Source organism: Glycine soja, chromosome 1 (assembly GCF_004193775.1).
Source record: "Glycine soja cultivar W05 chromosome 1, ASM419377v2, whole genome shotgun sequence".
Classification (NCBI taxonomy): Eukaryota; Viridiplantae; Streptophyta; class Magnoliopsida; order Fabales; family Fabaceae; genus Glycine; species Glycine soja.
In genome coordinates this window covers 14,853,210-14,925,298 of record NC_041002.1, presented here as the reverse complement: position 1 = coordinate 14,925,298, position 72,089 = coordinate 14,853,210, and the positions used below count along the sequence as shown (strand labels likewise).

The following is a 72,089-nucleotide window of genomic DNA, read 5'->3' as shown; positions in this document are numbered from 1 at the left end:
CAAGAGCTTAAATCCTTGTGCTTTGTTGGTGCCCAAAATAGGTATTATTAGGCACCAATTCCCTAAAATAGGTGGTATGATGAATGTTTTAAGTGGTGCAACCCTCTTTTGTAAAATCACTTGTACACCTAACATCTTCATGGTGTGTGTACATAGGGACTCATTAGGTAGGTTTGTTCTTATTTTTGGTTTTAATACAAACTTAGGTGCTCATATGGGACACCTTAGGTTTGTCGTATTTTTTTGTAGGAATAATCAACATAAAAATACAGAAAAAGGTACACTTTATTGCATTACTTTCCTTAATTTTTTAAATAGTGATCAAGGGGTTCCCACGGACCCTAAGAGAATAAAGGTCATTCTTGATTGGCCCACTCCACCAAGTATAAGGGAAATCTGGGGCTGCCATGACTTAACAAACTTTTACAAAAGGTTTGTCCCATATTTTTCTATACTTGTAGCACCACTCATTGAGTTGGTGAGGAACCATGTTCCCTCATGGGAAGATGTCCGTGAAAGGGGTTTTCACACCTTACCCTACTCTAACATACCCAGAGTATGAAGAACCTCGGGATTTGAGGTCAAATCCTTTCCAAGGTGGAGGGGATGATGCAATCCTACCCCCCAAGGGTATTGGATAGAAGACTCCAAGAGGCTTGGGCTAGAGCTACTAAAGAAGGCCCTAAGGTTCTCATGAACCTTAGGGTAGATTTTTGAGCCCATGGGTCAAGGTTGGATCCACTCTTTGTAAATATTAGAATAGGTTTTTCCTTCTTTTCGGCCTTGTATTTTGGTCATTCTAGTAGTATAGGGTTTTAGTCTTGTATTTCAGGGCATTTTGAGTAGTCTTTGTAGTAGGGACTTTTTTTTGTATTTTCATGTATTTTTGGAATGGGGGTGAGCTTAGATATTATAGGGGGTGTGTAGCTATCGCAACCTACCCTTTTGCGGGCGAGCGAGGCGAGGCTCACGTGTGCGTCTTCCAAAGGAGGAAAATGCGCGGAGTCGCCACCAACGTTTATTTGTGGAAAACGTCGGAAAAACCGAAGGAAACCGGTCATAAAGAATATTCCAGATTCGGGAGTTGTATTTACGTTTGAGGAAGGTATTAGCACCTCTCACGTTTGTCCCAAAGGACAACAACCTTAAATTAGAATTGTGTGAAATTGTGTATCTAAACTTTTATTTCCCTTTTTTATTTTTGAGGTCGACAAAAGCGGGGCTCTTGCTCCTACGTACCCTCCATCGAAGAGGAAACCAGACCTACGTAGTTCTTTCTTAAGGGTGAATCAAGCGATTCTTTTTACTTGGAAGGTGGTCCTTTTAAGGCGTTGGACCTTAAAATTATCCATTTTTACTTGGTGAGAAAAACTAAGGTATCGAACCTTAAAATCCTTTTTAGTGATTTTTTGCGGACGAGCTTGACTTTGCGAGTTGATTTTAGCCTTAGTTTCACTTTAGTTATTAGTCAATTCAATTAAGAAAGAGAAATTCCAAAGAGAAACGTCCGATTGATTTTTTTGCTTTATTTTACTAAAAGATATTTTTTTTATTATTATATTATTATTTTACCTCTTTTTTATTTCCAACGTGGTTACGGCATGACTGAACGGTCGGATTTCATTTTAACAGAAATTAACGGATATTACAAATCAAATGATCGGTGGAAATTTATTTTATTTTTTGATTAGGCGAGAAAATGACTTAAGTAAATGACTGAAGCACGTCAAAAGGGGTTACGGAAAGTAAATGAAATGAAAATAAAAGCACGTGAAACAAGTGGGGACCACCAAGGGTACATAGAATGAATTGAAAAGTTCAATTTCGGGAACTTACTGGTTGAAGACCGAAGAACGACAAAGAACGAACGACGAACGATGAAGAACAGTTGAAAATCTTCACGAAATCACCCATGGAAACGTTACGGAAGCGCCTCGGCTTGGATTTTCTTCACGGAAACAATTTTCCTCACTAATTTTAAGTGATTACGAAATGCCAAGAAGGCTGAACCCTTTTTTTCTTCACTCCTCCCTCTATTTATAGGAAAATAGGGGAGGAGCTTGCCACCCAGCTCGCCCAGGCGAGCGAGGTTGCTTCCTCCAGAAGCAACCGCCTTCTGGAGGAACAATCTAGAAGGCCCAAGTGGGCCTAGTTGTTATTTGCACCCCCATTTTTACTATATATACCCCTTTGCTTTTTTGGTGATTCTTTTTCCTTAACGTTACGAAACTTTACAAATTTCATAACGATACTTGTTTTCTTTCCGTAAGGTTACGGAACCTTATGGGTCATGTAATTACTCCTTTTTTAGCTTTTGGAATGTTACGGAAACTCACGGATTGCGTAACAATACTTCCTTTTGATTTCCAGCATGTTATGGAATTTCACGGATTGCGTAACAATGCTTCCTTTTGATTTCCGGCATGTCTCGGAACTTCACGTATTGTGCAACAAAGGGTGCCAAGTACCTTGAAGCGGTCAACCAAAGGTTGCATGCCATCAAACAATAGTCCCCGGACGAAATTAGGGTATGACAGTTGCCCCTCTTTACTTACCTTTTATCGGAGATAAGAGAAAAGCAAAGAGAAAACACTGATTTCGTCTGTCTTCGCCCTTTTCCGTGATTAGTCTATGACGACTTCCGTCTCTCCTTCTTCTTTTTCTGCACAACACAAAACAAACACAAACAAAAAAAAAACACCAATAACATAATATACACATATACACATGTTTGGCGAAGGAACCAATCGAGAAAATAACAAAAAATCATATTTTCCAGTCACCGGAGGCTCCGTGCTTGATAACGGAGGACGCATGAACAGCGCTAGGCAATCAATTCATGGGGCTCCGAATAGGATGGTGGAGGATACACGAACAGTGCTAGGCAATCAATTCGTGTGACTCCGAACTCAATGGTGGAGGATGCATGAATGACAAGCAATTCATGGGGCTCCGGATAAGATTTGAGGGTGGAGGATAGACGAACAGCGCTAGGCAATCAATTCGTGGGGCTCCAGACTCGATGGTGGAGGATGCATGAATGATAAGCAATTCATGGGGCTCCGAATAAGATTTGAGGGTGGAGGATAGACGAACAGCGCTAGGCAATCAATTCATGGGGCTCCAGACTCGATGGTGGAGGATGCATGAATGATAAGCAATTCATGGGGCTCCGAATAAGATTTGAGGGTGGAGGATAGACGAACAGCGCTAGGCAATCAATTCGTGAGGCTCCAGACTCGATGGTGGAGGATGCATGAATGATAAGCAATTCATGGGGCTCCGGATAAAATTTGAGGGTGAAGGATAGACGAACAACACTAGGCAATCAATTCGTGGGGCTCCAAACTCGATGGTGGAGAATGCATGAATGATAAGCAGTTCATGGGGCTCCGTATAAGATTTGAGGGTGGGACTGAATGGTCCACCGGGTTCTTTCACCTAAAAGGCGAACATGCTTTAGCAAGGAAAAATAAATCATTCACGATAGCACCACATTTTAGAGAAACAATATACTCATGCCAAAAGTAATTTTCCTTGTAACCGAAAATGAAGGGCAGGATGTCAGCATTTAGCTTTTAAATGAACATTCAGGGGAAATGTCGGGTCAGACTGAAACTGGGAATAAAATCACTCATAGTGTATAAAAACTCACACAGGTAAGTGTTTTACCCTAATTCCAAACCATAGCTGCACCATGACTTTATTTTGCACATGATTTCCTATCGAACCAAAAGATCACACGCACGATGACGGATCAATAGGATTTTCTCGAGGGTAGTGTTTTTGGAGAGGAAGCTAGATGTTTCGTTCTTTTCCTCTTTGTTTATATGGGGTGGGATATCGCCAGTCGAGAGCGACTTTGAATGGCAATCCCAAAGGAAGAACTACTTCAAAAAATGGGTTTTCCTTTGTCGGCAGTCACTTACCCTGCCGAAAAATTTATCTGGTCAGAAGATCTTTTGTTCTCTTTCCTGGTTTCCTGTATTGATTGGGAATTATTCTGTTTTTCCTTCGATCTTTTTCCTTTTACTTTCTTCCGATCTTCGATCGGGAATCCTTCTTTTCCTTTTCTTTTATTTCTTTTCATTTCTTCCTTTCCGATCTTTGATTGGGAATTCAGATTTTAAGCATTCGTTATTCGCTCTCCCTTGAGGAGATTCTGCTTTCCTTTGCTTTGGGGGAAAGGATGAGGATTCTTTTCATGGGTCAAGGTTCAAAGCAGCTTAAGGTTGTGTCTCAACATGGTCTTTTCATCGTGCAAACCCGATTTTGATATCTGGGGCAAAACAAATTCATGTGTCAGGGTGTCGATTTCGGGTTAAACTTCCATATTATTTCCACGAGGCACGCGTAACATTGATGATTTGGGAACAACATGAAAAATTAGTCATGGCTACAGCTAGGTGGGTACTCAAGCATCCAGTTTATGGCATTGTGAGACTAAGGCTTGGGATTTACACAAGTAGACCCAATGTTTCCAAATTATGTTCTTTCATCGGTTCAACGAATCCATCCATTCTCATCTCGGTTATTCTGGAAAATAAACTCTTAGCGTCAGTCCCTTTGTTTCCAAAAGATATGTTTGTTCTCTACGAATGATTTATGCTTCCTATGACCATAACATGCCGACCTTCGAGGTCTTTCTTTCTTTTTTCTTTTTGTTTCATTTTTTTATGTTCGCAAAAACTATACATCCATCGCCATCTATGAGAAAGCTTTTCTTTGTACACCTACATTCCTATACATGAAGAACTTTTTCTGTATACACACGCATTAAAACTCTTTCTCTTTATATCAACACGGTCTATATACAAACCCTACTCATGTTCAAAGATTTCTTTTTCGTTTTTTCAACATACACTCGTGGTTTATACAAAAATTTCTTTATATACACTCATTGCTCACACACAAGAATTTCTTTTCCCACATTATTTACATGCACACAAAATCTTTTCATACACTTTTTATATATAAAAAACTCTTTTTTTCTTTTCTTTATATATAGACACGACATTTTTTCACAACGCCTCTTTCTTTTTTTCTATTCTTGGTGTTATCATGATTTTTGTTTGTTTTATTTTTAGGATGACGTTCCTAAAGGAAAACTCTACAAGGTTCTAGAATTTCAACAAACATTATCGACAATAACGAAGTAAGCACTAACGCAACAGTCCAAACAAAATGTATGCACAAAACAAAAGATAATCGAAAAAACAAAACAAACGTTAGTCCCTCAAGTTATAAAAATAAAATGATATGTAACAGATAAAAGAGGAAACATAAAAGAGAATATGAATCTGGGGATCCCCTGGTCATGTGGCTCCTCTCCCTCCCAAGAAATCGAGTAAATCTGTCATCTCCTCATCCATGCGGGCCCCCTCCATGTCGTCGGGAGCCTCTGCGGGTGCCTCCCCTGCCTGGGCCTCAGACCAATCTCCGGGCCATTCGACCTCTGCCCTGAAATGATATGGAGTAGGGCACGAAAAAGGAGCGAAACCCTGGCTCTACAGACTGAGGCTGAGCTGGTAGAGACACTCATGGGTCTGCACCTGCCCCCTGTGGTTGGCCGCCTGCTGGCGAACCAAGTGTTGTAAATACCGCTCAATGCCAAATGACCCAGCTGGATCAGCTTGATGAGGTGGTGGCGGTGCGTTTGCGGCCTGCGGTGCATCACCCTGCGCCTGTCTAGGCGTGCAATACTTCTCAATGAAGGCCTGGGTGATCGGCGGTCAAATCACCTTACTAGGCGTGACGGGAACCCCGAATGACTGGCAGAGACCCGTGATAATTGCTGGAAACCCCAAGGCCCTGTTAGACTTATCCGGGTCTAGAGGGTGCCTGGTAGGTGGCATACCTGCAAATAAATAAATGGCGTCAGCGATCAACTGAGCCACATGGACGCTCATCCGTGTCAGGATGGCATACACCAACTGACACTTCGGCAGAGGGAGGTCGGAGTTATGATCGCTGGGCAGGACGTTCCTGAGCAGCAACGTCATCCACATCTGGGTCAAGGTGGTCATGCTGGTGCGCATGATCCGTACCCGCCTCCCGGCAGCGGTCCGGGAAAAATCCTGACCCGGTATGCATAACAGCTGGGCAATGGCCTCCTCATCAAATCCATCGGCCCGATTCCTTCTCTGACTAAACTCGCACTCCTGGCCCTCCTCTAACACTAGCGGGTCACCCAGGAACTGGCTGAGGGCGTCTGCATCAAAAGGAATCCACTGGCCCCTTACCCATGACCGCATGTCCCGCACGCCCTCCTCCGTGGGCCAAGCATTAGCGTAAAACTCTAGGACTATATCTGGGTCAAACTTAGCCATGGGAGTGACCAGCAACGTCCAACACCGGTGAGCTATCTCTTCCTGAAAATCTATGTACTCATCGTCCCTGAGTTGGACGTGTCTCTCTCGGTGGAACGACCATCCTTTGATGGCCTCGACACGCTGCTGGTGCTCGGCGCTCCTGAAACGATGGCTGTCAAACTTAGAAGCGGTGCTGGTTCCTTCGACTGCTGCGTTCCTCCTAGATCTCTTTGCGGAGAGCTTCCTCGGTGGCATTTCTTGTTGGAGATGAACAATAGTGCAAAACGGAATAAAAAACGCGATAAATTGTGATCCTAGGGCTGCAAACTCGTGAAATCCGTGAGCTTTCTTTTTTTTTTAATGAGGGGGGAAGTTTTCTGAGTGCAGAAACCTTCCCCCTCCCCCTTTTTAAACATTTTCGTGCAGGGGTTGCTCGCCCAGGCGAGCTAACCTGCCATTTCTTTTTTTTTTTAGGGAAGACATAAGCATGGCCCTCTACGGGCCGGCGTTCGCTTACTTGAACCCACTCAAGGTAGATTAGGCATCCATTATTTATTTTAAACAAACAACAGTAATAATTACTGTGAATTTTTAAAGGATACTAGGCTGCTTTTCAGCGGCGCTTTCCGTTTGTCCCGGGCTTGGCAAAGGATGACGACCTATTGGTCGTGACCCTAGCCTCTCCTTGCGTCCGTCCCTAAGTACCTGAAAGTAGGAAACAACAATGCGTGGCAAATTGTGACCGCGTCGTCGTCTTACCTTGATTGGTTTCTGCCTTTAACCTTGTCTCGATCTCTGACCGTTGCCTAAGACGATCCTGCCCCTGTTATCACAAAATATGCATGCGTATGCGTATGCATGAATGTTTTCAATGCAATAATCTTCTTAGTGAAAGCTGGTTAGGTTCAGTTTTAATTAAGCGCTTGGGGCACCCCATGAACTGAGCGAAAGGGCTCAGGTTATTACAAACTGCACATGGTTTAAAACCAAAGTGAGGACTGAAGCCTCAGACCCATGTTCTCTTCTTTTAAAGAACTGTGACGAGACAATTACAGCGAACAGGAATCCCTGGAGGAAACCAAGAAAAAAAACACAAAAATAAAAAGAACATGTAGCGGTTTCCTCAATTGCCCCAGATTTTAAGCGTAATATCGCTTAACGACATCAGAGTTCACAGGCGAGGGTAGCTCCTTGCCATCCATGTTGGTGAGCACCAGAGCCCCCCAGAAAAAGCCTTCTTCACAATGAAAGGCCCTTCATAATTCGGGGCCCACTTCCCTCGATTATCTTTAACAGCGTGGGATATCTTTTTCAGGACAAGGTCCCCCTGAATGAATTTGCGCGGGCGTACCTTCTTGTCGAACGCGTTTTTTATTCTTTGTTGATACAGGCGCCCATGGCTCATGGCCGTCAAACGCTTACCTTCAATAAGGTTGAGCTGGTCGTAGCGTGTTTGAGCCCACTCTGATTCTTCTAGGCCCGATTCCGCTAATATCTTCTGGGAAGGGACCTCTACCTCAAATGAGAGTACCGCTTCCATCCCATAAACCAAGGAATATGGCGTTGCCCTAGTAGAAGTTCGTACCGAGGTTTGATATCCATGCAGGGCAAAAGGCAACATCTCATGCCAATCTTTGTATGACACCGTCATCTTCTGAATAATCTTCTTAATATTTTATTTGCAGCCTCCACAGCCCCGTTCATCTTTGGCCGATAGGGGGTGGAGTTATGATGCTGGATCTTGAAATCCCCGCACATTTCCTGCATCATTTTGTTGTTCAGATTGGTGCCATTGTCAGTAATGATCTTCCTAGGGAGTCCATATCGACAAATCAGTTCCTTCTTTATGAATCTGACCACCACACTCCTCGTGACATTGGTATAAGAAGCCGCTTCGACCCATTTGGTGAAACAATCTATCGCCACGAGAATGAAGCGATGACCGTTCGAAGCTTTGGGTTCGATGGCCCCAATGACATCTATCCCCCACATGGAAAAAGGCCAAGGGGCGGACATGACATTCAGAGGATGTGGCGAAACATTGACATTGTCCGCGTACGCTTGACATTTATGGCATTTCCTTACATGGGCGCAGCAATCGCTTTCCGTAGTGAGCCAGTAATAACCTGCTCTAAGGATCTTCCTGGCCGTAGCATGCCCATTGGCATGTGTCCCAAATGAACCCCCGTGGATTTCCTCAATCATGTAGTTCGCCTCTTTGGCATCTATGCATCGCAGGAGGGTCATGTCGTGGTTTTGTTTGTACAGGATGGTACCACTCACAAAGAAACCAGTAGCCAATCTCCTTAACGTTCTTTTGTCATTGTCAGAAATCCCTGGTGGATATTCTTTGTTCTCAACATATTGTTTGATGTCTAAATACCCCGGTTTCCCATCTCGCTCTTCCTCTATCGCATAACAATGTGCCAGCTTGCCCCGAGATCTGAATTCAATGTACGGCAGATCCCCGTGTGGGGCAAGTTGAAACATGGATGCCAAGATGGCCAATGCATCGGCCATTTGGTTCTCTTCCTGAGGTATGTGGTGGAAAGCAATGTCGTCAAAGAATTCGGCTAACTTTAAGATATGAGTTTGATAGAGTATCAACTTTGGATCCCTAGTTTCCCATTCTCCTCTCAACTGGCATATTACCAAAGCCGAGTCTCCATACACTTTGAGTAGCTTTACGTCAAAATCAATGGCCGCTCGAATCCCAAGGGCGCACACTTCATATTCGGCCATATTGTTGGTACAATCGAAACCTAGCCTAGCCGTGAAAGGAATACACTGATCATCTGGGGATACAAGGACTTCCCCTACTCCATGGCCCAAAGCATTAGATGCCCCATCGAAACAAACAATCCATTTGTCTATATCCTCGTGCGTCCGCTTCTCTTTGAATAGGGCCATGATGTCTTCATCCGGGAACTCAGGGTGCATCGGCCGATAATCTTGGAGGGGTTGTTGGGCCAAATAATCTGCCAAGGCGCTTCCCTTTATCGCCTTTTGGGTGACGTACACAATATCGAATTCAGATAGTAGTACCTGCCACCTAGCGATTCGTCCTGTGAGGGCCGGCTTCTCAAAGATGTATTTCACGGGATCCATTTTGGAAATAAGCCACGTGGTATGACTGAGCAGGTACTGCCTAAGACGATGTGACGCCCATACCAAGGTGTCATACCCTAATTTCGTCCAGGGACCATCCGTTGTTGGGATGCAACCCTCGTTTGACCACTTCGAGGTACTTGGCACCCATCGTTAAGCAATTCGTGAAGTTCCGTGACATGCCGGAAGTCAAAAGAAGGCATTGTAGCACAATCCGTGAAGTTCCGTGACATGCCGAAAATTAAAAGGAAGTGTTAGTGCGCAATCTGTAAAGTTCCGTAACGTTCCGAAAGGAAAAAAAGGGATGATTACGTAATCCGTAAGGTTTCGTAACATTACGGAAAGAAAACAAGCATCGTTACGAAATTCGTAAAATTTCGTAACGTTACGGAAAAAGAATCACCAAAAAAGAGCAAGGGGTGTATTTAGTAAAAATGGGGGTTCAAATAGCAACCAGGCCCACTTGGGCCTTCCAAAATATTCCTCCAGAAGGCGGTTGCTTCTGGAGGAAGCAACCTAGGCGAGCTGGGTGGCAAGCTTCTCCCCTATTTTCCTATAAATAGGGGGAGAAGTGAAGGGGAAAAATGTTCAGCCCTCCTGGTAATTCGAGATCACTTGAGATTAGTGAAAAAAATCATTTCCGTGAAGAAAATCCAAGCCGAGGCGCTTCCGTAACGTTTCCGTGGGTGATTTTGCGAAGATTTTCGACCATTCTTCAACGTTCTTCTTTCGTTCTTCGTTGTTCTTCGGTCTTCAACCAGTAAGTTCCCGAAATAAAACTTTTCAATTCATTCTGTGTACCCTTAGTGGTCCTCATTTATTTCGTGTACTTTTATTTTCATTTCATTTACTTTTCGCACCTCCTTTTGACGTGCTTTAGTCATTTACTTAAGTCATTTTCTCCCCTAATCAAAAATAAAATAAATTTCCACCGATCATTTGAATTGTAACATCCGTTAATTTCTGTTAAAATGAAATCCGACCGTTCGGTCATGTCGTAACCACGTTGGAAACCAAAAAGAGGTATAATAATAATATAATAATCAAAAATATCTTTTAGTAAAATAAATCAAAAAAATCAATCGGACGTTTTTCTTTGGAATTTCTCTTTCTTAAATTGAATCGACTAATAACCAAAGTGAAACTAAGGCTAAAATCAATTCATAAACCAAACTTTTGTCATCGCCTAAAAAAGCCATTTTCAAAGGTCCAACGCCTTGAAATGGTCTTTTCCGCTTTTATTGGTTAAGTGTAGATTTCTAAAAAGCCTAAAATCAATATGTAACTTTGTTACCTCTTTCAAAAATAAAGAAATCATTAATGGTCCAATGCCTTAATGTTTTCTCACTTTTCAAAAGAATCGAAAGATTGTCTAATGGTCCAACGCCTTAAATGACCTTTCATTCAATAAAAACTAAAAAAATAACTTAACCAAAACGCTTTGTTCACAAAAGAACTACGTAGGTCTGATTTTCTCATCACAATTGAGGAATACGTAGGAGCAAAGGGAAACGCCCTTGTCGACCACAAAAAGATAAAAATATAAAAAAGCATAAGAACGTTAAAAGGGAAGATAACATAAATTGAAGTCATATTTGCACATTTGATTAAAGGTTGCCGTTTCTTGTGACGAGCGCGTGGGGTGCTAATACCTTCCCCGTGCGTAAATACAATTCTCGAACCTTTCACTTAAAGTTTGTAGATCACGTCTTTTCCAGTTTTTTCGACGTTTTCCTCAAATAAACGTTTGGTGGCAACTCTGCGCGTATTCCTTTCTTGGAAGACGCACCCGCGAGCCCCGCGTAGCCCTCCCGCCAATGGGTAGGTTGCGACACAAGGCACAGCACGTCCTTTCCAACATTGAGTAATTCATCTCACAGGCGGTAAACTTCTTGCTTAAATAGTAAATGGCTTGTTCCTTTTTCCCAGAGTCATCGTGCTGTCCCAACACGCACCCTATAGACTCGTCCAACACAGTCATGTACAAGAAAAGAGGTCTTCCTGTTACAGGTGGCATGAGCACCGGGGGATTCGCGAGGCTTTGTTTGATTTTTTCGAAGGCCTCTTGGCAGTCGTTGTTCCACAGGACCGCCTAGTTCTTACGCAATAGTTTGAAGATGGGCTCGCAGGTAGGGGTGAGTTGTGAGATAAATCTCGCGATATAATTCAATCTGCCCAGGAAACCTTGAACCTGCTTCTCCGTGCGTGGCTCTGGCATTTCAAGGATGACCTTCACTTTCTCGGGATCTATCTCTATCCCTTTCTGGCTCACGATAAATCCCAATAACTTCCCTGATTTCACCCCGAAGGTGCACTTGGCGGGGTTTAGTTTCAGTTGGTATTTCCGCAGCCTTCTAAACAGCTTACACAGATTGACGAGGTGTTCGTCCTCAGTCCAAGATTTAGCAATCATGTCATCTACGTAGACTTCTATCTCTTTATGCATCATGTCGTGGAACAACGCTACCATGGCACGCTGATAGGTTGCCCCAGCATTTTTCAGCCCGAAGGCCATCACTTTGTAGCAGAATGTTCCCCATAGGGTGACGAAAGTAGTCTTCTCCACATCTTCGGGTGCCATCTTTATCTGATTATACCCTGAGAAACCATTCATAAAGGAGAAAAGGGCGAACTTGGTTGTATTATCTACCAGTATATCAATGTGTGGCAAGGGAAAATTTTCTTTAGGACTGGCTCGGTTTAAGTCCCGATAGTCTACGCATATTCGCACCTTGCCGTCCTTTTTTGGGACCGGGACAATGTTGGCTACCCACTCTGGGTATCGAGCTACAGCCAAGAAACCCGCATCAAACTGCTTTCTCACTTCTTCTTTAATTTTCAAAGACATTTCGGGTCTCATCCTTCGTAGTTTTTGCTTAACCGGGGAAGACCCAGGATTCAATGGCAACTTATGCTGCATAATGTCGAGGTCCAGACCTGGCATGTCTTGGTATGACCACGCAAAGATGTCTTGATATTCTTCAAGAAGGGTTATCAAACCTTGGCGAATAGGTGCGGTCATACCAGTTCCTACTTTCACTTCTTTCTTTAGCTCCCCGGTCTCTAAGTTTATCAGTTTGGTTTCCTCTTGGTGAGGCTTCATTTCGCGTTCTTCCTGAGCGATCAACCTCTCCAACTCTGGTGAAAGGACGTCCTCTTCTTCGTTTATTGTTTGACTTACTTCTCGGTCAAAATCGATTATCAAACCCTCGTTGTTAGGATCCTCAAAGAATCGACCCTCACATCTATACCAATCAAGACAAAAAACAAAAACATGCAAAATGATATGAGAAAAGGTAGAATCGCAAGAACAAATGAAACAAGATCTATTTGTTTATTTAATAAGGTAGGTTTCACAAAACGAAAGAGAAAGGAATCTATAGCCTCTAATTACATTGAATCAGTGGTATAGACTTCCGACTGGCTCATCACGCGCCAGTTCCCCACTTGGGAATTGGGATGGCATGGTCGCACGAAACTTGGCGTATCTTGTGGAGACTCCTCTCCTATTGCCGCCACCTCTTCCTCGAACATTATCCTGACACTTGTGAAACACTGGCTAACATGGCCGAGCCATGCCCTATCTGCCCGGAGTCTTGATGGCGCATTCCTTCTTCTCGGTTTCCCGGGTTCATACCCTAACCCATATTTGTACGGGTTCCCCCTAATGTCGACCACATCGGCATTCCCGTGGCTGTCCTTGCCCAGACCCATTCCGGGCTCATAACCGTGCCTGAGCATTACCCGTGCCACCATTAGGGCCACATTAGAGAGACAAGGCAGCAACGGACTTGTTTCCACAGAGGCACAACTCACCACCTCGAAGGATTGGAAAGCTGTTTCCAATGATTCTTCCGCTGCATCTACATATGGTGCGGAGGAGGGGCAGCTCACCAACATATCTTCTTCGCCTGACACTATCACCAAGAGTCCACCAACCACGAATTTCAATTTCTGGTGAAGCGTCGAAGGGACCACTCCTAGCGCGTGAATCCAGGGTCTCCCCAAAAGGCAGCTGTAGGCGGGATTTATGTCCATCACTTGAAAAACCACATTGCAAGTGTGGGGGCCTGTCTGAATGGGGATGTCGATTTCCCCCATCACCTCCCGCCGACTACCGTCAAAGGCTCGTACTACCATGGAACTTGGCTTTAGACGTGACGCATTAAAAGGAAGTTTCTCCAAGGTGGTCTTTGGCATCACATTTAAACTTGAACCATTGTCGATGAGCACCTTAGCGACGACATGGTCCATGCATCTGACAGACACATGTAGAGCTTTGTTGTGCCCTCTCCCCTCGACGGGAATCTCTTCTTCCGCGAACGCGATATAGTTATTAGTAGTTATATGATTAACAATGCCTTCAAAACCCTCAACTGAGATGTCGTGTGCTACGTGGGCTTCGTTGAGGACCTTTACCAATAGTGCACGATGAGGCTCGGAGTTTATGAGCAGTTCGAGCAAAGAGATCCTTGCCGGAGTTTTATTCAATTGCTCAACTACTTTAAACTCGCTTTGTTGGATGAGCCGAAGAAACTCATGAGCCTCTTCCAAGGTCACTGTCTTTCCTTGAAGACCTTCTTTCTTTTCAGCTCCTTTTACCACCAGGGGATCCACTTCTTTTGAGGAGGTGGCCACGTCTGCGGGCTCTTGGATCATGGGTGTTTTCCCCTTAGAGGGCAATTCCGCCGAGTGAGGGGGAGCGAACACCCGGCCACTGCGGGTTACGCCGCTAAGGCCGGTAATGTTGGTCACCTTGGCTGACAAGGAGTCAACCTCGGTTGCAGCCCTTTCTCCAAAAGCGAGAGGGGTATACTTCCATGGAACGGCCTTATTGCTTTGGTAGGAAAACGGCGTTGGCTTGGGCACTATCGAGGGGTACTTGGATATGGAGCCGGTGACATTCCTAGTGAAACATATTACTAGGGCTTTGGGGGTTGGGGGAACTTTCCTTTCTGCCGACTGCATGCAAATCTGCGGTTCTTCCCTATTTCCCTTGGACACTTCGAGCTGCCCCCAGTCCATGAGCCGTTGAAGTAACTCTTCCACCGCGGGGCAGGTTTCCATGTCGTGTGATTCCCTGAGATGAAACAGACATTCGTCACTTTCGCCTCCGCCACGAGAGACCATGCATTCTGCCTGCAACGACTGGTAGATGAATTGTCTAGACTTAGCCACATCTTCTAATCTCTTTGACCCTGACGGCCTATCCCTTTCGATGGCGTTTACGCTAGCTCCTCCATGACTGGCTAGTGGATTGGTTTTAACGTTGGGGCCCTCCTCTTGGAATGATAGTCAGCCGACATTTATTAGGTGTTGCACCTTATACTTGAATGGCAGGCAAGAGTCAATGTTGTGTCCGGGGGCTCCACTATGGTACGCGCATGTGGCATTCGAGTTGTACCACTTGGGGTATGGTGGCTGGAAGACCTTCCCGGGTATGGCCACCACCAAATGATTTTCCAATAATGAGGGCCACAACTCGGAATATGCCATGGGAACAGGAGAGAACTCGTCTTTCGGGGGGTGTCGTGCATTGTTATAGCTCGCGCCAGGAGTTGTATTATTGGCTGGCCGGGGAATGGCTGGAGCTGTGTGTTGGGCAGGCATTTTTTCTGTTGCGGGAGGCCCTTCCACTTGAGTTGGGAGGGAACTTCCGGCTCGGATCGAAAAGTTCGGGTGGTTGTGTTGGTATGAGTTTTGGGCGTTTTGGGGCATTTTCATCCATGTTGGGGCGGTGGTGACCGCGTGGGTATCTCCTTACTTTTTCTGTGTGCCCACCACTGGGGCTCTTCTATTGTTGTTGGGGGCAACGTTGGAGGCATATTCAAACTTGCCTTTTCTCAATCCGGACTCGATTCTTTCTCCGGTGAAGACGAGGTCTGCAAAGTTAGCTGGCATATATCCTATCAGCTTCTCGTAGTAGAACGTGGGCAACGTATCTACCATAATCGTGATCATTTCCCTTTCAGTCATAGGCAGGACGACTTGGGCTGCTAGGTCTCTCCACCTTTGAGCATATTCTTTAATGGACTCATGTTCCCGCTTGGTCATGCTCTGAAGTTGGTTCCGATCAGGAGCCATATCCGTGTTGTATTGGTACTGCCTAATGAAGGCAGTTGCCAAGTCTTTCCATGACTGGATCTGAGAAGCTTCCAGATTGGTGTACCATGCCACCGCTACTTTGGCTAAGCTGTCTTGAAAGAAATGCATTAACAGCTTTTCGTTCATAGAATATGCCCCCATCCTTTGGCAATACATCTGAAGATGACCTTTTGGACACGTCGTCCCTTTGTATTTATCAAAATCTAGTACTTTAAACTTGGGGGAATGATGATGTCAGGTACCAGACACAGATCCGCTAAATCCGAGAACGGATAGTTGCCGAGGCCTTCTACCGCTCTCAGCCTCTCTTCAAGTAGATCAATCTTTCCCATGTCTTTTGCAAAGGGAACAAGTTCCTTAACAAGTGCGGATGGAGACGAGACGTGGCGGACTATGTTTGGTTGGGGCAACTCATGGGGGAATGGTTCCTTGAGGGGAAGTAGAGGGCCTAAATGGGCATCTCCTTCATCATCTTCCTGCAGAGGATAGTCGGCATGAGGAGGGAGTTATTCCTTGAAGGTAGGGGCTTGGCTCAAATCGTCTGGAGCAGTACGGGGAGTGAAGTTTGGAGGCAAACCATAAGGGTAGGCTTGAGGACTATACCTCCGATTGAAACCCGTCGTGTTTCTGTCTCGGCCCAAGTTTATTGCGGGATGTAGCACCGGTTCCGCTTCCCTAGCTGTATTGGAAGCGGCCGCCGTAGCATTATCTTCTATAGTTTTTTGAAGTTTTAGCATGGCCTCCATGATAGAAGCCATTTGATCTTTTAAGGCCGATAGGTCGGCCTTCATCTGTTCTTGCACTCCCTCTTCGTTATCCATCTTACTTCTGGATCGAGTGTTATAGGGGTGCCTTTGCGCTTTTTTAGTTATGGTGAGTTCCCTAAAGAAACAAACAGTGGTGAGTATGCCACCAAAACATGAATATGCTAATGAATGATCAGAGCACTTGGATCCACCTCAAGGCCTTTTTTAGATAACGTGATGAGTTTCAGAACTTCTCTTTTTATAAAAAGGAACAAAGCTTTTATCTAGCCAATATCATACAAAAGTGTTACAACAGAACCTAACGGTTTCTAATTATATGGGCCATTAAATCTATCATATGTTGACAGTAATTGATTAGCCCATGAATTTCTTCTGGGGCTGAACACACTTCAGCGATGGCCTTTGCTTTGGCTAGCAGTCGCGGGAGGTCTTGACTTCCATTTAAGGTCAAGGTGAACCTATCCATCCACATGGTCGCTTCTTGATGCAATGCATCAATCACCCTCCCTCTTGCTTCCTTCTCGGCATACGCTTGTGCGAAGTCCTCTACTAGTTTTTGTTCATGGGTCAAAGACTAGTTTAACTCTTCTTTATACTGCCCTATTATAGCTAGCATGCTTTGCTCCGTGGCTTCTAAGTGTTGGGCCAAACTCCTCTTGGATCTTGAGCATGCAGCTAACTCCTCCTTTAAGACCATGCGATGTACTCGTGACTGGTCTCTTTCCTCTCTCCGGAGCTTGAGCTCATTGTTGCTGCCCCACAAAGCTCCTCGGAATTTATCTCGGCCATGCTTTTCCTTGCGAGCCCTCTTGGTTTCTTGTTCAAGGGCTCTTGCGGTAGCCGCATTTTCCTCTCGTAACTCGGCACACTCTTTCCGGATATTTGTAGCGGCTGACTTGAATTTTTCTTTGGCGAGTCATGCCTTTCCTAGCTCTGATTTTAGAGCTTGGATTTCTTCATCCTCTTCCGGAGCTTCGAAGTTCTCCTCGTTGATAATTTTCAACTTGGAGAGCCAATCTAACCCTCGTGTATGAACTCTTAGCCATTCATGATAACCACCGATGATGCCATTACGGATGCCCCTAAGTTCTTTATCTTTCCTTAACGGGCTTTTCCACGCCTTGTGGACTCTTTGTGCAATCTTGAGACTTTGCGCGCCGAAATCTCTCACAAGGAAAGGCGAGAGGCTTTCTTCCATCGGTGCTCCCCTCTTGGGGTACCCTAACTGTCTTATGGCAAGTGCGAGATTATAGTTAATACAACCCCTCGTCCCTATCAACGGAACATTTGTCCCAAAGGACAACAGCCTTAAATTAGAATTGTGTGAAATTGTGTATCTAAACTTTTATTTCCCTTTTTTATTTTTGAGGTTGACAAAAGCGGGGCTCTTGCTCCTACGTACCCTCCATCGAAGAGGAAATCAGACCTACGTAGTTCTTTCTTAAGGGTGAATCAAGCAATTCTTTTTACTTGGAAGGTGGTCCTTTTAAGGCGTTGGACCTTAAAATGATCCATTTTTACTTGGTGAGAAAAACTAAGGTATCGAACCTTAAAATCTTTTTTAGTGATTTTTTGCGGACGAGCTTGACTTTGCGAGTTGTGTGGCGTCCCTAAATAATGACTGGTTTAATAGTAATGATTTAAATAACAAAAACCATGGGAAATTTTTTTTTTCTTTTTTTTTTTTCTTTTTCATTCCTTTCTCTTTTTCACAGTAATTAAGTTCAGAAGGAAAGTTATCACTATAAAGTTCTGAATGGCCAGTTCACAACTCTATTCGGAGTTATTTCTTTCCGATCACGCATAACCTCTAAAATATGTTGCTCTTTCAAAAATAAAAGTATACCAGCCATCATTTCAGGTCGTCACGTGTAAAATAATAAAATGAAATACGGTCGGTGAACTCCTTTTCAAATAAAGTTTGTTAACACGTTCTTTTCAAATAACAAGATTAAACATAAGTACATTCATAATCTAAAGCTATCCAAAATATGGGAGTTTTGCAAAATACATAGTGACATCTAGAGAAAAGGTATCCAATTACCTAACTATCTGTACTAGATACACCCACCCCAAAAATGTATATAATCCTAATCTAAGGAGTCGTCTGCTATGATGAAGAACCTCCACTAGTCGTTATCCCTTTGACTGGCTCACGGTGGACGTAGCCATAGGTTGTTTCCCCTTGTTGCTGGAATATGGCTTCATCCTCTTACTACTGTTTCCTCTTAAAGGATGGCTTCTCTGTGGTCCTCCAAAGCCTCTAGCTTGCCTCTCCTTCATCTTGTCCTCAAAAATCCTGCACTTTGTCACCAACTGATTAAAATCTGTGATCTGCATATAGCTAACCGCCTGCTGAATCTCCAATCGAAGCCCATTCTCAAATTGAGCACATAAATCTTCTTCATTCCGAGCATCTTGGTATTGAGGCCAATACTGTAGAAGTTCATTAAATTTGGTCGTGTATTCCCCAACAGACATGTTCCCCTACTTCAGATCCAGAAATTCCCTCGCCTTCCGCTTCCTGAGATCTCGTGGAAAATAATTTTCTAGAAATTTGTCCTTGAAGGCATTCCAAGGAATCACGCCTCCAGGTGCAGCAAATGAAGGCTTCACAAACTTCCACCAATTCTCGGCTTCTCCTTGGAGGATGAATGTCGCATAAGGGACCTTATGCTCCTCGAGGCAACCCATCGCCTCGAAAATCTTCTCAATCTCCGCTAACCACAACCTAGCACCTTCTGGATCATAGTCTCCACTGAACTTCGGCGGGTGGTTCTTACGGAAAGCCATGAGTCCTCGATACTCTGCCGGCTCCACATCACGTTCCTGCACTAGAGTTTCCAGCACAGCTGTGATGCGGTCTAGAACATCACGGTTCTGATCCCTACCACGTCCTGCCATACCTAACCTGTAGGGAAGCTATTAGTACCCAAGAAATTCTACTGAGAGAGTGACCACACAGGCTATGACAGTTACAACAATATCCTTCTCTCTATACATACATATACACACAACAATTCTACAGAATCAATTGCACATTCCTGCTTAAGACAAGAAAGTAGAAATACACACAATGTGTGACTTAATGTCACTCCCCGAAACCTACTCCCAAGTTTCAGAGATACACAACATTCACACAGCAAGACCATAAACAGGTTCACTAGAATCCAACTTTTGCTCTGATACCACCATTTGTGGCATCCCTAAATAATGACTGGTTTAATAATAATGATTTAAATAACAAAAACCATGGGAAATTTTTTTTTCTTTTTCTTTTTCTTTTTCATTCCTTTCTCTTTTTCATAGTAATTAAGTTCAGAAGGAAAGTCATCACTATAGAGTCCTGAATAGCCAGTTCACAACTCTATTCGGAGTCATTTCTTTCTGATCACGCATAACCTCTAAAATATGTTGCTCTTTCAAAAATAAAAGTATACCAGCCATCATTTCAGGTCGTCACGTGTAAAATAATAAAATGAAATACGGTCGGTGAACTCCTTTTCAAATAAAGTTTGTTAACACGTTCTTTTCAAATAACAAGATTAAACATAAGTACATTCATAATCTAAAGCTGTCCCAAATATGGGAGTTTTGCAAAATACATAGTGACATCCAGAGCAAAGGTATCCAATGTGGTGGCTTCAGACACATGTATACAATCATCAAATTCCTATACAATAGGTCTACCCATACAAAAACCAAAAGAGTAAACCTAACTATCTGTATTAGATACACCCACCCCCAAAAAGTATATAATCCTAATCTAAGGAGCCGTCTGCTATGATGAAGAACCTCCACTAGTCGCTATCCCTCCGGGACCACTCTCCTCCGTAGAGTCTGCCTCAGATGTCGACATGACGTCCTCGGGAGAATCCACCTCAGGGAGTGGGTCCTCATCACCCTCTAGAAAGTCAAGAGCATCCACAGCAGGCTCAGGAGGTAGCTCCTCTGGGTCCTCCTCGGGGTCTTCCTCAGATGACGTCACCTCAATCACTTGGACTGGCTCCACTAGTAGATATAGAGTAGGTGTAGGTAATATCCACTCCACAGTGCGCTGAAGCGTGCGTGCTGATTCCTCTGGATGTACCAACGAAGTAGCCGTGAGTCGGATCGTGCCACGGAATCGGCACCTCGCATTGCCTTCGAGGGTCTCCCAAACTCCCTCTAGGCACTCCATCTCCACTCGGTCATGGCTGAACTGCGCTGCCATCACGATCTACAAGAAATAAAAGAAAGGGGTAGACTTTTTCACGAGAGATCTAACTACAGTAGCAACACAATGCGTCCCATAACCACTACATGCAATTAAAAGGTGTGCCTCAAGGCTTTTCTTCTCTGGTAATCGATTACATAGCATTGGTAATCGATTACCAGAGGCCTAACTTGAGTTACACAACTTCAGAACATGAAAACCTGCAATATGCACTGTGTAATCGATTACACATAACTGGTAATCGATTACCAGTGGCCTATTACTCTGTGTAATCGATTACACAACATTGGTAATCGATTACTAGAGGCCTCCACAACATACTGTCTCCATTTCTAAGCCTGGTAATCGATTACACAACATTGGTAATCGATTACCAGAAGCCCTCTCACGTTCCTGATCCTATTTCTAGGCCTGGTAATCGATTACACATCCTTGGTAATCGATTACCAGAGGTCATCTTAACTTCCTGTCTTCATTTTTAAGCCTTGTAATCGATTACCCACCCTTGGTAATCGATTACCAGAGGCCATGTTCCAAATATTACTTAAGATCCATAGCTGGCCAGCCACCACACAAGCCTCCTTGCTTTGTGGTCTTTGTTCTTTTATCGATTGACTGCCAGGAGCTCGCCTGTTTAGGTACATCACAGGTTCTCACTGACTGACTACGCCTGGGTTGGGTCGGGATTGGTCAAGCTTGGTCTTGGGCAATAGCACCCCACCTAACGTCCCCAAGGTCTCCTGACCCCCGCGACATATCTCCAGGTACCACTCTGTGGTCAACGAATAAAAGTAGGAAGTCTCACCCTTCCACACTTCCTCACTTCAAGCTTGTAGGATTATGGGGTACCCGTCACATGTGGTACTAGGTGGTGGTCGGGCGATGGTGCAATTCGACTATCCACATCCACAAATCACACATATATCCACCATCCCCAGTTGCCCACCTTCAACTGAGCTCACGTACTCCCACGTAGCCCTTATCCTCGTTCCTCTCAACACCGGGTCCCCATCAATCCCTCCAAGCTTCCATAACATCCAAGCAATTTCAACATCCAAACATCATGAACTATCAAAACCAAGCCAAAAACAGGGCAGAGGCAGAAAACTCTGCCCAAAGCACAAACCAATACCACAGTTTTTCTTATTCAAATACCCCAGTAACATTCTCTTCGTTCCAATTTGTTCACCGTTGGATCAACTCGAAAATTTTACTGGAGGTTCCTAGTACATAAGTCTACATTTTGACCGTTGGGATCTGCTAGAAAACGTCCAGAACCCAATATGTACAACCCTTTCCACAATCAGCCATGCATAAGCATTTTCTGCACAAGCACAAAATTCTGTTGCACATTTCAACAGCAAAATTCTGCATAATAGTGCATATTTTCGAAATCACTCTTTCCTTCATCCAATTTTGCCCAAATTAGATCCTACAAGTCCTAAATCATGTATAAATCACACCTAAACCAAAGACAAGCCTCAGACCAAAGCAGCTCAAAATCTAGGTATCTAAAACCCCTCAATTTAGTGGATTTTCAAGGTTTGAGAAGTGAAAATGAGAATGGGGTAATTTTGGAGCAAACTCTCATCTCACACAAGTCTATAACATTGATCTAAACTCGCTCAAACTGGTTTTACGATGAAAACTCCACCGAATCAAAATTTGACTCCTCAACACCCAATTTACCCTAGAAATGGCTCTTGCCTTCACTTTGGTCATTCATTTACCTCCTTTGCACAACCCAAGCTTTCCCCAGTCCTAAATGATATTTCAAACTAAGATTAACTCACTTTAACCTCCAATTACCACTAAATCCAGATTTAGCTTTTCAAATCCTTAAAGCATCACACTTTTCCACTCATATCACTACATTCTCACTTTTAACCCTAGGTTAACTCTACCCTTCATCTCTATCAGTTTTCCATCAACCATTTCAGCATACAAGCATCACAAGCATCATCATAAAAACCCTAAAACAGAATGGGTAAGCTTGACTTATACCAAACATGACAAGTTTAACATGTTTTCATCAAATTTCTTCACAAATAACTATCATGAGGCATAAACCTAGTAAAACTACCCTTCATAACTCCCAAAACCCAATACCCAGGAAAATTCATGTGATAAGAAGTCTACCCAAACCTGAAATGTGAAGTCCCACAATGGAGAGGTGCTCTTCATGACTCCGAAAATGGCTTCCTTTCGCGATTTGGAGCAAAAATGGTGTGCAAAGGTTGGAGCTTTGATGGAGCTTCAATGGTGAGGAAGAAGAAAGGAATAGCAACGTGAGAAAGAGAGGGAGAAAAGCTTCTGAAATTTTGGGCTGAGTGAGGAGAGAGAACGTGGCTTTTGGTTTAAAAGGCTTTTCTTTTCTTTTTTCTTTTTTTTTTTTAAAAAAAAGGATGTGCCACATGTCTTCTTTTGAGTGGAGCAAAAGGGTCCATTTTTTTTCTTGATGTGACTTATACTCAGTCACAAGAAGAGAAAAATCTGACCTTTTTGAAACACTAAAATCCTGCCTCAGTTTGCGTGTCATTTCACTGGTTCCAATCCCTCGCGTTTCTCTGCACCCGTCGGGGCCAGTTTTCGAAAGTAGGCAATATATATATCAAAACACTCAGAATGAAACCCCGAGCGTGGTTCAGAGGTTGGTTTCGTTAAATTTTAAGTTGTACGTAAAACGATAATTTTTTTAGACTAATTAATTGAGAATTAACCTATAACTATCCAGTTATGGATTTCTCTTCCTTAATCAGCCTAACCCGCGTATCTTTCCCCCAATATACCTACTTCTACCAGAAGTATATATATATATACTGAATAACACTTATATATAATCATTCAAAAAGCATTGTTTACAAAATTCCGGGTAGAAATTTCTAGGATGTCACAAGTTGATTTTAGCCTTAGTTTCACTTTAGTTATTAGTCAATTCAATTAAGAAAGAGAAATTCCAAAGAGAAACGTCCGATGGATTTTTTTGCCTTATTTTACTAAAAGATATTTTTTGATTATTATATTATTATTTTACCTCTTTTGGGTTTCCAACGTGGTTACGGCATGACCGAACGGTCGGATTTCATTTTAACAGAAATTAACGGATATTAAAAATCAAATGATCGGTGGAAATTTATTTTATTTTTTGATTAGGCGAGAAAATGACTTAAGTAAATGACTGAAGCACGTCAAAAGGGGGTACGGAAAGTAAATGAAATGAAAATAAAAGCACGCGAAACAAGTGGGGACCACCAAGGGTACATAAAATGAATTGAAAAGTTCGATTTCGGGAACTTACCGGTTGAAGACCGAAGAACGACGAAGAACGAACGACGAACGATGAAGAACGGTTGAAAATCTTTGCGAAATCACCCACGGAAACGTTACGGAAGCGCCTCGGCTTGGATTTTCTTCACGGAAACAATTTTCCTCACTAATTTTAAGTGATTACGAAATGCCAAGAAGGCTGAACCCTTTTCTTCTTCACTCCTCCCTCTATTTATAGGAAAATAGGGGAGGAGCTTGCCACCCAGCTCGCTCAGGCGAGCTCAGCTCGCCCAGGCAAGCCAGGTTGCTTCCTCCAGAAGCAACCGCCTTCTGGAGGAACAATCTGGAAGGCCCAAGTGGGCGCCCAAGTGGGCCTGGTTGCTATTTGCACCCCCTTTTTTACTAAATACACCCCCCTTTGCTTGTTTGGTGATTCTTTTTCCGTAACGTTACGAAACTTTACGAATTTCGTAACGATACTTGTTTTCTTTCCGTAAGGTTACGGAACCTTATGGGTCATGTAATTACTCCTTTTTTAGCTTTCGGAATGTTACGGAAACTCACGGATTGCGTAATAATACTTCCTTTTGATTTCTGGCATGTTACGGAATTTCACGGATTGCGTAACAATGCTTCCTTTTGATTTCCGGCATGTCTCGGAACTTCACATATTGTGCAACAAAGGGTGCCAAGTACCTCGAAGCGGTCAACCAAAGGTTGCATGCCATCAAACAATAGTTCCCGGACGAAATTAGGGTATTACAGTAGCTAAGCTCTAGCTTCTCATCTCAAGGAGGTGAGCTTAGCTATTAGAGAGGTGTGTGTAGCTAAGCTCTAGCTTCTTTAGGAATCTTCTCAAGGAAGCTTCTCAAGGAAGTGAACTTAGTTATTAAAGAGGTATATGTAGCTAAGCTCTAGCTTCTCAAGGAAGTTTTCTCAAAGAAGCTTCTCAAGGAAGTTTTCTCAAGAAAGCTTCTCAAGGAAGCTACCTAGTCTATAAATAGAATAATGTGTAACACTTGTGGTAACTTTGATGAATGAGAGCCTTGTGAGACACAACTCAAAGTTCAACTTCTCTCCCTTTTTCTTCCTTCAATTTCGTGCTCCCCCCTCTCTCTTTCTCTCCCTCTTTCTTTTCCTCCATTGAAGCATCCTCTCCAAGCTTCTTATCCAAGGCTCATCTTGGTGGTGAAGCTCCTTCTTCCATGGCTTATTCCCTAGTGGATGACACCTCCTCTCACCTCTTCTCCTTTGTCTTCCGCTGCATCTCCATGGTGGAAAATCACCATTAAAGGACCTAATTGAAGCTCAAAGATCCAGTCTCCATAGAAGCCACACAAGCAAGCTTCCATCAAAATTAGACCTACGTAGTTCTTTCATAAGAACAGAACGTTGGTTAAGTTGTTTTGATATTTTTCCGCAAGATCGATTGTAACCGAACAAAAGTCGTTTAAGGTGTTGGGCCTTTAAACGATCTTTTTGATTTTTGAAAGGAGGGGAGCACTGTTAAGGCGCTGGACCTTTAACGATATCTTGTTTTTGAGAGGAGAGAAATGTTAAGGCGTTGGATCTTTAACGATCTCATGGGGTCGACAAAAGCGGGGCTTTTGCTCCTACATATCCTCAATTGTGATGAGGAAATTAGACCTACGAAGTTCTTCGAAAAGTGGTAAAGTTTATACGGTGTGTTGATTTTATACTTTTGAAAGGTCCATTTTAACTGATAAAAGCAAAGACGACCGTTTAAGGCATTGGACCTTAAAACGATTTCAAGTGACCCTTTTTGCGGACAAAGCTTGATTCGAGAGTTGATTTTAGCCTTAGTTTCACTTGGTTATTATCAACTCATTTAAAGGAACTTTCAAAGTAAAATATCTAATTGGGGGCCTTTTAATTATTTTATTATTATTTTAGATATTTTGATTATTTTATTATTATTTTGATTTTTTTTATTTAACCGAGGTTATGGCATGAACGATCGGTTGGATCTTGTTTTAACAGTGATTAAATGAGATTACAACACAAATGATCGGTTGAAATTCATTTTATCATTTATTAGGCGAGATAACGGCTTAAAAGATCGGTCGAAACTCGTTAAAAATGGAAGAAAATAATATCGAAAGTAAATGAAGTAAGAATGAAAGCATACAAAACAAGAATGGACCACTAAGGGTGCATAGAATGAATTGAAAGCTTCGAATTTGAGAACTTACCGATTGAAGATCGAAGAATGATGAAGAACGAACAAAGAACGACGAAGAACTTCCATGGAATTGCACACAGAAATGTCTCGAAAGCGTTACGGAAGCACCTCGGCTTGGATTTTTTCCCTTCTTTCTCTTTTCCTCACTAATTTCAAGTGAAAGCTTAGTGAAAAAATTGTTGGCCCCCTAAAACTCATCCCCCTTCCCCTATTTATAAGAGAAAATGGGAGGTGGTTGCCGCCCAGTTGCTTCCTGATGAAGATTTCTAAGCGCACCCCCAATTGATAAGTTCACACCCCCTCCAAAGGCTTCCTGGTTAAGTTTCTTGAGCACACCCTACAATTGATAAGTTCATCCCCCCTCCAGAGTGTTCTAGATGGTCCCAGATGGACCGAATGCTAGTTACACCCCTTAGTTTGATAAGTGCAACCCCATTTTTGTGTTTTTTGCTGATTTCTTTTTGAAACGTCGTAGAACTTTACGGATTACACTGCGATGGGTGTTAAGTGTCTGAAAGTGATCAACCAAGGTCCGCATGCCGACAACAATTGTCCCCGGACAAAATTAGGGTACGACAAAGGTGAGACGACGAAAAATGCATGTGGGCCTCATCATGTTCAGGTTCAGAGCAAGCATTCTTTCTCACCATATGGGTTGCCTCCTAATTATACACTGCCCACTATTGTATACGCTTCTAATGAGAATATCAACAATTCTGCAACCGTATTCATTTAGAATCACCAACCCTAATCTGATCAAGCACATGTCTCTCAACCCATGGGGGAAACACATGAAGTTCCCCAAGACCACACTCTGGTTGAGTTTGGGGTTTATCCAGGATATACCACTGAAGGGTAGGCATTTTCTGGCATCCCTGTGCGGAATGCTCCCGGAATATCTCAATGTTGTTCGTTATCACAACCTTGCATTTTGTAAGGGGAGAGGGGCCTTCCACAGTACTTGAGAAGGAAAGGATTGAGCATATGGAGGAGAGGCTACGCACCATTGAAGGAGGAGGAAATTATGCCTTTGCTGACATGGCAGAGTTGTGCTTGGTACCCGACGTGGTTATTCCTCCAAAGATCAAGGTGCTAGATTTTGATAAGTACAAGGGAACCACTTGCCCAAAGAATCACCTAAAAATGTATTGTAGGAAGATGGGGGCATATGTGAAAGATGAAAATTTGTTGATGCATTTCTTCCAAAAGAGTCTTGTTGGGGCAGCAATTACCTGGTATACTAACCTGGAACCTTCCTGGGTCCATTCCTGGAAGGACCTAATGGTTGCTTTCATTAGGCAGTATCAGTATAACTCTGATATGGCTCTAGATAGAATGCAACTACAAAACATGTGCAAGAAAGACAATGAATCTTTCAAAGAATACGCTCAAAGGTGGAGAGATTTGGCAGCTCAAGTAGCACCCCCGATGATGGAGAAAGAGATGATAACAATGATAGTGGACACATTGTCGGTGTTTTACTATGAGAAGATGGTAGGTTACATGCCTTCAAGTTTTACAGATTTAGTGTTTGCTAGCGAAAGGATCGAAGTGGGTTTCAGAAAAGGGAAATTTGATTATGTTGATACTACGAGTTCTAGTAATAGAAGACCTGGGATGAGTGGAGGGAATAAGAAGGAAGGAGAAACCCATGCTATGACTATCGTTCCTACATGGCCAAATTTCCCACTAGCCCCTTTAAATCCCATGTACCAATATCCTCCCCAACAATATCAATACTTAGCCAATATCAGTCTTTCCCATTACACCACCATTCCTAATTCCAATCAAAACTCCAACCAAGGAAGGAATTTTCCAGGAAAGAAGCCTGTAGAATTCATCCCAATTCCAGTGTTGTATGCTGACTTACTCCCGTATCTGCTCGATAATGCAATGGTAGTTGTGAGCCCATCAAAGATTCCTCAACCTTCATCTCCCAGAGGATACAACTCCAATGTGACATGTGCTTATCATAGGAGAGTTCCGGGGCATTCCATTGAGCATTGTATGACCCTGAAACATAAGGTGCAAAGTCTGATTGATGCAGGCTGGCTGAGATTTGAGGAGGAGAATCGCTTGTGAATTCTAATGTCGCCAAGCAATACTATGCATGATGCTTGGGGCAATTTGAAGGTTGTTGTTAGATGTTCCCAATGACTCATTAGGATTTTCATGTTTATGCTATTATTGTAAACAACACTCATAATGTTAATAATATGGATGAATTTGATGTTGTTGTCTCTCATTCACTCATAATTACATCTTTGCTTATTTAACTTTCACTGGAATGTGAATGTACGTCGTTGGTTTGTTTGCTCAAGTGACTTGTGCTCCTAAGTTGATCTCCAGGTCTGCCCAATTAGAAATTGCACGTCCTACGCGTTTGGTGGGGGTGCCATAAGCGACGAGTAAAGTCGAATAAACATTTGATTGACTGTGTTTCCAAATAAAAAATGAGAAGTATAGACATTCATGTGACCTCATCTTATCATTCTTAAAAGTTGTCTTTCTCAAGAAAAAAAATGATGAGTTGTGAAGAACAAGAGTCATTTGACTTAATCTGTTAATTGAAAATCCTTTAAATATTTCTTGTCCTTGAAAATTCTTTCTAAAACCTGCATGGTTTCTTTCATTTCTTCTTACTACAAGGTCATGACAAACAACAACAATATATACCTCTGAAACCTACATTGGGGCAATGACATACACCATGCATGAGCTTCAAGCGAGCCTAGGGGTAGCAAAAAGTCCTCACCCGATAGGTTGAAAACCCAAAAGAGTGGCCTAGGCAAAAGTTGGGGAAATAAAAAAGGAAAAAACAATCAGGGGCGTGTTATCAAAGGTTTTGTCCCAAAATCCAAACTGTAAAAGTCTCTAATCAAGATTTGAAAGGTCGTGTTCCATCATCCCCAAACACCAATTTATCCCTTGTTACCCCTTTCGAGCCAAAGCATATTTGTTTTCTTTAAAAAAAACAACAACAACAAAAACCCTGAGTAGGAACCACCACTAAACCGGCGGGAAGAGCAATGCAAATAACACATGCATAAGATTTACTAATCTCTAGGTTTGGTAACAATGATGTTAATAAAAAAAACAGAAAACAAATCCGCCAAAGGTGAGTGAAAAAAAGAGACAAAAGATCTCCAAATTTTACAAGGAAGGCACAAAAGTGCAATAAAGATTAATGAATAAGACCAAAGGTTAGCAATCAGCTTGCTTGGGCTAATAGATTTCTTTAGCCATAAGCAACACACTCGCCTGGGTGAATTGGTGCCTTCAGCACTAAGTCACAAATTTGCCTGGGCGAGCTACAGCTCGCCTGGGCAAATTCCTCTGCACCTCTTGGCTCTTTTATATAAATAGCCATGTTTAGGAAGTTGGAAATAACATCCAAAGGCAGAGAGAAAACGTGAGAAACTCAGGAAGTGAAGAAGAAAGTAGAAAGTGGAGTCTGGGCGCTATAGAGTTATGACCGTGGATCGCATTCTTCATCATTTCTCTAGTTAGTCTTGTACCCTTATGTAATCTTTGTACCCTTATGTATCTCTTTTGATATTATATATATGTATGAATCTTTTCTACTTATTATTGGTGATTTCATTCTATTCGTAATGCTCGATTCTATTTGATCACTAGTTTCATGAAATTGGATTTTAAGTTTGACTGAGAAGTACTCTTAGAATTTGAACTAAATGATTTTACTCTTTACGTTACGTTTCTAAGAATAGGGCATAATGTTTTGATTGCAAATAGTACAAGATTATGATTTTAAGGCTGGAATGTTTACTTCATATGCGAGGGATCGATATTCTATAAATATTCTTAGGATTCTCGAGTGCAAGGGATTGACTCGGGGTAACTTAATGTGTGCATTCGTAATGTTAGAAAATGATTCATATATGTTAATCTTATCAGGATACTGAGGGTATGAACGATGAAATCCAATCCTAAGTTTTCTTGAATTAATTAAATTCATTATTATTTTTTTTGTAATTTTACGTACTTTCGATACACTAAATTCCGTTATTTCTGTTATTTCCGTAAATTCCATTATTTTATCTTTAGTTAGTTAAACACACCCATGATATTTCGATTAAATTTGTACATAACTATTGAACTGATAACCTTTATCCAAATGAATTAAGTAACTCAAGTCCCTGTGGAGACGATCTCTTTTTATAAATTTGTAACCTGTGACAACAATTGGTACGCTTGCTAAAAGTCTAACACAAGGTACAACTATACCAATATCTTTCACTAGTTCTTTACATAGCTCAAAATGTTGGTAATGCTACTTATGTCTGCCAATATCTTTCCCCCAAGTTTAATTTAATGATGACATGCCAGTTGTTATGATTAACATATTGTTTCATTATACATCACTATTATTAATTCACACAATTTGGATATATTTTGCTATGCAACTTTGGAAATTGATTAGTGTTATCTATAGTAGTCACTATTTAGTTACTTTGCCTTTATTGCAAGTTGTGGTTTGCCCTGTGATTTAGATAAGACTATAGTTCTATCCAATCATATTGATTACTGATTTTAAGCTTCAAGTGTTTTCACTTGATCTATTCTGTAAATTTGTTACTTTGTTGTTGCTTTGATTGGGTTTAGAAGGACTCTTTATGAAGCTGATCACCATAGCTAAATGTGATAGCTAGCTATCTCTTCACAAGTAGACATGTATATTTGAACATAGTATTTTATCTATTTTATTGAAGAATATGCTAGATAATTTCAAATAACCACTAACATATGTTTCTCTTTCATAGACTATTTTTCTTTGTCATCTCGCACTGCCCACTTGCACTTATTGTTTTTGCTAGCAAGTCTCCCTCATTGTATATATGTTTTTCTCTTTTATGCTAGTGTATGTATTACTCTTTTGTACTATTCTTTATATTCAAGTTAAGGATTAATGCATTATGAGTGAACCTTAGTTTCCCGTTTGAGGTCCAATACAATGATTAATACTAATAGTTTTGATTAATGGTTATATTGAATCTTAAATTGTCTGTTTGAATAGTTTGGGAAGAGTCATTTTTCTATACTTGATTCATACGAATAGGTTAAGTGTCTTTTCTTAAATTTGATAAAATTTTTGTTTAGTTCATTTCACTTTGTTCTTTGAGTGCATACTTGATTGAATTAGAATTGATGTCACCGCTTTCATGTCATGTACTAGGAGATCAATGCGAAATGCTGCTGAAATTTTGTCAAATTTAAGAAAAGAGACTTAACCTATACGTATGAATCAATATAAGAAAGTGTCTTATTGAATGGGATATGGCCACAACTTTTATAAGAAAAGTGAGATCTTTATGCATGGAATATTTAAATTTGTGAGTATCACAGAAGAGGATACATGGATTGAAGTTCGATGAAAGCATGACGCATTAGTCAAGAGTATCTCAATGGGGTTGAATAGTTTTTTGAATTTGCTCAAAGAAATGCAACTGATATATGTTAAATGTGTGAATGGAAGACAACATGTAGTGGGCAACATAAGGACACATCTTATCTGCGATGGGATTGCTCGGTATTACACAAGATGGATATGGCATGGTGAAAAGACAAACATGCCAATGGTGTCCCAAACTAAGCATGCTAATGTAGAATTAGAAGATCGATTAAAGGACATGATCCTCGACGTTGGCCAATAGTCTTTTCTGCAAGCATATGCACCTATGCATGATACATTAGAAAGTGATTCAAAGAAACCTTTGTATTTGGGTAGCAAAAAGTATACATGATTGTTAGCGGTGTTAATTTTGATGGATTTGAAGGTGCAAAATATGGGTGGGGTGATAAAAGTTTCACTGATTTGCTTAAGGTGTTGTGAAAGGTGTTTCCAAAGGAAAACATGTTGCCGAAAAATAACTTTGAGGCAAAGAAGATATTATGTCTTATGGGTATGGAGTACCAGAAAATACATGCATGTCCTAATGATTGCATATTATACAGAAATGAGTTTGAATAACTACGTAAATGTCCCGGATCTGGGGTATCATGGTACAAAATAAGGGATGATGACTGTAACGATGGTGAATGCACAAAGAAAGACACCCTAGCAAAGGTGTGTTGGTATCTTCCAATAATTCCAAGGTTTAAACTATTGTTTGCTAATGAAGAAGACACAAAAAATCTTACATAGCATGTGGGATGGGAGAAAACATGATGGATTGCTTTGGCATCCAGCTAATTCTCCCCAGTGAAAAAATAATCATATTTTTCCAGATTTTGGGGGGATGCAAAAAACATTAGGATTTGACTTACTACTGATGGAATGAATCCTTTTGGTAGTGACCGCTTTTGCTAGTGATTTATAACCTGCCTCCTTGGCTCTGCATGAAGCGAAAATATATTATGTTGTCTATGATGATTTGAAGTCCAAGACAGTCAGCAAATGACATTGATGTTTATCTAAGTCCATTGATTGAAGACTTGAAAAAGTTGTGGGAGAAAGGGGTTGATGTGTTTGATGGGAATTTGAAGAAGATATTCAAGTTGCGTGTAGTGGTATTTGTACCATTAATGACTTCCTATCGTATGAGAATTTGAGTGAATATAGTGTTAAGGGACATTACACATGCCCTATATGTGAAGATAACATAAGGTATGTGCAATTGAAGCATGGTAGAAAGACAGTTTGCACTAGGCATAAGAGATTTCTCAATCGTTACCTGATGTGGAAATCTAATCAAATTTAACTATGGATGTAGCATTTCAACATTAATTTGCAAATAACTGAAGTTAAAATATATACATGACATCAGTTTTAAAATTCATGTTGAATTTCAATGTCGTTAGATACAATATCGGTTCAAAACCGATGTTAACAACCTTTTTCAATTGATGTTGAATGTCTTTTTTTAATACTAAAAAAAAAACAATTGGATTGACATTATGGGATATGAGAAAAAAGTGAAAAGAAAGAGAGAGAAAGATGAAATCCAAAGAAACTAACAAAGCAATCTATTAGAATATGAGTGGAGGAGAGAATGAAGCATCAATCAAGCAAAGGAATCTGATGTGAGCGAGGGAAGCTTCTATTATCATAGTCGTCAATTTGAAATAATTAATAGTTTACATTCCCAATTTGCATTAAAACTTGATTTCTTTTTGTCAAAACAATAGAAATTTATTTCTTAATTAATATAAACTTTACATGTTAAAACTGTTTTGGCTATCAATAAATAAAATCATGCAAAGTGAGATTTTGAAATTTCTAGACATTTTTTATTGTAAATAAATATGAAAGTTGAAACTTGATTTCTTTTTGCCAAAACAACAGAAATTACATTACTCTAATTGGAACAAATTTATTGCATATACCACGGTACTATCAACTTAGTCAAACATACGTTATGTGATGAACAAAATTATTTCATAAATAAAAATTACTTGTTGTAATTTTATTATATAGGAAAACTTTATTAAATTGATCAAGTAGTTTAGTTGTTTTATTTTGGGTTGAATGAATTAAAAGTAATAAAAATAGCTTTAAAAATAAAATATCTTTTATTAACTATTATTGTACAAACTTTAGAAGCAACATTTTTAATAGACTTTAAAAGCTGTACGCGGATGACTCACTAGAAATTTAGCTACACCAACTATGAGTTGTTTATGAGGAAGTAAGAGAAACCCAAGTTAGAAAAGATTCAGAAGTAGGAAAAAAGACAAAGAAAATAGTAAAAAAGACAATTATGTGAAAGGCACAACTCGCACAAACTTTGACTGAGTTTGAACAATCTCCAATAGTCATAATCCTCCAATAAAGGAACGTTCCCTCTCAAATCTGTTTCTAATTGGCGACTCACATAAATCCCTCGTTGTTCCCTAGCCAATTCTGTTGCTAATTTGTCGCAATGATCCCTTGCTATTCCCTAAGAAAGAAAGTGACCTTTGTCCCTTGCAATTTTCTCACAAATATCTCGCAAGATGTCCCTCACTACTTTTCCGCTCGGTAGTCGCAAATTGCTTTTATTAATTCCTTGATTGCCAGTCGCTGATTACTCATAAATGCCACTCGCTAACCCCTCGCAATAATTCTTCGCCATTGTCTTGCTAATCACTCGCAAGCTTCCCTCACTACTCCTCACTATCCCCTCGCAATATATCTATTGCATTGCCTCACTAATCTCTCACAATACGCATGTTACATTTCTCTCTCTAATCCCTCACAAAATATCTATCGTTGGACCTAACTAATCCCTCTCCAATTTGTTGCAATATTCAAATGGGGGAAATTTCTAGTTATCCCATTCCTCTATCAAATTTTTGTGATAATTTTAATTCAATTAATTTTTGCGCTTTCAAAGAAATTCTTCAATTAAATTAAATAAAATGTTCAAATATAATAAACTTCATTCAAAATAAAATTTGCAAGTGACAACATGTCTTACATAATCAAAATACTCAATGTCTTAAAAAACCAAACCGATAAAATGTACAAATATACTAAAACTTCATTTAAAATAAAACTTGCAAGTGACAACATGTCTAGATGAATTGACGATTGTTGATGTTTGTTGAATGCCTTACGATGACCATCGTGTATTGCAGGATTTTGATTTGATTTCATGTTTTTCAGGTCATATATGATGGGGTCCCGTTGTCGTCAGACACCGACTAGAGAGGGTGGTGCGGTAATTTGGATATGTTCAGACCCTTCCTCCACAGACTATGGGTTCAATGTTATTATTTGAAGATATTGACGATAGGTGGATGCATTTCTCTGACTATCTTGCAGCAGTGGGGCAGATTTATGGTGTGCCAGGAAAATGTGCATCAGATTACATGCAGTGGTTCTTCATGATTTCTCATCCATTCATGACACCGGCACAGCCTGTTGATCCGGTTAGACATCCACTTGTGACGCAGGATGACATATATGTGAAGCCACATATCCCTAAGGTCCCAGTGGCACTAGCAACAGCATTGGCACATGCCCCTTCTGATGTGGAGCAGCCTAGACATGCAGTGGTAAATAATGTTGCATTAATGTTCTATTAAATGTCATTTAGTTTAATTTTGAAATAATGTAATACTTTATCGGTTGTTTTCAATGTCATAGGAGACTTGTCAAGAAATCACAGAAAGGTTGGAGCATTTGCTCAACCTAAGGATAGTCATTGCAGGCATAGAAATACACAAAGTCATGGAAGACTGCTTAAGGATCGCTAGGGGTGTCACAACATAGGGCAATGTTTATGTCAGGTCACGACGAAGATGGCACACGGATCGATCATAGACGTCATCCATTTTATATTTTAATATTTGGACTATGTTTATATTTTCTTGTATTTGACAACATTTTGATTTTCCCAAACATTTTATAAATGTTAACTTATTTTGGTTTATAATTTTTAGTCTATGTTTATGCCTCTAAATATTAGGGTTAACGTTAACAAATTATTTTAAATTACGTAACCGTTAAATGTATCAGGTAACCCTAGTGACAATTATGTGAATATACAGCCTAACAATTATATATTAATGTAGGACATTACAAAGTCATTAGAAGCTAGATGTTCAGTCTTCAGTTATATCAACATAGTCTCTTTTCAACATCATCAAGTTTCTGTACTGATGCATTCTACTAATATATGGAGTTGGCCACTGCTTTGCCCGAGGATGACAATTCCTAGACCATAACAATGCTAGAGGTGGTAAATGACAATGATATTTTAAATAAACCTGTTGTACATGCACAAACAATTTTACGTTATTATAACACAAATGATTGCATAAATTTAAAAATAGGACTATCTTGAATCTACCTGAACAAAAGGATTGCCATAGACGTGACTGATACATATTATGCTATGCACAGAAGAATTTGTTTGTGGTTGACTTCAAAGAAGAAAGAACGTCATGCTTTGTTGTAGCGACAACAATACAAGGATTACATTATACCTTGATTCAATGACATATCCCATCTCAGTTATATCCATCCACTTATCCATAATAACCTGAATCAAACAAATATACACATCACATTTATTTAAAGTTAATTCTTAAAAAACAAAACATAAATTACATACCATGGATAACCCATCAACAAGTAGGGACCTCCTTAATTCCTCGAATCTGTTTGTGCCACCAAAGAGCTTGATATAGTCATCTGACCATTTGCCAAGTTCTTTAAGCAAATGGTTGCGCACCAAGGACCAAGAATCTCCACCCATACCTAATAAAGCAGCAATCACACGATATCCACAGTTATTGTCAGCTTTGACATCCACAATGTTGTCAATGAAATCATGTATAAATGGATGAAATTGATCCAACATTGGCATGGTCCTTCTTGGAATGGGCTGGTCAGAAGATGATGCACTACGCTTCACTGAAGAATTACTATTTTGCACAGAATGTAAAACATCAACATACTTCCAGTAAGACGGATCACGCTTTGTTGATCTTTGGTTTCTGTTCATGGGTATCTTTTGTGCACCTTTAGTGTTGACCTTTTCTGGAGGAGGACACATAGAGTTTTGATCAGGTTATGCAATTTGCCGAAGTTTACTCTTTAGAGTTACTTTACCACAAACATCAAGTTCCTCAAATCGCTTAGATATGGTTTCCATCTCTTTCTTTATGTTCACTTGGGGCTCAGATAACCCTTGGTCTAAAAAACTTAGTCTCCTCCAAAACATATGGATTGAATCTAGTGGGATGCTATCAAGAACATATTTAGATAGCTTACGTGCACAAGGAAGACCGTGCGTAGTTCTCATGACGCAACCACAACGAGAAGGATCCTTGCCAGCATAATGTACACGCTCATACTTAATAGCAATCTGATTTAAAGCATACCTTTAAACCATGCCAAGAAGTCTCTTGTATAAGGTAACTTTAAACCACATGTGTACTTGTTTCAAAGGATGCTTTAATTTCAGTGTGTTGCAATGCGATCATATTGCTCATGGCATCCCAAACACTACATAAGTCTCCAAGGCTATTATGTAATACTCTTTTTAAAGCCCAATGAGCATATTCAACCTTACATTTGAAATACACAAAAACAATAAACAAATACAATAATTAAAATCCATCAATCCATCAACCCTAATAGAAAAACTTGAACATTTTCATACCTATTTTTTGTTGTGTTTCCTAAGTGCATCACCTTATTCGTCTAGGTTGTAATAAATTTTTCCTTGTGAGAGATTATCCATGTTTCGTTAACATAGTCAACAAACATTGGTCAGGGTGAACAAGCAATTTCAAACTTCTTAAGGCAATCATCGAACTGATGTTCCGAAGGACAATCAACCAAACTTCCCCAGGCATCCATCACATACTCCCAAACATTTTTTTGACCAATTAGGAATTTACATTTTGCCTTGACATTTTTGTCAATGTGAAACCCACACAACAAGTTTGTACACTCAGGGAATACAGTTTTCACTGCGTTCATCAATGCTAGGTCTTTGTCAGTCACAATAACTCTAGGGAGGACATCACGTCTTAGAAAAAAACCTCGAAACCGTTCTAAAGCTCATACCACATTATTAACACATTCACCCTCCAGATATGCAAAACTAGCAGAGAATGTCATCCCCGTTGGTGTCACACCAACAAAGTCAAGTAGTGGGAGTCTGTACCTGTTTGTTTTGTAGGTACTATCTATCAAAAAACACCAAATTACATGCATTGCATAACTTCACTGCATTAGGGTGACACCAAAAGATATCACGTACCGCATCTTCATCCTTTAATCTATGCCAATGAATATATTGATCCCGTTCAAGAAGCTTCATTAGATGTTGCATTTCAGTATCACTTCCTCTAATGGAAGAACGATATGCACTTCTTGCATTGTATATTTGTTAGATTGTTGTACAACTGTTGACATTGTGCTCTTTAATGTTAGCAGAATGTTTCTTGGTTTGATCATTAACTTTGTCATATCAGCAATAATTGTCTTTTCATCCTTAGTCAATCGCCCAGTGTATGGATGTCCAACTAATGACTTCGCCAATTCATGATTATGACTCTCACACATCAATTTCACCATCCAACCTTGTCCTCCAACCATTGGTTTCTCACGAAGTTTGAAGGGACACCCACATTTCCCACTCCCAGTATCTCTTCTAACAAAATCTTTCTTCCTAGACCTATATTGACCACTCCTCTCACAACCAATTAACACAAATAAAGTCCTTCCTCTAATACCAGTGTTTGTGTCTAACCTCATAATCACCGCCACAAATCCACTTTCATGAGCAACTGATTGAACCAACTGCAAAACATCATCTCGGGTAGCAAACACCTACAACGCAACCCACACAATTTTAGTCTTCAAAGGGACATTCATTTTATCAATTTAATAATAATAATGAAGATTATTACCTAAAAAGTATTGAACGCATCCGAACAATCAACATGTTGTTCATTCACACCACATTCTTGTTCATTTTCATCATCCATATATATTAAAAACCAAAAACCCTATATCAAATACACATATAAACAAATAACTTTTTTTACAAATTTACATACAACACGTATCTATATACCATACGGATCAAGTTGATCCGTATAAACCATACGTATCAAGTTGATCCATGTAAACCTTACGGATCAATTTGATTTGTATGTTGAAATTAAACATATGGATCAACTCACTCAGGGAAACCACCAGTAACACTTTCACCTCCACCCAAGCGACACCTCACTCAACAAAAAAAACCAACAGGGTAGAAAGCGAAACGCAAATGCCACAAACCAGTAAAAACAACTTAAAAAAGGAAGAAGAAGATGCAAGGATAATTATGAAATTACTAAAAAATGCTGGATGCACAAGCAATAATGTTGGTGCACCTAGCATCACCCTTTTGATACCTCTATACATGTCTTAGGTGTGAGGGAGGAGTGATCTTTTACATTAAAATAATGATGTTTTTGCATGTCCTCTTTTCTTCATCTTCTGCATATGGGTGCACACACTCATTGTTGAATGGGCTAAAAGAAATTAGATCGAGGGACATGTTCTCCACTTACATCGATAGGGAGAAGACACAAATGACTCTATTCAAGATGAAACAGATTGGATTAGAGTGGTTATAGAAAAAACATTAAGCATAAAACAAAGAAAAAAAGTAAAAGTCACATAAGACGAGCATATATATTTGAGTTTAGGATAAACTATGAGAAGATTTGGAATTTAGGAATAATTTTAATTATCATATTAAATATAATATTTTATTTATGCTAGAGTCTATAAACATTGGCATAAAAAATTATATACATATTTTAACAAATTTACAATAGTATAAATTATGAAATTTTAAAAATGTAAAATTTAAACAAATTACAAATATAAAAATAATTTTACTCTTGTATCACATGGGTATTAAATCTATTTTAATATTATGTCTATATTTATTGTCATATTCTAAATTAATTATGATGTGAAAAAAATAATAACTTAAAAAATCTCTTTAATTTATTTAAATTTTGAAATACATAATCATATTTTTAACAGTATATTTTTTTAAGAATGAAGATTACCTAATATTATCTTCCAAATATACACGAATATATTGTAATTTTAAAAGATAACACTAACATCTAATATATTTTTTTAATTAAATATAAATAATAAAATTACTTTGTATAATTAAAACTACACGTTTACATTTTTACTCTCAGCAATTGTATTTAACGTTTACATTTTCACTCAAAGCAAAACCTAGAGGGGCCCACGCACCTCTTCTGCCAGCCACTGCTCACTGCCGCCAGCCACTGCTCGCCACCGCTGTCCTCTGCTTGCCACCGCACCATCGGACACAAGAGCACGATTCAAGGTCAGCGACAGCAGGTTCAAGTTCTCTTCTCGCAATTTCCCAAAGATCTGCGGAATTTTGAATCACTACTGCCGGCCACTGCTCGCAACCGTCGTCCTCTGCCTGCCACTGCACCATCGGACACGGGCACGATTCAAGACCAACGACAACAGGTTCCAATTCTTTTCAGATCTACAGAACTTTTAATTTTTTTAGACAATTTCTGTAAAAAAATTGATGTTAAGTTGTGAGGTTGCAAATTGCTGCACTACTTGTTCCCTGAAACCCTAACCATTATCCATAATAAACTTTAGAGCTCCTTCATTCACACAACATTTTCCCTTTTCAATTTGAAATTGAAGGAAGATGGTTATTCACCCTTCGTATTCAAGGGCAGTGTTTATCCATATGTTCTGTTTTGACCTGCTTGTTGATGATTTTAGAAGGTAGTAATAGTAATTTCACCCTTCTTATTCATCTGTGTTGTGGGGGAAATTTTGATTCTCTTATTTTTCTGATTTGAGCTCAATTTTCATTGAAACGCTTGCCAATAAGCCTAATCATCATATATTCATGTCACAGTTTTAAATATTGATTTTCTTATAAATAAGGCTTGGTGTCAAGTAAATATGGTTTACCACACATTAGCTGCAAAGGCTCTTTTAGATGTGGCTGTGCATTACGGAAGAGTGGGTTTGTCTTGAATTGCTCTTTTTCTTCTTTTATGTTAACTGTCTCTGCTCTCTGGTACTTAAGTACTTTAATGCAATGATTGGTGTGAATTAAATTATTAATGGCAATGGGAAAACAAATGGCATGCCTAATGAGTAGAATTGTTTGTTGACTAAACATTTGTTCTTAGTCTTCCTATATGATAATTTTGGATTGATTGGACATATGAAACTGTCTCAGTTTGTTTATTAGACAGTTCCAGTTATGCGTGCTGCACCAGTTTTGACTCGTGCAGTTATTTGGAATTATTTTTTGAGTGCTTTGCTAATTACTAATTTTCTGATCGAGAAAACTTTGTTCTCAGTTTTTCCAAACCGAGTACTTTAGTGCAATGATTGGTGTGAATTAAATTATTAATGGCAATGGGAAAACAAATGACATGCCTAATGAATTTGTTAGTTTGTTGACTAAACATTTGTTCTTAGTCCTCTTATATGATAATTTTAGATTGATTGGACATATGAAACTGTCGCAGTTTGTTTATTAGACAGTTCCAGTTATGCGTGCTGCACAAGTAAGTATTTCCTATGTATAATTATGTGATGCATTTATATTATGTGAAGTCATGTTTAATTCCTATCTTGATGTGTTGAATGTCCTCAAATTTGTTGCTGGAATTAGATCCTGACATAAATCAAAAGGACATGGATGCACAAATTTCCATGACTTTTCCTTCTTGGTTTAAAACATTTACGTAAATTGACTATCCTCTGGTTGACATGTTAGTTTTTTTTTTTTTTTTGAGTTAATAAATTGTTGTCTAATGTAGGTCCTGACCCCAAAAATGCGATTGATGATGTCCTTTTAAGGAGTTAGGCATGGGTTCCTATTAGGAATGTCTATAAGTGGTCTAAATATGCCATCAATGGATATAAGTTCGTGACAAAATCTCAAAATGAAGGGGACAATGTGATACTATGGAAAATGATTATTACGGGGTCTTGATTGATAATGTTGAAGTGGAGTATACTGGTTGGCCTAACAAAAACTTGGTTTTATTTAAATGTGATTGGTTTGATTCTAGTTCTCATGGGACAAGGATAGATAACTATGGCAATGAAGAAATTAAAAAATCTAGGAGATAACATAGTTATGATCCTTTTATACTAGCTCAACAAGCAGAGCAAGTGTACTTTACATCATTTTCAGAAGGGCAACAAGATTGGTTAGGTGTTGTAAAAATCAAGGCATGCAGTATAATTCAATCATTTGAAAATAATAAGCCTGAAGTTGCATACCAAGATGATGATGAACATCAAATTGTGCCTATAGTTGTTGCAAATGGGGATTTTGCAGAAAGTCTTGTTGACACTCATGGCATTGGACAGAAAGTGCCAATTGATTGGGAAGAAGAAGAAGACATAGAATTCATGTGGAGTAGTGAAGAGGAATTTATTGACAAAGATATAGAAGAAGAGCGTCTACAAGAAGAGGAAGATGACAATTATGAAGCTTATCAAGATAGAGATTCAAACTAAGTTATTCACTTATTAAATGTTTTTTGTACCTGTTATTAATCTAGTTATGTGTGCTATATATATATATATATATTATTGAGATGTTTTCAATTTCTATTCAGTGTTAAAATTGTGTCTTTTTTTTTTCCATCTACATTAGGTAATTATTTTTATATGCATATAAATGGCAAATAATCAGAATATGAGTGGTAGAGGAAGAGGTACTGGTAGAGGGATTAGTAGAGGTAGGGGAAGAGGGAGAGGTAGAGGTACTATTTTGCCACAACCTTCTACTTCTCAACTGACACATCCTATTGGGCAACCAATTCCTCCTACACTTGAGCATTGTTCCACATCCCAAACACCTGCAGCTCCCCAACTTAACCGATCTACATGTAGCTCTCATTTTCAGGCCACACATCCTTCCATATCCCAAACACCTACGGCTCCCCAAATTAACCTGTCTACATCTAATCCTCTATCTCAGCCCACATATCCTACTGGACAGCCCATGAATTTTTCCACAACAAGCACACAACTCCCATCACATGCCCAAGTAGATGTTGCATCTGCTGACAGTCCACATGTAGCATCATCACATGTTGATCCACCACCGCAGATTTGAAGTGTAGACCCTGATGGATGTAGATGGATTCGTCCAGGTCCTCAAAACACCCAATTTTATAACTTTTTCCTTATGTTCAATACTAACATGTGTGTTAAGAGTTATAACTTGTTCAAATTTGTTTTAACAGGTTTGATCCTCCGATTTATTCCACATGTGAAATTATAAAGATAATTAAAGGGAAATTTGATGTGGTGTTGATGTTGGGAGTTGTTTTCACATGTATAAGTGGCTGCCTGAGCATAATGCATAAATTAAAAAAAGATTTGATCATAAAGCTTCTGAAGGGTACTCAAATGCAATGTATAGGGTACGACTTGGTGTTGATGTAGGGAGTTGGATTTTACCATTAATGCATCAACAATTAGAACAAAAATGGAGTGACCTAAATTGGCAAGATAAAGCAAAAACTAATGCCAACAATAGGGATTCCTCTGATGATGGTTCACTAGATACAAGAGGATCAATTCCTACATCTGAGCATTTTAAGAGACTAGTAAGTAATAATTATATTTACTTTTATATTTCTTAGGAAGAACATTATAATTTACAATGGGTGTTCAAAAAACCCATAAGTGGATACTGCACACTGCTCATCCTTGTTTCTTGCTTTGGTTTAGCCAGGACATTAGTTCATTTTTTTAGTGAACTTAGAGCATCTCTTGGCTAGTTATGGACCATTTTATTGATATATTGACATTATTTAACTTAAGATTATTCTAGGCATGAGATTTGATGTTAAGTTGTGCCTAATCTGCACAACAAGTTTGAAATCACATGATTATTATAAATGAAAAACCAATTATAAATCAGGTTCCGTTTTTTTAAAATGTGAATTTCACAGCCCCTAGTTTACAACAAAATTATGTTCTAAAAAAGGACCATTCTTAGCGTGCTAGTCTACAGTCTAGTTGTGGTTTCTCTGTAATTTAATTCCTTATTGAATCTACATGATACACATCTTCAAATGTTGAATGCTAAAATGTTCAACATTTGTTAACATGTCCATGCAAATGTCTTTTCTATATGATGTAAATATGTTCTATTTTTCTTCTTTTGACCCTATTTTGAGATTTGTATATATTGAGTATATATATTTGAATTATGATGGGTTGATTCAAGTATGAGATTTTGGTGACTTGGCATAATGATATCATTTGCATTTATTATACATGATTTGCTAGTTTCATTTAAACTTTATTGTTTTTAGAATGAGTATGAAAAATGCATTTCAGAGAGAGACTCACACGAGATATTTGAGGATGATGTGTCTAGTTGTCAAGTCTAATGACAATGTCTTTTATGATGTTGGAGGTATGGACAGAAAAGGACGGGTATTTGGTCTAGGTTCAGAGATTGGAAAATACAAACCTTCCTCATCCATATTGTTTGATGGTTTCTCATCACATGTATACGAGAAAATGAAATCTCAACTTTCCAATTTGACAAAAGAAAATAAGAACATGAAAGAGGTGTTTCTTGCATCACAAGAAGAGTCCTGTTTGTTTCGTGAGCAAATGACTCGATTTATGGAGAGTTTTTCTCTTGGTCAAACATTTCAACCAGTTCAATGTGATCCACAACCTCCTATAGGTGATCGACAAGATGATGAATGATGTTAATATGAATGTCTTCAAATTTATTATATATTCTACTTATGTTATAAATTATGAGACTTTCAAGGTATTTTGAGACTTTTAATGTTCAACAAAACATTGAATGTTGTTAATAAATCCACTACTAGAAATTAATTATAATTAATTATGAGATGTCATGCAAAACTTTTAATTCTATGCAACTTGTTTATTTATTATATTTGATTTTAATTAATTCTTATTATCTATGTACTTGCATAGAAAAATGATTACTTATTGTCACATTATACACACAGGATTTGTCTAGTGGGGGGTTAGGGTAGATGAATCAAAATTAAAAAAATGCTTACAACTTTATTTGTGAGGGAATAAATTCATCACAAGATACTATCTCTGCCACTAATAAGGGAGGAGCAGGTGTTTGAAATGAATTATGGGGCAAAAATAGTTCTTCACAATCTGAGAGGGATACTACATCCATCACAAATAGAGAAACAAAAGTTGTGACGAATTGATCACTTGTCGCTATTTGTTTGTGATGACAACAATCCTTTACAATTTGTGAGTGATTTTTTGTCCGTCACAAATAACGAATGACATTTGTATATAAAATTGTTTATTTATCTTCATAAAATGTAACGGATTTTTTAAATGATGTGAAGGAATAACTTTCATCATTATCTGTGATGGGACAAAAAATTACCTCCTTGAAGTGTGTGACTCCGAAATTTGCAAGAACATTTAGTTCTACACACAATTTGTCACAACACTTTTTGTGACGGATTTTATTTATTTTGTGATAAATTTGACAGTGGTATCAGAGCAAGTATCTTGAGAAAAGTTTCACAACTTCAAGATTCATGGTCTCCTCAAATTCTTTGTTTCTCGAAGGAAACTCCATCCATAGGTCACCTATCTTTAATGGTGAGGATTACCACTACTAGAAAACCCGAATGCAAATCTTTATTGAAGTCATAGACTACAACATTTGGGAAGCCATAGAAATAGGACCTTATGTTCCCTCCATAATAGATGGAAGCACATCAACAGACACAAAAATAGAAAAATCTAGAGATAAATGGTCTGAAGAAGATAGAAGAAGAGTTCAATACAATCTTAAAGCCATAAATATTATTACCTCTGCCTCAGGAATAGATGAATATTTTAGAATCTCAAACTGCACAAGTGCCAAGGAGATGTGGGACACTCTTTAACTCACACATGAAGGTACAATTGATGTTAAGAGATCTAGGATTATTACACTGACCCATGAATATGAACTCTTTAGGATGAACACAAATGAGAGCATTCAAAGTATGCAGAAAAGATTTACACACATAATTAATCACCTTGCCTCCTTAGGAAAAACCTTTCCTAATGAAGATTTAATTAATAAAGTTTTGAGATGTTTAAGTAGGGAATGACAACCCAAGGTAGCTGCCATTTATGAAAGTAAAGATCTTTCCTTTATGTCTCTTGCCACTCTTTTTGGCAAACTGCAGGAACATGAAATGGAACTTCAACTTCTCAACCAAAATGAAGAGACCGACAAAAGGAAAAGAAGCATAGCACTCAAAGCCTCCTCCTCAATACAAGAAGAAGAAGAAGAAGATGAAGAATCAGAAGATGAAGAAGACTTCTCACTCTTTGTGAAGAAGTTTCACAAATTTGTCAAGAAAAGAAGAATCGAGAGGCGTCAAAATTTCAACCATGGAAAAAGATTCCAAGAAGACTCTCCAACTCTTAGATGCTACAAGTGCAACCAACTTGGTCACATCAAAGTAAATTGCCCCTCAAATGAGTAATGGCCTGAGAAGAATGAGAAGAAAAGTCATGAAGAAAGAAGATCCAAGAAGGCGTATATTGCATGAGATGACAATGACTCATCCGATGGTTCGAAGAAGGAGATTAACCTTATATCCAAGGACTATGAGAGCGATGAGAACATCTCTCAAGAAGACTAAGCAAAAAGCAAAAGTCTGACTTCCATCTTTGAAGATCTAGGCACTTAAATCATGAAAAAGGTAACATCAAAATCATTCTCTTTTAAATTAAGTTGGTTGAAATTTTCTTCTCAATTAACGTGTTATATGATGACTAACAAAATTTTATTTGTTTGTCTTGATTGATTGCTATTATGAGTATGTGCTTATATGTTTGATTGAGTTATTTTATTTCTCAAAGCATGAAGTTTTTTTTTAAACAAATGTTTGATAATGCCTGTGTTCTATATATCCTTCAATCCTTATGTGATTCTTGTTTGATATATTTGAATATACATGATTAATTGAATTTTTTTTTTATGATTATGTTTGAAATGATTATGCATAGTTTGACATGATTGAATTTTTGTTAGAATTATATTGGTATGCAAAATAGTTGAATTAAGTAAAGAATTACCATGATATGTGTTGATAAGTTTTACTTAGATTTTTAGGGGTTAGTTCTCTGGTAATCGATTACCACTATGTGTAATCGATTGCAATAGAACAAACTTCTTGTAATCGATTACACTCTACATGTAATCGATTACATGTAAAGTTTTAGTTCTGGTAATCGATTACAAGATCTATGCAATCGATTACAGCGCGTCTCCCTCTATAAATTCAAAATCACATAACTTTCTCATTTCTCAACCAAATCACGTCCCACAAAGCCCAAAATTCATCATTTTTCAATCTCTTTCATCTCCACCGATCAAAACTTCCAAAAAATCCTTAAAATGGCAAAACCATCGAAGAAGCGAAAGGGCGTTTCGACTTCATCCGCAGTCACAGGAACTCGAAGCCACGGAGCATCCAAAGCACATACAACTCAAATTCCTCCCTCTATATCATCTCCTATGTTGTTTTCCTCGAAAGAACAATGTATCCGGTATAATTCCCTTTTCTCTTCTCGTTCCATTATCGACCCTAAGTTTGTAGACTTATCCTTCTTTGATGATGAAGTGTTTGATTGTTTTCAAGCATTTAAAAATTCTGGTTTAATTCAATTTATCTCCATGAAACTTCTTTTTTATCCTGAATTAGTTAGAGCTTTTTATTCTAACTTGGAAATTCAAGAAGATTCCTTGATTTCTGAAGTATATGGGATTAAGATGGTCATAGACCAGTCCCTTCTCTTTGAACTCACTCAATTATCCAGTGACGATGTACCGTTTGAGGGTACACTTAATGATGAGTGGAAGTTCGATTTTTCTGTTTCTGATGCCCGCCGGATGGTTTGCACCAACCAAGCGGATATGACCGGAAGGCTTCTTGCCGGTTCATTGGCATTCGAATGCTGCATCATGCACTACTTGATTATGCGCATCTTACTTCCTAGATCATCCAACCTTGCACAGGTTTCTGAGGAAAATTTGATAATTATGTGGGTTTTCTTAATCGTACATCAAATCGATTAGGCCCATCTTGTGAGATTTCGCATGCATAACGCATTGCGATCAAATGCTCCACTTCCATATCCTCATTTGATCACCTTGTTCTTACAACATTTTAATGTCCCTCTTGTCTCTGAACCCTTTGTTAAAGTCAAAAGATCTTTCTCTATCGGTGCGAATGTGATCTCCTCTTTTGGATATCGCAAAGAGAGGGATGGTTCTTGGGTGAAGAAGGACGCACTAGCACAGGCTGTAGAAGACCATTTTCCATCACCACCTCCTCAGAGAGATGATTCTTCATCTCTTATGCACAACATTTTTGACAGATTGGATGGACTCCACACCTTCGTTGGTGAACGTTTTGATTCCTTGGACAACCGCATTGATGTTATTGATGCACGGTTTGCAGGAATGGATACTCGCATCACTCAGCTTGAGGAGGATATGAGTTATATTCGTCAATGCTTTGACCTTCCACCACCATCCTCATAGATTTAGATTATTATTATTATTATTATATTTTAATTTTAAGCCTTGTATTTGGTTATGTTTTATGACATTATTCTCTGAACATTGGGTTTGCTTTTACTATTTTCTACTTGGTTGATTATGACTAAACATGGTAATTATATTTATTTGCTCTTAGTTGTTTATAAGTATGTGTTTTTTAACTTAGTTATTTCGATGATATATGACTAGTGATATGTATCTAAATTTTATGATATTCAAATTATGCTTTGTGTATGTTTTAAAATTATTTATGTATGATTTTATTTTTACGAACTTTGGTTTTTTTATGTTGTCAAAGGGGGAGAGAAAATGAGTATTTTAGAAATCAAGATATTATATTTTCAAAGCTTTAAAATTAAGCATAAATTCAAAAAGAAAGGGGGAGAAAGAGATGAGTGAATGATAGAACAAAACTTGCACGTATTCTCTTGATTTCAGGATTGTCATCATCAAAAAGAGGGAGATTGTGGAAGCAATGCTTTCCAAGATTATTTTGATGATGCCAAAGACTCAAGTCAAGAATCAAGAGTCAAGCAAGTTTCAAGAATCAAAGAGTCGTTCAATCAAGATTCAAGATTCAAGTGAAGAATCAAAAGAAGACTCAATGAAGATAAGTATTAAGAGAGTTTTTTAAAATATTGAATAACACAATTTTGTTCAAAAAAAATTTTGAAGAAAAATCTTTTACCAAGAGTTTTGCTCTCTGGTAATCGATTACCTGAAGGTAGTAATCGATTATTAGTAGCCAATATTCTTATCAAACTGATTTACAAAGCTGTAATCGATTACCATAAGCATGTAATCGATTACCAATGTTTAAAAACGTTAGATTTCAAATTTCAAGAGTCACAACTTGTGATAAAACATTTTCAAATCATTTCAAACTTGTGTAATCGATTACACAATACTTGTAATCGATTACTAGTGTTTTTAAACGTTGGTTTTCAAATTTAAACATGAAGAGTCACATCTGTTGATGTGTAATCAATTACACTACAATGGTAATCGATTACCAGTGATTTATTTTGAAAATTAAATTACCAAAAGTCACAATTTTTAAAGTGACTAGTTTCGGAAGATTTTTCAAAAGTCACAACCTTTAAAGTGACTAGTTTTCAAAAGAGTCACAACTTTTAAAGTGACTAGTTTTCAAAAGAGTCACAACTTTTAAAAAGTGATTAGTTTTGAAGAAATTGCCAAGAGTCATAAACTTTTAATTTGAGTCATCAAATGACTATAAATATGTGACCATGACACAAATTTTAAAGTGACAACTTTCAGATTTCATTCATTCAAAGCATTCTTCTAAAAATTTTTGTTCAAAATTTTCTTTATTCAAGAAAAGTTCATTGGCAAAAAACTTGTGCTATTCTTCTTCTTCATTCCTTTTCTCTCTTGTCAGAAGATTCAAAGGACTAATCGCCTGAAAATTCTTTTGATTCTTCCTTCTCCCTCTTTTCAAAAGATTCAAAGGACTAATCGCATGAAAATTCTTTTGATTTTTTCTCTTCCCTTTAAACAAAAGATTTCAAAGGACTAACCGCTTAAGATATCTTTTGTTTCCCCTTACAAAGATTCAAGCGACTAACCGCCTAAAAACTCTGTCTTAATACATTGGAGGGTACATCCTTTGTGGTACAAGTAGAGCGTACATCTACTTGGATTGTAATACTGAGAACAAGAGAGGGTACATCTCTTGTGGATCAGTTCATGTGGAGCGTACATCCACTTGGTTGTTCAAAGAGAACAAGGGAGGGTACATCCCTTGTGGATCTTTGCTTGTAAAGGATTTTACAAGATTATTGGAAATCTCAAGAACCGGTGGTTGCTTGGGAATTGGACGTATGCACGAGTTGTGGCCGAACCAGTATAAATCTTGTGTTTGTCTTCTTCTTCCCCACACTCTTTATTTTTCCGTTGTGTATTTTTTATTTTCGCTTTACTTTTGTCTAAGTTATTGTTTCTGTTCTTTAATTTTTCATAACTTAGCAGTAAAGCCTAATTGAATCTAATAACATTAAGAAAGACAAATTTTTAATTAATCAAGACACGTTCATAATTAATTATCATAGATCAATTACATGCTGACATGTCACAGTGAACTAAAAATTCATTGAGTATGGAAAAAAAAATTAACAACCAACATAAAAATACTTTTTAATCACATCACATCTTAGTTTGAAAACAAAAAGACACATAAAATAAAACAATAACGACGCTCTAACCAAATGAACTAATAGATCAATTATGTTAAAAAGTAATTAACGTCGTTATACATAACAATAACATTTCTAATGTATATTTAATACACATATAAGTTTACATAATAAATTTTGTAACAATTAATTTTGATCTAATAATGTATTTTTTATATATATAATTTTTTATTAAACCTATGATTTTTATTTAAAATTTATATATGTAAAAAAAATACATTATTAGATCAAAATTAATTATTACAAAATTTATTATATAAACTTATATGTGTATTAAATATACTTTAAAAATTTCAGTGTAGTGATGTTACTTATTTTTTTAACATAATTGACCTATTAGCTCAGTTAGTTAGAAATTGTACTAATAACACTAAAGTCACATGTTTTAAAATATATTGTGTAACACCCTGAGATATTATAAGTTATAAATCGATGTTTAATTTTATTTATTGTGTTGTTTGACTATATGATAGACTTGAATGAGTTGAAGTATGCCTTGAACTAGTCGTGTGTAAATTTCTTGATATAAATGTTGAATTATGTGGAGTTTTGTTGAGCTAAGTTGAAAGTATGAGATTTTAGATTTTTTTCCAAAACCTAGTTCAATGAAATCGCGATACTGGATTCGTTAACCGTTGGATCGTCTTCAAATTTTGTCTGTATATCCCTAAGATATGTTTCTACAATCTGACTGTTGGGATCTTGAAAATAATAAGTTTTGATCTCCCGCTAAGCGAGTATGGCGTGCTAAGCGCAACTCCAACCGATGGGAATTGCGCTGAGCAGCCCAAAGCTGCACTAAGCCCAACTACAACCGAGAGGAAGTGCGCTGAACGCCTAGAAGGCCCGCTAAGTGAAAGTTGCAGGTTATAAATACGTCCTTAGCGAGAAAAACACGATTTTCACTCTCTTCTTCTCCCAAAAACGTCCCCCAAACCCTAAAACCTTATTTTCCACCACCCAAGACCACCGGTGGCCGCCGTGAGCTGCCATTGCTTGCCGTTGGACCCCCACACCAGGAGGAACACTTTAATCAGAGCGGAATCCTCAGAATCCTCCTCGAAGATTCGGTGGAGAAAATCCTCAATCCTCTATTTCAAAGTTTCTCTGAGGTAATCTTGACTTCTAAGCCTTCTCCTAACTAGTTTGAGTTCCTCTTAGTGTCTCTTATGTGTTGGGTACTGTAATGGGGTGTTTGTACACTTCCTTTGAAAAATCCTAGAGAATGAAACATTGTAAAAGTTATCTTTTTATAACCTTGAGGTTGTTTTTGCGGCATTCACTGAACCCCGGTCACATTGGCGTGATCGGAATTTCAAAATGATGTTTCCATTTGTAGAATCCGAAACACCCCTCTGCCCTTTATGTTTTGACAGTGGTATTTGACCTCGAATGTTGCCTTTGATCTTGTTTTTGAAGCCTATGCTAAATTCCTTTCGTTTTGGCGTAATAGAGACTTGCGTTGGACCGACAAACACGAACGAGAGAGAGACCTCTAAGTGATGCAAAGAAGAACTGACGGAGAGCTCACGATAGGTGAGGGGAGTTATTATAAAATTTACCGTTTTGACACCATAGTTAGGGTCTGGGAACCTAGCTATGAGAATATTTGTCTGTCCCTATTACATGCTGATTTTCTTTTAAGAAAAACTATGTTTTTAACGAATGGGATGCGATACATCTATTGTTGATGAATAACATTATTGTTTATTAAACTGACGTTGTTTGAAGACCTGGGGAGTGTGAACCTCAGGCATGGAAAATATATTTACATGAGGAATGAGACTCATTGTTGATGTCGCTATTGGTGACTTTAATTGATATGTGGTGATGTTGATGTTTATGATGATATTGATTTGAGATGACGTTGTTAATAAAGACCATGTCAACATGAATTGATGGTATTGTTGATGATTATGTGAATATGAAATGAGGTCGTTGTTGTGTTGATAACGCCATTGAGACGAGATGATGTCTATGTTAAGAATGATGTGAAAATGGAATGTTGATTGATGTTGGAAATGCTTTGGCATGTGCATGTTGTGTATGTTTGTGGGGGGGGGGGGGGGGCGAAGTGCACTGACCTTCCAGGGTCTTTGGCACTTGCTTTGGGCCACGTTCATACGTTGGATGTTGAGTATGTTCTTGGGGGGACGAAGTGCACTGATCTTCCAGGGTCTTTGGCACTTGCTTTGGGCCACGTTCATACGTCGTATGTAGTGTATGCTCATGGGGGGTGGAGTGCACTGACCTTGTTGGATGGCCCAGACGTGGGTGGCAAGCGTGGTTAAAGAATCTAGGAATTTCTGAGGGGATGCTTAGGCGCTTTAATTGGTCCATGGTCTTTGGCACTTGCTTTTGGCCATGTTCATAGCTCATACGACACAGGAAATAGAATAATATGGCAGAGTGTACTTTGTACTGAGGGGGCTTGTCACCTGGTAGGGAACTCCTTTTGGCCCCAGGCTGATCACCTACGGGGGGCAGTTACGTGCATAACCGGGTGGTCTCGACGAACACTGCATGGTTTCCTAAGTGAGAGTGTCGTGTGGACACACTTAGGCTATTTCCTAGGATTTGGTTGGTTGTACGTACCACATTGCATCTGAGAGTTGAGTCACGTGCATGCATCATTCTGTGCAGTCTTGATTGGATCCATGGATGGATGATGAGTATTGTTGAATGTGGACAATGAACAATTGTTGAATGTGGACAATGAACAATTGTTGGATGTGAGTGTTGGATAATGAATGTTGTGTAAGCTCATGATGCTTGCTTATGTGTTTTTGCTAATTGTGATTATTTGGATTTAACATTGGTTCTTTTTATAATGAACTCACCCTTGCAATTTTGTATCGTGTGGTTGATACCTGTGATAATCGCGAACCTTGTTCGTGGGAGCAAAATGATAGCAGTAGGGTGCAGGGATGAGATTTTGTTGAGGAACTGTCAAGCCGACGTGATGACGTTGGGATTATTTTGGGGAGAGAGTTGTGTTTTGTTAATCAACTCTTCCGTTGTGGTTCATGATTTTCTTTTGTTGGATTAAGGATGTAAATCACAGATTTAATTATATCTATGAACTGGTTTAATCTTCATTATGTGTATGATATGTACTAAACTACTATATTAATATTCATATATTCGGTTAAGCATTGATGCGTGTTTGGGAGTATATATATATATATATATTTGTGCAATTCAAATTTACTATGATTTTCATAAGCAAAAATAATGGAGTTTTCATAAAAGAAAGAAAAAGAATTTAATTTCTTGAGTTATTAGAGTGGTTATATCGTAGCAACGAGACAGGTCGTTACATATTGGGTGTAGAAAAAATTTGAATGGTGTAGGAAAAATAAACCATAAAAAAATTGAACTCGTATAAAGTGTTGGCCTTGTGACGTTAGGGCCGTCCTAGCCCTGCCACCCCTGGTCATCATGTAGGAAAAAAAGTGTTCAAAAAACACACATTGCAGAATAAAAGGATCTATTTTGTATTTAAATTATATTATAAACAGATGACATATTAAAAAGTGTACCTATTGACGAGCTCTTGAAGCATAAAAATTCTTCAATAGTGTGAAGACTCTGCATGTATCCACATTGAGACTAACCTTTATTCGTCAACAACTTTGACAAGTGGAAAAATAAGAATAGAGAAATGATATTGGGATCATTTCAACGTGCAACCTAAGGCTCTATTTATAGCACGCTAAGGATACCAAATTTTTTATTAAATCAAAATCCTTATTGATAGTATCTTTTTTAAGCTATATTATTTCTTGTTACCTTTTATTGCTAACCATTTAACAATTAAAATTGAAATAATAATTGACCAAGTCAAACTTGTATCTAGCCGCCTTTTCAACCCAAATTCCAAATACAAAATCATACATGTTTGTTTCTCTTCTTTCACCAAATCTTTCATATTATTTATATTTTCAGTGCTAGCAAAAATATAATAATATTTCACCTTTTTTGAAATCAATTAATCATTTGATCATATTAAATTCTCTAATTTAATTAATCATCAAATATTAAAATAATTTCTTTAACAGAGATTAGAACACTTGTTTCTGTGTGACCCCATAGGTTCAATACTAAATCAGTAATATATTAATCAAATTAATATACTAATCAAGGTAGACGTCTAGCAACACTCCTTAACGTTCAGATAGCATGAAGTAACATTTTACTTTCAAGAACCATTAGAAGAGTAGGGTAATAATTTCTTCCATTTTTACAGCTCCGGGTTAACTCTAGAGTATGATATTACTGTCAAACCCTTTTGAGTTAACTCATAATGACTTAAGAAACTCATTTATTCTTTCATTTAATTTTCCTGGTCAGGATATAATTTTATTCATAGAGCTCAAACTCATTACCTAGAGTTGATGAATTCCTTCTTGATTAATCATTAATTTTACAAGTATTTAATCGTATCCAATATCCTTTCATCAAGTGCTCTAAAACATTAGGTGTCCGGAATCAAAATACAACAAATAACCTATTAATTACTATGATAATCTCAGGTCAAAGAAAGCTATTATACTTCTTTTTGAGAATTTTCTATTGACAGTTTACAGTAAATTTTAACCATTAGAAAATTTCAATTGAGTCAGTTCAATGATCACATCAACATATAACTCATCTATATATGCAAATTAATAAATGAGATCTATTAATATTTATCCAATAAATACTATCACATATATATTAATTTATCCAGATTATTGATATCCTATTTACAATAATCCTATGATCAAGAACGGTTTATATTAAAATTAGAACAAACTTGTTTCTCATTATCATAATCTCTATTATAATAACAAGTCTTTAATTTTAATCAAGGACATTATCAAATGGATCATTTAATCAAATAGTGAAATATGACAATAAAAATAAAATAATACTTTATTATTAAAATTAGAATTAATTACATAATGACTTGAATCATCGACATACAAGTTTATTCCCAACACATCATGCAATCTTTTATTATTCATTAGTTATATCAAGAACATCTGGTAACTAAAATAATGGTTTCTTTGAACTCCTACATGTGTGTATCTACAAACAGGGAATCGGATATATTTTCTTATACTTAATCATGAAGCAAAGAGTGAAGCTGGGAAAAAAAATTCCATCGAGGTACTCGTGATTTTTATACGAGCACAACTTGCCACATAATAGTTTATTTTATAAACCAATTGCTAAAGAAATGATTACTATATGATGTATTTAGTCTTGTGGATATCTTTCCAACTGAAAGATAAAGAAAAGCAAGAAAGCGGGTTCAGGTTGCCTTGCTTTACAGTCAACAGCATCATGAAAACTTCATCAAAATGCTAAGAACAAAATCAAGAAAGAATAATGTGCTTTCCATGCAAGATCTCTATTCTTCAAATTACCAGATAAGCAAAACATGGTGAAAAAAGGATGGACTTCGGTACCTTTCAAATCCAGTAAATACCATTCATAGTAAAAAGGAGATAAATTTCAATGTGATGTATGCACAAAGAAAGAAGCTTCTTTTATTGTTTTTATACAGTGCAAGACATAAGCATTTGTCACATTTGGCATAATTATTATTTTTCCTTTATATTTTAATCCGTTCACTGCAGAACCAAAAAAAATAGCACTGGAGAACATCAATTTACAGATTCAAAGGGTAAACTTTTCTTGAAGTGGTATGCTGCCATTAGATTACACTATTGCCGTAAACATGAAGATAAAACCTCATCAATTTTATAGTCTGTTTTCTCTTATTATATATATTTTTTATTTTAAAAATGAAACAATCTCTACTACTAGAAATTCTCCCACAAAAACTGCTCTTCTAGCCTGAATCCACTATCAACTGCACATAAATGCCAACAAGAAGAATAGGAGAAAAGTCCAGAGTTTCCATCAGGGAAAAGATCTGGTAGGTCAAACAGTGTCTCTTCATCTGCAGTAGAATGAGAACTAGAAGACTCTTGAGTGGAAGAAGCTTGTTCTGCTTGAATTTGCTCTGCTTCAGTACTATTGTCCATCATGCATAGAGTTGAAGGAGAAGCTTGTTGTTCTCCATGGTTTTGTTCAGCTTTTTCAGCTTGACAGTGGTTAACAATTTCATCATCAAAGAAAGTGGTGGTTGCTGCTTTTGCAGCTGCAGCTTGAATGTCCTTGGGAGATGTGGTGGTGGGCCTTGGAAGATCTTGAGCTAAATTGGGGAAATTGAGGAAAGCTGAATGGCCCTTGACGGCTAAAGCTGCCACATCATGTGCTCTTGCTGCCATTTCTGCAGTAGGGTATGTTCCAAGCCATATCCTTGACTTCTTTCTTGGCTCACGGATCTCAGACACCCATTTTCCCCATGCTCTCATTCTCACACCTCTATAACTAGGGTGGTGTTTGTTCTCATTGTCATCACTTCTTTGTCTTTTCTTGCTATTTGGGGTGTTTTGATTTTGAGGTGGACTTATTTTGGAGTCATGTTTGGTGCATGAGTTTGAGCTTGTTGTGGTGGAAGATGTTGGTGATGACGATGATGAGGCGGTGATGGATGTCGTGGAGGAGGAGAATGTGCCAAACAAGTTTTCCCCAGCATCACTTTCCATGTTGGTATGATCTTCCCAAGGTGGAGAGGGAGGGTGAGCTTTGATTTAGAGAGGCACAGAGAATATGAGTATGAAGGGCACATAAAAATAGAGCTGTTTGTCTTTTATGATTCTCCCAAAAAGGAAGTGGATTTATATAAAGAGAGAAAGAAAAAGAAGAAACAAATTTAAAGAAAAGAGGCCAAAGGAGGAAAAAAAAAAAAAGAAAAGAAAAAGGAATATAAACCAGCATGGCTCCAGAAAAAGGCTACAGTTCAGTTGGTTTCCCATGTTGAAATTGAATAACATGCCTTTAGGTAGTGTAATCTTTTATACGAAGAAAAATGATTTTTAGACATCCAAATGGCATTCAACACCAAATGAGAGAAAGAAAAAATAAATGAATATGATAGATATATAATGATGTAAAAATAAATAAATATGATAGACATAATGATGTGATAAAATTTTTTTATCAGTGTGTTTAAAAAAATATGCAATGTTAGCATGTGTTTTAAAAAATGTGTAAAAATCATTACTCAATCTTATATAAGTACATTACCATTTACCAATCGTTTTGTTTTTGTGTCTCTAGTCATAGGCTCATAGCCATCTCCTTTTCACGTGTGTTTGCACAGTTTGTCCTAGTTTGGAGAGCTCTGCTCGGGTTCGTTTGATTTGCCTTGCTTTCTTTAGCATGATATTCACATGAATATTCTTAAATCTCAACATTAAAATAATATTTAGTGCGGATTTTTTTTCTTGGTCATATATATAAAAAGTCGAGTGTAGGAGAGAGACACACAAGAAAAATAAAATAAATGAGTGATTTAATAAAAGAAAATAAGAGGAGGATAAAAAATGAGTGATATTATAATTTAAATATAAAAAAGATGTGAGTGAATCATAATTATAAAATTTACAATAATTATTTTTATCTTGGATCATTGATTACATTACATGTATCTTTTAATTTATTGGAGTTAAATACTAATTTTACTCACAATATATAATTATTATTGGTCTAAAAAAATTTGGGTGAAAACATATTAAAATAAGGCGTCAATGCCTCCTGAAAATCAGAATTTTATATATATATCATCAGCTTGTTGGTCTGTCCTCTCAACTTGACTCAATTATACGTCTTACTTTAATTGATCTTGCCTCCTCCGGGAGATTTTTCCAACTCCAAACTTTGGTATTAATGTGTAAAATATTTTTCTCCTGTTGTTATATTAAGCAAAAGCCAATGGAATTGGACTGTTGTCATAATCTTTGGCGGAACTTCTGTCAAGGAGGTTGAATGCCAATTTTTGCTCAATTTAATTATGGAGGCTTCCCACGTGGGTTAATTATTATCAATTTAAGCAACAGACCTAAGACCACGATTATTCAATTTTCTCTGCCTATTAAACTCATCTAATTAATGTGTTTGATATTTAGAAATATATTATATTAATATGCATGTAGCTGATTGATTATTTTATTCATTTAACGTGTTCTTGAACCCTAAAATTGACATAGTAAAGTAATTTTGTTTTGGACGATGACCTAGTAAAAAGGTTGAAACTTAGATATTTACTTCAGCACAAACATGGTAGAAGTACTCAGCGGTTTTGCACGTGCTTATCGGCAACCATTGAGGTACAATATTAATTTTTCTGACAAAAGGGTCAAGTTATGCAGACACGTTTCCCTTTTCTCCACTCCAATTTTTACTTTCTCTTTCTCTCTCTGCATGATACTCAAACTTGATGCATGAACGTGGAGCGTAAAGATTCACAAAGAAACAAATTAAAGCAAGGACAAGGATATTAAAATGAGGCATGTGAATTTAATGGAAAAGAAAAGAGAGACTCCAATTTTACTCGAGCAAGATTGTTTTTCTGTACAGGATAATATTTGTGGTCTTGTATTAAAAAGAGATAGGAATTCTTTGCTAGACAAAAAAATAATGGAGTGACCTTTTCCTTTAAGATAAACTAGTTCTAGAAGCATTGCTTGAGGAATTGACAAAGCTTACACAGTAACTTCCTAAAAAGAAAAAAAAGGATTGACCCTCATATGCTATTTTTGATACTTACATTTTTTAAAAAAGATGAACGATATTTGATCACTTTTTTTATTTCAAACAACTCGTTAATATCTCTTGTTTGTTTTTGTCTGTTTTCCTATTCCATCATACCATATATATACTTCTGTATCTTTTTCTGCTGTGTCTCTAGGTGTTAACTAGGACATGGTTAAATCGCTGTAACAAGGGTATAATTAATAGTTCTCAGAATTTGAACATCTTTGGTTACTCTTAATTTTTTTAATTTTGCGTTATGATTTTTGCATTTTAATGTGGATAAGGCATTCCTGGGCTACACGTTAGTTTCAATGTAGGTAGGTGAACAAGATCATGTGTTCGTGAATTGGTTTAGGTGAATGATTGACACCTCCGTTTTTGCTATTCCTTTTAATATTGGTCTATGAGAATGATTTTTTCTTGTTGTTATTTGAAATTTATCCATTTGGCTGTTGATTGGATATTTGGATTCATGTGTGCATGACTTGGAATTTGTTGATTGACAAGTGCTTCTGACTTGCAACGAAAACAGGGGAAAGGGGAGAAGTGAAGCCTGAAACACTAGTGAAGCAATTTCTGGCTGTTTTCTATTGTCCAGAATTTGTTCCCCACGAATATTTTTTGGCGGATTCTGCCCGTCAAATATTAATCGCCACAAAAATATTAATTAATTAATAAATTAATGTCATGCCATAAATTAACTACGGGATTTTATAACAGACTAAAAATATTAACAAACAAAAGCATTATAGGTCAATTTTTTGTTTAGAGACTAAAAGTGAAAACTCAAAAAAAAAAAAAAAAATTGCAACTAAAAACATAATTAACCCAAATATTAATTATCCTTGGACTCTTCCAAGTGAAATTTCTTAGGTTCATCTTCATCATTTCCTTCTTTTTGAAAGAAATTTGTTGTCAAATTTAACATTTTATTATCTACATAAAAAATACCATTATTAGAAGAAGACAAATTGCCCATACAATATCCTTTTACATCATTGCTCAGTTCTTTCATTTTACATATATACTTTAGGCAATTTTGTCTCTCTTTATATATTTAAAAGTTTGGGATTATTAATCTCTCCTTTTCCACTTTAATTAGGTACTTGAGATCCTGATACAGGGAGTGATCGTATCCACATTGCATGCTGAACTGCCAGCAAGAATACAAGAAAATAAAGAAAAAAGTTCTTTAGGCTTTATTTAATTGAACTTATTCGTAATAGTTTTTTCAATTTTGAACATATTTTTATGCCTAGTTTGAGTCTTTTACATTCACTTACATATTTTTTTACTACATTTAGATTTACTTATAATCATGTTATCACTTGTTAATAGTTTATATATATTTTTATGTATTTGTTAGAAAGTAAATTAGCATGGAGAGTCAGCAAGCAGAGCAAGAAGTGAATTAGTGCATTTTTTTATTGAAAAAAAGTAGTAGAATGCAAAGGTATCCCTAATAGGCAAGTTGTGCGATGAAATGTTAGGACTATGAACAGATATCTATCTAAAAGATTATAAATTCAAACTGCAAACAATTTCATCTAGTCACAACTATTCAACTAATTTTTATGTGTAACGAAATCTCTTTCAAAAGAGTTATCTACCAAGTAAAAAAGTGGTGTAAAAAATTTGGACCCACACCCATAAGAAAGATGAGAATTCATAGTAAATTCTTAACTACTTATATTAATTTGCATTCACCAATAAGTATATGTAACTTGTGCAACTCTAGAGTCTAGACAATTAGACATGATTAATGTCAAATGGGCAATCAATAATATTTCTATGCCCATCTTGCTCCATAAAGTTATATGAAAATGAAACACAAATGCGAGACTCATAATTTAAATCTCTCTTTATACAAGTTAATCACTTACTGTAAAATTAATTCTCTTTATTTTTATCATTTATTTTTTTTAGATTTAATGATCAAAATTAATTACAATGGTTTTGAAATGTTTGATAGGTTGAAATGTCAGGATCACAACATTTTTCAGCCAGCTATAAGGGAGAGTGGTTGTTTAGTGTGGAGGTGAGGTTTGAAATTGTAATTCAGAACTAGGAGTTATAAATTAGGAATAGTTAGTTTTAGTTGTATTATAATTTGATTTAATTGGAACTTGAAATTGTGATTCCAATTCTGAAAGAACTTCTGAATGTCATAATTAAAATTCCAAGCCCCAATTCCTTGTCTAATTACGTGTGCCAAATGGACACTTGTAGAAAAGGAGCATTCCATTAACATTTGAGCCAAAATTTTCACACACACTTGTTTTATTCTTCATTTCAGTATTTATAATATATATGAAGTTTTGACACTATTGTTTAATTTCTAGTTATAGCAAATATTCAATGGCCCTTTTCTTTGTTGCTGTGTAAACGGAAGCAACTGTTATTGCACGAAAAAGACTCAATGGTAAACCAAAAAGTGTCTACTCAATCAAAAATATGCTACAAGCCTATTCAACCTTCTGACCTGGACATTTTAGAGCATATCCTTTTGTCTAATTACTTGAAGCATTCTATGAAAAGTTATCTATCCATGTTTGCTAAAACTTGTGCTGAAAAGAGAACATATATACTTTGAAAAAGTTATCTGTCCATGTTTGCTAAAACTTGTGCTGAAAAGAGAACACATGTTCTATTTCTACTACTCTGTGTGAATTTATATAGTGGATATGCTTGCATGGATCTTATTTTTGTAGATAGTGGATATGCTTGGATATGACTCAGCTAAATCTGACCAAACTCTAGTCTATGTTCTGACGCTGGGAGTAGTGGAAGCATATAGAAGTCTTGGAATAGGTAGGAATTTTGTACTTTAATTTTGTTGAAGTCCTCTGTAATATAAATTGGAAGTCTAATTTGTGCCTTGTCTGTAGCTTCTTCTCTGATTCGGGAGATCATAAAATATGCTTCAAGTATTCCAACCTGTGGAGCTGTCTACTTGCCTGTAATCTCTTACAATAACCCTGCAATCAATTTGTACAAGAAAATGTCTTTCAAGTGTGTGAGAAGGTTGCATGGATTTTATTTAATCAATGGACAACATTATGATTCATTCTTATTCTTGTACTATGTAAATGGGGGACAATCTCCTTGCTCACCATTGTAAGTACCAAATACCTTTTGATTTTTATCCCTTGATTTGTTCTGATTAGTCTTACATGTTATACATGAATCTTGTTATAGATACTGTAGAGGTTTTTGCACTATTACTCTTAACTGGGATATTAGTTTCTGAAACTTTATAAGGTTGAACTTGAACTGATAAGGGTCTTCATATTCTTTGTTGATATATACACGTTTTGACTTGATTGATGTGCTTAAAAGATTTCATTTCTTTGCTACAAGTTGTTTTGGACTTGGAAATTAGATGATGCAAACAAAATGCATCTTTTTCATTTTTGGGGATGTAAAGGCTCCAAATACAAAAAAAAAATTATCATTTCTATATCGGTTCTGACATGACCGATGTAGAAATGCTAACCATTCTAAGACGGTCGTGTGTGAAAGACCGTCTTAGAATGCTCAGCATTCTACATCGGTTCTTCAACGACCGTCGTAGAAAACTTAGCATTCTACATCGGTCCTGCAGTTGTGACTGTCGTAGAATGCTGAGTTTTCTACATCGGTCACAACTGAAGGACCGATGTAGAATGCTGAGCATTCTAAGACAGTTCTTGGCAACCGTCGTAGAATAGGCGACCACTTTTAACGACATCTCCTACGATGACGGTCATAATCCGATGTAGATTGTCCCATATAACTAATGTAGATTGCCTTTTTTCTAGTAGTGCAAGCAGATTTTCTGTAACCAGCCACTGAATATGAAAAACATTGTTGCTATGGAATTTGACATGGATTATACTTTGGCACAATACATTCCTGAAACTTTTAAATATCTTGTTTATCAACACACATTTGAAAAGCTAGTTTATGATTTGGATTACCCTAGATAGGTTTGTATAATCATCCTTGTAGTAATTATTATCATATTTAATTATTTTCTATTCTTTTTTCTAGTGTCAATAATGATAGAAAGAAGGTATTCTATTTTATTTTTGGGGTTTATTGACTTGTTTTTGGTTCACTATGTATCCATCAACTCCTTGCAATATAATATTCTTTAATCATAAAGGATTTTTGATTTGGTACCACTTTGTTTGTAGGTATAGTCAATGTTACATAGTTTAGTTACTATTTTGGCTAAAGTTTTTTTTCCTATAGTTATTGATTTGGTCATTTGACTTGAATTACATGGTTAGGGGCTTGGTTTTTGACAAAAAGAGAGGCAACATCTTGAAGGTTAACATTGAACAAATGTTTTTTATACATCCACTCTTACGAGGGAAAAATATATAAGGCGATCACATGGAAACATATATAAGGCGATTCAAGAGCATGTTGGAGGCAATCTTGGCTTCTTGAGAATATTGTATTTAGGTTATCATTTATGATTATATATTAGCTTCCATGCAGAGGTGTGCTTTTTATGGTTACGGACATATCTAGAACAATATCATTAATTAATGTTGATTTCTACATCCTTACGGAGGCAGTGCAAGTCCCTGAGATTGCATCTGGGACTGCATCTGGCTGAACGATGCCATGAGCTGCCGCATCACTTTTTCTGTGATGGACTCCTCTAGCTGGTCCCTGATTTGTTGGGTCAGCTGCTGCAATTCTTCAGGAGGCAGGGAGGAAGAGCTGCGGGACGTTCGTGGAGCCGATCCAAAGTATTGCTTGATGGTGACACCAGCTCCAGCAACACGGACACGTCCAAGGTGCTCTGGACATCCAATAGCAGTGGTGAGAACATCCTGACGTCCATGGGAGATGAAGGATCCCTATGTCGCCTGCTCCTCAAAGGAATCCTGCACAGAAAACACACAGTTGTACATGACATTCACAAAATATTGAAATATAATTCTAATGGTTAGCTGAAAATGACTTACGATCTTCTCAGCGATTTCCTTTGTGGCCTCAGTCGTCATCTCCCCTGTTTTCTTCGTGTGGGCCATCTTCCACTTCACGTGGCGTCTGATCGGATGGAGGGTCGATGACGCCATCAATGCTTCCTGACTATGCAGTTTCCTCCAGCTTCTTTTTCGTCTTCTCAGCCAGGAGCTTCGACTCCAAATATTCATAACCCCCACGAGACAAAACGTGGGGGGGCAGTGTTTTGTTTCTGGATGGCCTGTGCCTTTTTGCGTATATCCTGCAAAAATAAAACAATAATCTTTCAAATTGCTAGAATGAAGTATAACAAGTTAATATTTTTTGAAAAACAACTTAAATGGCAAGGAACATACCTCCCAAGAAGGGTCTCTGCGAGTCTGGCAAATCTGGGCCCATTTTTCCTTGCTTATGCCGTATTTCTCACAGACAGTGTCGTCCACACCGTCGTGATCGACTGCAAGGGCCCATTTCCTCGTGAGGTCTGATTTAAACTGCCTCCATCTCTCGCCCATAGTCTGAAGTAACTTCCTTTTCGTCCTACTGTCAGAAGCCTCTAGGATTTCAAATTCCTCCTGAGAATAACAAATAAGCTTATTTTTGTTACAATAATGTAATTTTTGGCTATTAATTAAAAAAATCAAATAAGAAAAGAAAAAAAATACCTGAATATCCTCCCAAATCAAGTCCTTTAAATAAAATGTATATATCATGAAAATGTAAATTTCGATTACAAACAAATATCGACATCAACAGTTCTTTAAATAAAATGTGATCAATGTTTATAATTTCATAAACTAATTTTGTATGACTATTCTAGATAAACAAATAAAATCTCATATATAATATATCATAGGTTAAATTTCCACTCATTTTCTTAGAATGAGATAAACATAAGCTTTTTTAAACCTTAAGATACTCTCCCTTAAATTAGAGTAGCATTTTCTCACCCCTAAAATTTTACAAGGCAAAAAGGAGACAAAGAATATCCTAATCTCATTTGAAATTGAAAACCAATCCCACTTAGCCATACTTAATCTACTTTAACACGTAATGAAGCACAACAAGATGCTCCTCGCTATAATGAAATGACAAAGAAAGAATATATCAATTCTTTAAATAACAAGATGCATGATGTTAGGGGTCAAGTAGTCTAAAGGCCCAATTTTGCCTAAAATTTTCTGCAAGTTTGGTGGATTGTTTTGTTTCTGGGGTTTCTAAGGTGGGAGTGAATTTGTTGGGCTGTTGAGGTTTTTGGATTTGGGTGGTGTTTGATTTTTTTAAGGTTGTTTTGTATTTTGTGGGGGGTGTGGACTATGGAGTGAATGCATTGGCATCATCATGGTGGAGGAGAAAGTTGGGGAATGCTTGTGCAATGGCTTGAAGCAAATTGAGGGTAGTGGCTGGTTTGAGCTAGGGTTTCATGTTTTTATGTGATTGGTTGATATAAGTACTAGTGTGTCTTTGTGTAAAGGAGAAAAACAAAAGAAGGTAAAGCTTGATTATATGAAGCTTTCAACATCAGGGTTGGGGCAACAGGGACATGAAGGTATCCATTCTATTCCAATTCTCTCCTTTTGTCTTTTTATTAATATTTTTTTGTTAAATTGAGCTAACATTTTGTGCTCTTAAGTTTGGCTTCTTGTCATGCTTGTATATAAATGTAAGGTGTCCCTTTCATACCCCCTTTTGTGTTGCTTGGACATGCTTGTGAGTTTTTTGTTTTCCCTTTCTCTTTTTGATAATTTGATTGATGTGTGAGCAATGATGGTTAGGAGGGGAGAAGAAGTGTCTGAATTCTGAGCTATGACATGCATGCACGGGCCCCCTGGTGTCCCTACCAACTGCAGGGACTCGTGGGGTTTACTTCCCTCAGGGCCATAGTGAGCAGGTTTTTTTAATTTTTTTTTAACTACTTACTCTACTCTAGATTGTGTCAATTTGCATAATACAGAAGATACTGGATGGTTTCTTGCAAACTTGATGTTGAAACCAATTCAATAGATTCTCTATAAATGGAAACTGAGATGCATATGATGTTGAATGTTGATTCCAGGTTGCTGCCACAACTAACAAAGAAATTGATGGACACATTCCCAATTACCCTAGTTTGCCACCCCAGTTGATTTGCCAACTTCATAATGTCACAATGCATGTGGGTGTACTATCTTTTTCCTTTTAGTTATGTATGAGGTATGATTGCCTACATTTACAGTAAACTCAGTGAACTGAAGTATGTGTTAATTTTCAGGCAGATGTTGAAACGAATGAAGTATATGCTCAAATGACATTGCAGCCATTGACTCCGGTATCCTTTTGTTCTTTGATTAGCTCAATGTATGTGTTGTGAAGCTCTCTTAATGATTCTGGAGATGAGATTTCTTTTTTCACTTTGGATGTAGCAAGAGCAGAAGGATACATTTCTTAATGATATTTTTCTAATCAGAAAAGTCCCTATACTTTTTCAATAATTTTTAAATGAGTTCTTGTAGGTTAAAAACTACAAATAGGCCCTATAGTTTTAAAAATGTTTCCAATGTGGTCCCTAAATCTAGATTATTGTTAAAAACTACAAATAGGCACAACAAGATGCTTCTCGCTATAATGAAATGACATAGAAAGAACATATCAATTATTTAAATAACAAGATGCATGATGTTAGGGGTCAAGTAGTCTAAAGGCCCAATTTTGCCTAAAATTTTCTGTAACAACTAATTAATGTTTTTTTAAAAGGAACTAATTAAACCTTAACACCTATGTTAATGTTATTTTCACATAACAACGTCTCACCATAATAATTTTTCAACCCAAAGTCCATTTTATTGACCATTAGCTGGATTTTATAATTGGATTAAAAGTAATAAGGTCTAATTAAGGTTGTTAAAACAAAAATAAAAATACAGTAAGGTCATGTTATCATTTAAGCTGATTTTGGTTAAATACAGTAAGGTCATGTTATCATTTAGTTGGCAAAGAAGAGTGGTGTTAATTTATAAGGATTAAATTGTATATCTCAACACAATGTAATTCTTACATCTTTCAAAGAAGGAGAGTGTAATTTAGTGCAATGTTTAGACAATATTTCCTCATATTTTAAGTATCCAATTAACTTAAACATGCAGTAAACACTTTTATTAAATAAAAATAAATAAACACGAAAATTTGATTTAAATAACTTGTGTAAAGTGAGTCAAAGGAAAAGGATCCAAACAGAGGAAACTCATAGATGCAAATTAAGGATTTCGGTTGGTCTAGAGAGAATTTTGTCATTATTGCTTTCTTTGCTTCTTCTGAATTTAATCAATAGTATAAGGTTTTTGATGAAAAGGACAACATAAGATGAATCGGTTTGGTCGGCTTAGACATTCATTTATGTTTGAGAGGAAGAACCAACCAAATTAACCTTAATCCCATGAAATTAAAACATTAATTATACTTTTGTGATTCAATTGAACTTGAAGGAACTCAATTGAAACAAGACAAGTGTATCTGGGATATTATAGTTATCTAAACCTTAATTGGAATTAGGAGTATAAATAGGCTTCCCTTGCTATCTACTTGACTCGCATTTCTATATTGTACTATAATCACATATGTATTTGAGAGCTACTTGTTTTCTATCCATAATTTGAGTTCTCGTAAGAGCATGATGGCTACGTCAATGATGTCAAAAGTGCATAAGATCTTTTTTCTCCTTCTATTTGATGTATAATGCTAGTGTATTCCAATTCATTTTTCTCTAAATTCCTGGCATTGCTATAGAACAGAAGTAATTGTCATGGGTGGGTGGTTTCAGTTTCTATTTTCTATAATCTGTATCTTGAGAAGCTTTGCTTCTTAATATCTGTGTCCTCCCAACCCTCTTTCTAACAGACACCACTCCAGGATGAGGCTAGAAAAGGCTAGCCAAGTTTGAAGTTAAAAATTGGGAAAATGACTCACGTTCTCTGCTTTAAAAAAAATGGAAAACACTTTTCTGCTTTGTTAGTATTGCAAGCTTGTTTTGGATGTCGTTTACTTTGAAAATGCTATATTCTGATGACATTGTTAAATAGCTGACTGTTGAACTTAATTTGAAATCAGTCTAATTTATTGTGTTTACATATGCACTTGCATGTACCTAATATAGTTATGTCTCAGGAACTTTGAGGACATTTACGATGTTGATGTGTTCATGAAAAGCATGGAAGGAGTGGTCAGAGTGTTAAGGGATCTTCCTTCTCATGTATCAACACATAAAATTGCCGCCATGAAGGTTCCTAATCCGGTTACAAAAGACTACATAGCTTAACATGTTGAACCTATTTATAGATCAAAGGGGACGTGTAGTCCTCTGCAGATGAGGGCGTGTAGTCCTTTGCAGATGAGGGCGTGCAACCCTCTGATGGCGAGGACGTGTAGTCCTCTAAAGGGGAGGGCGTGCAGTCCTCTGATGGTGAGGACGTGTAGTCCTCTGAAGGTGAGGGCGTGCAACCCTGTGATGGCGAGGATGTCTAGTCCTCTGCAAGTGAGGGCGTGTAGCCATTTGGTGGCGAGCACGTATAGTCCTCTGCAAGTAAGGGCGTGCAGCCCTTTGATGGGGAGGTCGTGAAGTCCTCTGAAGGTGAGGGCGTGCAGCCCTCTAATGGCGAGGACGTGTAGTCCTCTGCAAGTGAGGGCGTGCAGCCCTCTAAGGGCGAGGACATGTAGTCCTCTAAAGGCGAGAGCGTGCAGCCCTCTGATGGTGAGGACGTGTAGTCCTCTGAAGGTGAGGGCGTGCAACCCTCTGATGGTGAGGACGTGTATTCCTCTGAAGGTGAGGGCGTGCAGCCCTCTGATGGCGAGGACGTGTAGTCCCCTGAAGCTGAGGGCCTGCAGCCCTCTGATGGCGAGGACGTGTTGTCCTCTAAGGGTGAGGGCGTGCAGCCCCCTGATAGTGAGGACGTGTAGTCCTCTGAAGGTGACGGTGTGCAGCCCTCCGATAGTGAGGACGTGTAGTCCTCTGAAGGTGAGGGCGTGCAGCCCTCTGATGGCGAGGACTTGTAGTCCTCTGAAGGTGAGGGCTTGCAGCCCTCCAACGGTGAGGACGTGTAGTCCTCTGAAGCTGAGGGCGTGCAGCCCTCTGATGGTGAGGACGTGTAGTCCTCTGAAGGTGAGGGCGTGTAGCCCTCTGATTACGAGGATGTTGAGTCCTCTGAAGGTGAGGGCGTGCAACCCTCTGATGGCGAGGACGTGTAGTCCTCTGATGGTGAGGGCGTGCTGCCCTCTGATGGCGAGGAAGTGTTGCCCTCTAGTGGCGAGGACGTGTAGTCCTCTGATGGCGAGGACGTGTAGTCCTCTGTTGATGAGGGCGTGCAGCCCTCCGATGGCGAGGACGTGTACTCCTCTGATGGGGAGGGCGTGCAGCCCTCTGATGGCGAGGACGTGTAGTCCTCTGAAGGTGAGGCCGTGCAACCCTCAGATGGCGAGGATGTGTAGTCCTCTGCAAGTGAAGGCGCGTAGCCCTTTGGTGGTGAGGACGTGTAGTCCTCTGCAAGTGAGGGCGTGCAACCCTTTGATGTTGAGGTCGTGAAGTCCTCTGAAGGTGAGGGCGTGCTGCCCTCTGATGGCGAGGACGTGTAGTCCTCTGAAGGTGAGGGTGTTCTGCCCTCTGATGGTGAGGACATGTAGTCCACTGAAGGTGAGGGTGTCCAGCCCTCTGATGGCGAGGACGTGTAGTCCTCTAAAGGGGAGGGCGTTCAGCCTTCTGATGGCGAGGGCGTGTAGCCCTCTGATGGCGATGACGTGTAGTCTTCTGAAGGTGAGGGCGTGCAACAATATGATGGCGAGGACATGTAGTTCTCTGCAAATGAGGGCGTGCAGCCCTTTGATGGTAAGGACGTGTAGTCCTCTGCAAGTGGGGGCATGCAACCCTCTGAAGGTGAGGATGTGTAGTCCTCTGAAGGTGAGGGCATGCAGCCCTCCGATGCCAAGGACGTGTAGTCCTCTGAAGCTGAGGGCTTGCAGCCCTCTCATGGTGAGGACGTGTTGTCCTTTGGTGGTGAGGGCGTGCAACCCTCTGATGGTGAGGACGTGAAGTCCTCTAAAGGCGAGGGTGTGCAGCCCTCTAATGGCGAGGACGTGTAGTCCTCTGAAGCTGAGGGCGTGCAGCGCTCTAATGGCGAGGACGTGTTGTCCTCTAAAGGTGCCCTCGGATGGCGAGTACGTGTAGTCCTCTATAGGTGAGGGCGTGCAGCCCTCTGACGGTGAGGAAGTGAAGTCCTCTGATAGCGAGGACGTGTAGTCTTCTGAAGGTGAGAAAATGCAGCCCTCCAATGGCGAGGACGTGTAGTCCTCTGAAGCTGAGGGCGTGCAGCCCTCTTATGGTGGGGACGTGTTATCCTTTGATGGTGAGGGCGTGCAGCCCTGTGATGGCTAGGACGGGTTGTCCTCTAAATGTGAGGGTGTGCTGCCCTCTGATGGCGAGGACGTGTAGTCATCTACAAGTGAGGACGTAGAACTCTCTAATAGCGAGGACATGTAGTCCTCTACAGGCGAGGACGTGTAGTCCTCTGATGACGAGGACATGTAGTCCTCTGAAGGTGAGGGCATGCAACCGTCCGATGGCGAGGACGTGTAGTCCTCTGAAGCTGAGGGCGTGCAGCCCCCTGATGGCGAGGACGTATAGTTCTCTAAAGGTGAGGGCGTGTAGCCCTCTGATGGCGAGGACGTGTAGTCCTCTACAGGAGAGGATGTGTAGTCCTCTGATGGCGAGGACATGTAGTCCTCTGAAGGTGAGGGCATGCAGGCCTTCGATGGCGAGGACGTGTAGTCCTCTGAAGCTGAGGGCGTGCAGCCCTCTGATGGCGAGGACGTGTAGTCCTCTGAAGGTGAGGGCGTGCTGCCCTCTGATGGCGAGAACGTGAAGTCCTCTAATGGCGAGGGTGTGCAGCCGTCTGATGGCGAGGACGTGTAGTCCTCTGAAGGTGAGGGCTTGCAGCCCTCCGATTGTGAGGACTTGTAGTCCTCTAAAGGCGAGGGTGTGCAGCCCTCTGATGGCGAGGACGTGTAGTCCTCTAAAGGTGAGGGCGTGCAGCCCTCTAATCGCGAGGACGTGTAGTCCTCTGAAGGTGAGGTCGTGCAGCACTCTGATGGCGAGGACGTGTTGTCCTCTAAAGGTGAGGGGGTGCTGCCCTCTGATGGCGAGGACATGTAGTCCTCTACAGGCGAGGACGTGTAGTCCTCTGAAGGTTAGGGCTTGGAGCCCTCCGATTGTGAGGACTAGTAGTCCTCTAAAGGTGAGGGCGTGCAGCCCTCTGATGGTGAGGACGTGTAGTCCTCTAAAGGTGAGGTCGTGCAGCCCTCTGATGGCGAGGACGTGTTGTCCTCTAAAGGTGAGGGCGTGCAGCCCTCTGATGGCGAGCACGTGTAGTCCTCTGAAGGTGAGGGCATGCAGGCCTTCGATGGCGAGGACATGTAGTCCTCTGAAGCTGAGGGCATGCAGCCCTCTGATGGCGAGGACGTGTAGTCCTCTAAAGGTGAGGGCGTGCAGCCCTCTGATGGCGAGGATGTGTAGTCCTCTGAAGGTGAGGTCGTGCAGCCCTCTGATGGCGAGGACGTGTTGTCCTCTAAAGGTGAGGGCGTACAATTCTCTAATGGCGAGGACATGTAGTCCGCTATAGGCGAGGACGTGTAGTCCTCTGATGACGAGGACATGTAGTCCTCTGAAAGTGAGGGCATGCAGCCGTCCGATGGCGAGGACGTGTAGTCCTCTGAAGCTGAGGGCGTGCAGCCCCTTGATGGCGAGGACGTGTAGTCCTCCGAAGTTGAGGGCGTGCAGCCCTCTGATGGCGAGGACGTGTAGTCCTCTGAAGGTGAGGGTGTGTAGCCCTCTGATGGTGAGGACGTGTAGTCCTCTACAGGCGAGGACGTGTAGTCCTCTGATGGCGAGGACGTGTAGTCCTCTGAAGGTGAGGGCATGCAGGCCTTCGATGGTGAGGACGTGTAGTCCTTTGAAGATGAGGGCGTGCAACCCTCTGATGGCGAGGACGTGTAGTCCTCTGATGGTGAGGGCGTGCAACCATCTGATGGCGAGGACGTGTAGTCCTCTAAAGGAGAGGGCGTGGAGCCCTCTGATGGCGAGGACGTGTAGTCCTCTGAAGGTGATGTCGTGCAGCCCTCTGATGGCGAGGACGTGTTGTCCTCTAATGGT

General features: G+C 38.8%; 2 protein-coding genes and 1 long non-coding RNA gene across 3 annotated transcripts; 1 reads left to right on the top strand and 2 right to left on the bottom strand.

Annotated features, from left to right (window-relative positions):
• Positions 1-35,938: 35,938 nt before the first annotated feature.
• On the bottom strand, positions 35,939-36,482 carry LOC114410346. Its single transcript, XM_028374304.1, has 2 exons — positions 36,067-36,482; positions 35,939-35,966 (listed from the first exon to the last, which is right to left on the bottom strand). Exons 1-2 carry the CDS (start codon positions 36,480-36,482, stop codon positions 35,939-35,941), a joined length of 444 nt encoding a protein of 147 aa, XP_028230105.1.
• Positions 36,483-39,636: 3,154 nt separating this feature from the next.
• LOC114412873 lies at positions 39,637-43,806 on the top strand. Its single transcript, XR_003666838.1, has 3 exons — positions 39,637-39,958; positions 41,287-42,636; positions 42,730-43,806. It is a non-coding gene; the product is annotated as an uncharacterized LOC114412873 (long non-coding RNA).
• Positions 43,807-55,862: 12,056 nt separating this feature from the next.
• On the bottom strand, positions 55,863-57,205 carry LOC114412866 (ethylene-responsive transcription factor ERF034-like). Its single transcript, XM_028376960.1, has one exon. It carries the CDS (start codon positions 56,902-56,904, stop codon positions 56,113-56,115), a length of 792 nt encoding a protein of 263 aa, XP_028232761.1. The 5' UTR covers positions 56,905-57,205; the 3' UTR covers positions 55,863-56,112.
• Positions 57,206-72,089: the final 14,884 nt, after the last annotated feature.

Excerpts from the sequence above, each read along its gene's own strand:
- LOC114410346 (XM_028374304.1), bottom strand. The coding sequence starts at position 36,482 with ATGTGTCCTCCTCCAGAAAAGGTCAACACTAAAGGTGCACAAAAGATA. Across the intron at positions 35,967-36,066 it reads AGATTCGAGGAATTAAGGAG|GTTATTATGGATAAGTGGAT; the intron begins GTCCCTACTTGT and ends TGTTTGATTCAG.
- LOC114412866 (XM_028376960.1), bottom strand. The coding sequence starts at position 56,904 with ATGGAAAGTGATGCTGGGGAAAACTTGTTTGGCACATTCTCCTCCTCC.